The 72089-nt window shown below is 38.0% G+C and overlaps 2 protein-coding genes, 1 long non-coding RNA gene and 1 other non-coding gene across 12 annotated transcripts; 2 read left to right on the top strand and 2 right to left on the bottom strand.

Annotated features, from left to right (window-relative positions):
* Nucleotides 1-30995: 30995 nt before the first annotated feature.
* Nucleotides 30996-31343, top strand: LOC121051950. Its single transcript, XR_005807582.1, has 2 exons — nt 30996-31084; nt 31213-31343. It is a non-coding gene; the product is annotated as an uncharacterized LOC121051950 (long non-coding RNA).
* A 7010-nt stretch (nt 31344-38353) lies between these two features.
* Nucleotides 38354-38460, bottom strand: LOC112183169. Its single transcript, XR_002929760.1, has one exon. It is a non-coding gene; the product is annotated as a small nucleolar RNA R71 (small nucleolar RNA).
* A 10598-nt stretch (nt 38461-49058) lies between these two features.
* On the bottom strand, nt 49059-54299 carry LOC112186610. Of its 8 annotated transcripts, none has more exons than XM_040512976.1 (9): nt 53939-54299; nt 53640-53865; nt 51131-51219; nt 50938-51025; nt 50687-50808; nt 50540-50595; nt 49853-49992; nt 49619-49702; nt 49059-49429 (listed from the first exon to the last, which is right to left on the bottom strand). In XM_040512976.1, the coding sequence occupies exons 3-9, from the start codon at nt 51184-51186 to the stop codon at nt 49334-49336; spliced, it is 642 nt and encodes a 213-aa protein (XP_040368910.1). In that variant the 5' UTR covers nt 51187-51219; nt 53640-53865; nt 53939-54299; the 3' UTR covers nt 49059-49333. The 8 variants fall into 8 exon arrangements, with proteins under 8 accessions (XP_040368910.1, XP_040368911.1, XP_040368909.1 ...); XM_040512977.1 differs by having other exon boundaries at nt 53613-53865; nt 53953-54299; XM_040512975.1 differs by having other exon boundaries at nt 53953-54299.
* Nucleotides 54300-58240: 3941 nt separating this feature from the next.
* On the top strand, nt 58241-59735 carry LOC112180731. 2 transcript variants are annotated; one of them, XR_005810083.1, is made up of 3 exons: nt 58241-58282; nt 58579-58896; nt 59005-59735. XR_005810083.1 is itself a non-coding variant. In XM_040518459.1 (2 exons), coding segments are annotated over exons 1-2 (510 nt in total). In that variant the 5' UTR covers nt 58262-58894; the 3' UTR covers nt 59513-59735. The 2 variants fall into 2 exon arrangements, 1 of the variants encoding a protein (XP_040374393.1); XM_040518459.1 differs by having other exon boundaries at nt 58262-58896.
* The last annotated feature ends 12354 nt before the right edge of the window (nt 59736-72089 follow it).

The raw sequence follows: 72089 nt of genomic DNA, 5'->3' as shown, positions 1-72089 counted from the left end.
TGTACGTATGAACTATAGTTGGTATTAGTAGGAATCCCTGAGTGGATGACTATGTATATATATATATATCTAGCTGGTGTGGCATTGTGATATGTAGACTTGTGGTGATTTCATTCATGTTGTTGAATTGAACATTTACTTATGCTGGAGGTATATTGATGATTTATATTGTTGAAAGAGTGATTTGAAGTTATGGTATGACAATAGTGAGTTGTGAGGGGTTTCTTTAAATGTCTTGTTCTGAGGGTGGAAGGGTCTGAAGTCTGTAGGTTATAATGGTAACCTGGGTGCAAATATATCGTAAGGATGAACCTTGGTCGAGGTGACAGGTTACGATTCAGTAAAGCTCTTGTCTGTTTGCATGCGTGCGGTCATGGTGGTAACTGTGTTACTGCATCATGAGTACGTAGTCTGTTATATGCGTGCGGTCCTTGTGGTAAATGAGTGACTGCATCATGAGTACGTGGTCTATTGTATGCGTGTGGTCATGGTGGTAACTGAGTCACTGCATCAGGAGTACGTAGTCTGTTGTATGCGTGCGGTCATGGCGGTAACTGAGTCACTGCATCAGGAGTACGTAGTCTGTTGTATGTGTGCGGTCATGGTGGTAACTGTGTTACTGCATCATGAGTACGTAGTTTTCGAAGAATGTTTCTAGTGTTCTTTCCTTAATTTATTCGTGGGATTTGGATTACTATGAATTCTATTGTTTGTTTTAATGTAATCACCTGAACTAAATTATATGCAGGGATTACTATGAATTCTATTGTTTGTTTTAATGTGATCTCCGGAACTAAATTATATGTAGGGATTACCGCTTTTTGAATTGTTTGTTTTCATGTGATCTCTTGAACTAAGTTTCCATGCAGGGATTACTGATTTTGCTTAATTCTTATTGTGGGTACAGTTGTGGGTTGTGATATGTAGTGATTGGAAAATGAGTTTGGATGTCATGATTTTGGCAAATGCGTTATGTTGAGGGAAATGAATATGAATCTATGGTTGTGCCGTAGAGGCAAAGGAATGGTGATCTGATAGTTTGTGGGGATGAAAAATGTTAAAATATTGGGAGTTATTTGTATAGTTGGAGATTGTGGGAAGTGAGATCAAATGAATTGTGAGACAGAGCATGTGGGTTTTAGTTGGGTTGAAATTATTGAGCATGATATTGATTTATTTGAACTTGATGTTTTTGTTGTGATAATTGCATTTTGATTTTGTTAGACTAAGATGGTGAAAGTATGTATTTTGTGGAAGTAAATATTGTTGCTTTAATTCATCTCACGAGTTGAGAAATTATAAGAATGCGTAACGTGAGTCACTTTACTTGAGTTTACTCATACAGGCTTAAAAAGTTTACCGGGTTTGTTGTTTACATTCCCGGTGCACTATTCCATGGTGTAGGGATTATTGTGTAGATTAGAATATCGTTTAATCGTCATCAAAGCTGAGGTGTACGTTCGGTAGCGTGGACGTGGAAGGCTACTCATAGTTTTAAGTATTCCGCTGTGTAGTGAGTTGTCGTGGGTGTGTTTACTTATTGAATTGTCATTCAGTTTAATTTGTAAACTATCTGTAATGTAATATGTGACTCTAAAGAACGAGTCGGTATTGACATTGTGAGCTCAGTTTGTTTAGTTGCTTAGTTTATATGAAAAAATTTCTATGTGTTTTTCTTGTGCTTGTTAAGTTATCGCGTTTTGGATTTGAATTTATTTATTCAAAATTCGGGGCGTGACAGCACATGCATGGTGTCTGTGATGATCTATCTAGTTAAATAAAAAATTAGCAAATAATAGCATTAAGTAAACAAAAGTCAAGGAAAAAGGGAAAAAAAAGTTACATTCTGATAAAACAAAACAAATTAGTCAAATGCAAGCATTAGGGAAACCAAGCAAAAGGTAAAAGTAGTATGTTTAGTGTTATGTGTTGAAACATGTTTGTGGATAGCAAGCCTTTCTACGACATACCGTTTTGAACAAATTACAAACTAGGGAACTATGGGCTTTGGGCCATACATACAAATGCCCCCTGTACAAAACCAGACTTGCTTGCAGCGCCCTGCCCAGACAATTAGGCACAGCACTCGTTCGACTAAATGCCTCACTGAGAAAAGCGTCAACCCCAAAAAAAGCAAACACCAAAATCTGAGCTAGCTTTGCCGCGATGTGGAGGCGCGTGGCTTCACTCTCCTCTGATTTCCCACTCAAAACCCTTCATCATTGATAATTATAAGATGTACTTGCCATTAATTATCTCGTCAAGGAGACAATGTCATTCAAGCTTCACGACCTAGCGATTGAGGTCTGTTCAATTCTCAGTTATTAATGAAGCCAATGCAAGTGGCTTTAAGGCGACGTTATTACAAGAACGAATGCTGACTCAAGACCTCTTCAGTCAAGATGGGGACCTTTGTCTTCGAGGTCTGGGGGGTAATGTTTGAACCCAAAAAACATTTTTTCCCGATGAGGACGTCTTGAGAGAATCGGGGCCAATATCCGTGGCCCAAGCTATATATTTTTGATAAACTCGAAAACTATTATTTAGAGGCCTACTTGAAGACTAAGTAATCTTAAGGAAAATCGTGTTCTTATTGATTTACTAGTAATTATCAAGAGATTTGATAATTAATGATAGTTTACTTGGCTACGAAGATGGAGTATATTTAGCAAAAGATATTGCATTAGGATTGGAGTCATGGTTATGTGCATGCTTTTGGTTAGGATCTCACTTCCATTTTGATTATGTCCATCTCTCATATTATGTTCAGTTCCATTTTGAAACAACAATGGAACTTGTTGAAAATGAACTCCTGATTTGTTGTACTTGTACTGAACAAAAATTGTGCTCCAACAAATTTTCGAAAAGCCATTATGAATTGAATCCTACACTGAGTTCCCTGCCTTTCTTAAACAAATGGTTAATAGTTCAGATGTCAAATAACTGGAAGTGATTTTTGACATGAAAGGTTCAGTACAATGCCCTTTTCTTGGTCCGGCTATTGTATAGTAGGATTTGTTAAGGGACTCCTGCAAATGGGGTAGTTTACTTGTATAGCATAGATTATCATTAGTTGGAGTTGGAGAGGGTCGTTAACTATTGGAAAACCGCTATTACCAAGGTATTAATGAGAAATGGATGTAAGACTGCATTGGTTTTATCTTCTGGAAATTCAATGCCTCTCTGGTGAACAACAAAGCCTAAGAAGTCCCCCACTTGGACACCAAACACGCACTTGGGAAGGTTCACCTCCAGCTTGTGCAGGCGCATGCGCTCAAAGACCTTTTTTAGGTCTATGTTGTGGTATACCCGCTTCTTGGACTTAACCACCACATCATCAATATAAACCTCCAGAATCTTCCCCAAACTGTCGTGGAAGATCAGGTTCATCGCTCTCTGGTATGTGGCCCCCGCATTCTTTAGACCAAAGGGCATAACCACATACTCAAAAACTCCCGCGTAGCCAAGACATCGAAAAGCATTTTTATTCCTGTCCTCTTCTGCAACCGAGATATGGTGATAGCCTGCTGTCCCATCCATAAAGGATAAAAGTTCATGGACTGCTACCACATCTGCTAACCTATCCGCGATAGGTATGGGATAGGCGTCTTTAGGAGTGGCAGTATTGAGGTCTCTGTAGTCCACGCATGCCCTCATTTTGCCACTCTTTTTTCGAACAAGGACTATGTTGGATAGCCACTGGTTGTATTTGGCTACCCTGATAATTTCTGACTTGTGCATCTTCTCAACCTCCTCTTTGACTAGGACTTGGATCTCTAAATTCATTCGCCGAGGTTCCTGCTTTACAAGCCCCTTGTCAGGTAACATTGGTAGCTGATGGCAAACCAAGTCAGGTGACAGGCTTGGCATGTCTTCGTATTTCTCAGTAAAGTAGTCCTTATATCTATACAACAAGTCGATGAGCCTCCATTTCTCTCTAGGCTCCAAGTTGGCGCTGATAACCACTTCCATAGGTTCAGCTGTAGTTCCCAAAGTGACCTTCTTGATAGGGTCCCTGACCTTTGGAGGACTATCATCCAACGCGGCTAGAGCTAGTTGAATTATCTCCCCTTTCACCTCATGATCAGAGAATTCTTCATTTATGCATTCCAATGTGGCCACTCATGCATAGGCCTCTTTCTCTACCAAGTATGAAGACAATCTGTCATACAAGGAGTGAAAGGCCTCTACCCCGTCTTCTGGAAGGGAATAATGCATTAATTGGCCTGCAATTGGGGCACAACGTGGCCAGGCCTTTCTAGGTCCACTTTGGCAAGTGTAAGCCCCCACTGTGCCAGTTCAGAGGCCGTCACCCTTGTGGGGAGGCCTTTATTGTCGGTGCCACTAACTTGCAATGGAGTGACTGGCTCCAAGTAGTACCTGGCATCTACGTAATTTACAGATACAAGGAAAGGTCTAGGATCAGCCTTGATCACCTCTGCCTTGTTAATAACCCTGTTCCACATGATCAGTTCTTGGTGAAGAGTAGACAGAACACAATAGCTCCGATGAATCCAATCCCTGCCCAAAATGGCACTGTAAGCCGCGTAGCAGTTGATTACGAAGAAGGAGTAAACACCTGCCGATACGCCTACCTTGATTCACAGGAAAAGCAAACCAAAGGTTTTGGTTACTGTGCATGAGAATTTTTTTAGGGTAAGGGAGGTGGACTGGATCTTCTCCTTTTTAATTCCCAAGAGGTGCATGGTTCTTGTGGTAATGACATTTTCAATTGCACCGGTATCAACCATGATCTTGCTAACTTTGATGCCATTGACTTCGGCTGTGATATACAAAGGCCTCATGTGCTGCACCATGGCTGGTGTTGGCCTGGTGAAGCTCACAAAGAAGCCTCTATTGTTGGCGTCCTCAGTCTCTAGGAATACGGCTTCTTCTACTAGTGTCGTGGCTGCAGAAGTAACCTGAAGTGCTTGTTCGCTGGACTCTCCAGTTTCTACTGCCTTGCACTTCTCAGCCGTAACCGGCAAAGCGTACTTGTCTGGTAGTACATAGACCATGTTGCAAGTGGTGTCCACTACTTTCTCTTCCATGTAGTTGTCGAGGTCTAGCCTCAGCTCATTAGCTGGGATGGCCAGCTCAAGTTCTTCGCTAAACTTCTTGGCGACGTAAGCGACCAACAATTCCTCTACTGGGATTGTGGGTTGTACCTATTTCTACTAAAGAGTTTCCTGAGTGGGGGCAGTTCGCGATTGGTCCTTCTTCTACTCCGATGCCAGAGTGTCTTCTGAAGCAGCTACCACTATACTCTGAATCTTCTTGGGCCTCCACTGCAAGCTCTCAGCTTCACTTTCCTTGCCCCCCAGTCTCTTGAAAATTGAGGGCTTATTTTCCACTCATCTCAGAACAGATGCTGCTTGACACTAGGTTTCCTAGCTAGTGAGCTTTCTTTTTTCGCAGGTGGAGATGTCCTCTCTTTAGTGATCCTGCAAAAAACATTGGGCTTGGGTACTCCTGGTATCGAGCTCGGCTACTTTTGGAAACTACAAGGAGTCGCTAGAGGTTTGGCAGCTAGCACTTCCATCTGTTTCTGGTACTGTTCTGAAGACTTCACCAATTACGAATGTTTCTGGTGAAGAAACAGGATGATGGTGAGAGCTTCCATCTCTGGATTCCGTACCTGTCAACCATGAATAGAGGTCAGAAGGAAGACCGGGCTTGCCGGCTTTTGACCCTTTGATGCCTAAGTCAGTTACATGTAAGAATGTAAACTAGGTAGAAGTAAATGGAGAATGGTGACTTACCTTGAATGAGTGGAGAGACATGTAGTTATAGTGTGGGAATGAGCTTGTCACCCCTTTGTTTCCAATATGAGACTAGCTGTGGCCTACCCGATACCACATGTATATGGTATCGATATCATTTATGGGTATTTTTGGCGTTGTTTTATGTGGCTAGTGAGCCTTGTGCTTCTGATATTTGTACATAGGCAATATATATACCAACAAGTGCCCCAAGTCCCTAGTCAAGAGTTCTCTTGGGTGGGAAATTTGTCATGTTAGAAATATCGGAAGTTCAAGGCGAGCATTCTCGGCATGTGACTTCTGTACAACTACTACCCCTAATCCCCCAAGTCCCCAACTAAGAGGGGTCTTGACTGGGGTGATGATTTTATTTTTCAAGTAGGAATGGTGCAAGCATTCATTGAACATTTGGCGAGAGTTTTTCCTTAGGGTAACTAATCCCCTAGTCCCTCGAGACCTGGGTAGGAGGGTTATGACTAGGGTCTGCTAGAGTATGGCATCAGGTGTGCTCGATATAAGGTGTACTCGGTACACTCATTGTTTGCTGGGATAGCCTAGCCTTGGATATGTCAAGCCCCTTTTTGCATATGGCGATAGGACTAAGTTTAGCATGAAGCCGATAATGCCTGTAATGAATGCAACTAATAGTGGCTGGAATGTGCATGGCTATATCGCTATTGTTAGTCTTCGCACAACCTTTTGTTTTGCATGTAGTGGCATGCAATCATATAATGGAGAAAGATGAGACATGGTGATATTGTATAATGGAGAGAAGCCATGGCGATTTCGTATCATGTAATGGAAAAATAAAAAATGGTGATATCATGTAACGGATATAAAAAATGGCATTGTCATATAATAGAGAGAAAACATGGCGATACCTTGTGTTGGAGAAAGATAACTCATGCCGATATCATATAATAGAGAGATGACATATGGTGATATCGCGTGCTGGAGAAACAACTCATGGCCATATCGTGTAATGGAGAGGTGAAACATAGCGATATTATATAGTAGAGAAAAATCATGGCGATATCGTGTAATAGATAGATACAACATGGCGATACCTAGTGCTGGAGGAAGATAACTCATGCCGATATTAGATAATGGAGAGTGTGCTGTAATTATGCCTGTGGTGATAGTGGATGTTTTCTAGGATAGTGCTAGGCTATGTTACCACAACCATGCTTATAGTTATTTCATCTTGACCATGTGTTTAGCTTGATCGCATTTAAGCATTTCACATTGATCGCATTTAAGCCATTTCATTGTGATCGCATTTAAGCATTTCACATTGATCGTATTTAAGCCATTTCACATTGATCGCATTTAGGCCATTTCATTGTGATTGCATTTAAGCATTTCACATTGATCGCTTTTAAGCCATTTCATTGTGATCGCATTTAAGCATTTCCCAATGATCGCATTGAAGCCATTTCATTATGATTACATTTAAGCATTTCACATTGATCGCATTTAGCCATTTCATTGTGATCGCATTTAAGCATTTCACATTGATCGCATTTAGCCATTTCTCATTGATCGCATTTAGCCATTTCACATTGATCACATTGGCAATACAAGGGTTTGCGAGTGATAACACTTAAAGTGCTATATCAGCACAACCAGCTGTTAGCGATATTATTGATTTGAGTTAGTGCGGTTTGGTTATGCGTTAGGCAATAGTTTGGGATTGCTAAATAGCGTGCCTATGCCTTTAGCGATATTTTGGTAGAGAGAGATAATATGGCGATAACCAGACAATTTCATTAGAAGCAGCTAAAGCAGATGACAGAATACACAGCGATCGTGGGTGAATATATGGCAATCATTGGAGAATGCATGGCGATCATTCGAGAATACATTAGGGTTGTGTTTGTTACGTGGGACTATTATCCCCCACCTTATTTCCTATAACAGTCTAGGACTCTTCTAGCCTGAGATATGCTATGTTAATACCTGACCCATGTTTGGTACTACTTAGGACTAAAGAGCAGAATAGTCAAAATAGTCCTATCTCATGTTTGTTTGTGTATTGGACTAAAAGTTGGTAATTTGCAGAAACGTGAACGATTTTATGAGTTTGTGAGAAGAAAAGAAAATTGGAAGCTGAAAGCTGAAGACAATTCGTAGCAAGATGGCAATCAGAAAATGCTGTGAGAAACTGTTCTAGCTTGTTTTTTTTTGGCAAAGTTCACATACAGCAAGAAGAAATCTAATAAAGTTCTAGCTTGAGAAGAGCAACCACAATCTGCATACTTGTAGTTAGTTTTTACACATTCATAAGTCCCTAATATATACACTGATTTAACATTCCACATGCTAATAAAGTTCTATCTAGCAATTACAAAAATGAATGTTAATCTAGCAAAAGAAGGAGCTTGTCCAACATAAGCTAGTGCAGCAACTCTTGCTCTGTACTTTCGTCAAAGCTAGCAAAAGACACTTCTTCAAAGCTGGTCCATACACACCTTGACTTCCATTGCTCTGTATTTTCGTCACCACTTCCCATTTTCTAAAAAAATCAACATGACATGGTCAAGGAAACATAAACATGATAATCTAAAGAGCATAAGTGGCAAATGGCTGTGTCTAGGTTCAGTTCAGTTCAGTAAATGGCTGGTAACATACAATTTAAAGAAGTTGATGAGTGGAAACCCCACGTAAAATGCAGGTACAGATCCTACTTCTTTCAATGAAAGATATTCTTCGAGGCTAGATAAGAAAAAGGATTGTAACAAAAAGTTCGTCAAGAACTAATTGATTTGATTCTTACCACCAAAATCAAATCCTTCTGAATTTGGATTTTTAGTACAGTTACTAAAGAAGGATTTGTGCGTCAATTCAGAATGTGGAAATTAGAAGATCAATATTGAGATTTTTCTTGGACATCACATACCTACAGAAGAGCTATATTTCATACGCATATAGACTGAAATAATAGACTCATACCACTACTACAATAAGTTAATCAGACGACGGGTATTTGTAGTTGTGTGATGACCAGCCTCACTGTGGTCTAAACGAGTGTTGTGTGATTGAAAAATCAGACAACGGTGATTTTACCGTTGTGTGACAATACTTTGCTCAACAGAATATCTGTTTCCGTTGTGTGAATTCTGCACAGGCATGTGCCTAGCATGGCATGCACGGGGATGTGTCGGTACATTCAGACAACAGAAGAAGGAATTCACCGTTCTGTGAGATTCATAACACACAACAGATAGAACTCATTCTTTGTTGTCTAAGGTTCATAACACACAACAGATATTACTCATTCTTTGTTGTCTGAGATATGTAACACACAACAGATATTATTCATCCTTTGTTGTCTGAAATTAATAACACACAACTGAAGTGAAATTATCTCCCTTGTCTGTTGATTACTCAGACAACAGATATGATTTCATTTCTGTTGTGTGTTATGAATCTCACACAACAGAACTTCATTTTCTTTTGTTGTTGGTTGTTAGTTCACAGAACTACTCTATTTGGTTAGCTGTGGTGTGAATATTGTAATCAAATTAGGTAGTAATTACCACAAAAACAATACTCTAATTCATATCATTCCATTACCATTTTTCAAACATCCATACATTCTAGTAACTAGATAATGTACCAAACAAGAAATCATTGCTAGCTGCGTACACTTGAATCAAAAGCTGATATAAAATTATTCCTACATATCATTCCAACTGCTGTTCCACTGACAACTACTTGGCGACCTGATCTGCAACTGCTTTGACGAGCCCCTCAATATCAGCATCTTCATTTTTTGCATCATTTTTTGCTATAATATGCCAAAATGACATGGAATAAGCCATTTTGATACATCAAACAAACTTCAATTGATTCACCATATACAATTTTATAAGCAATGCAATAAATTTCAATTGATTCACTGTATTCTTGTTACAAAATTGAAATCACGAATCAAGACATGAACAAAAGTGAGGAAACTAGGAAGCAATTTTGGGTACCTTCCATCCATGCCAATTATCATGATGGTATTCTTTCGCTTGCCAAAGGCAACAATATGCTGCAAACCTTCCTGCAAGTGAAATTTGGCCACTGACCATTCTGAGCTGAAATACTTTGGCAGCACACTTGCAAAAGATGAAACCCAGAAAATGGCAGATCAATAAAACATGTAATGAGGTCTTGAGAGTTTGTAGAAGAGACAGACTAGATAACTATCAGATTAACCAAAAACTTAGAATTGCAATCAGTCAATTTGTCAACTATACCCTAACCAATCAGAAAAGTGGGAAATATTGACGTAAAGCAATGTAAAGGGAAAGTGCCATCATGAGATTGTTTATTGATATACAAGCACAATAAAGATTATGTAAATTTGGCAACATAATCTGCTGCTGAACATTTAAAGATTAATGACGCATGTAAAAACGTGACATTAACTGCAGCTTATTAACAAAAGGCCAAAAATCCACTAGCTATAAGCTCCAAGGAGTAATTTTACATAAGAGTATTTATAAGAGTTCCTATCACATACATAGGCCAATAGACTCCAATAAGTTTCATTCATTCTGTCACTAAGGAAATGACAATCATATGCATATACTAATGAGCCTTTAATATTTTAAACAGACCATTAGTGACTCCATCAACCATAAGCTAGCTGTAAAACTATAACACCTAGTGAGGGGAGATCAATAATAAATCTTTATCCAGAACTTAACATAGGTTATTTACCAAACATCAGTTTAATTTACATGTCGAAGACAACATCACTTGTAAATGTTGTCTAGTTTGATATCCCTGCAACAAGCCAAGATTCAAATAGTTATTTCAATAATTTGAGATTCAAACTCTAGAGTCCAAGGAATAAAAAAAAAAAAACAGGTGAAATACACTGATAAATAGAAATCAAATACAAAATTTTAAGGGCCACAAAGGAAAGGAGAAGAGGGGAGGGGGGGGGGGGGGGTGGTTAGTTCACAGCTTTATGAAAGGTTAAACTAACTCTCCTATAAGAGCTGTTGCTGCTCCTCAAAGTGAATGCATCACTATGTATCCAGTTGCTTAAAATTAAATATATTTGGCTAGTAAATATATTGCTTAACAGTAAAAACATGTGAGCATGGAGACTTTGGCTAGTAATCTTAGGTTTAACTACTCATACCAATCCAGTAGGACAACAACACAAGGGCATCAATTAAACTCATAGTTTTACCCAACATTAGCAACTAGAACAATTTCACTACCCAACTAATAGACTCAACTACTAAACTTCAATAGAATAAGAGCCTGATATTTAGCAGTCATTCATATATATCACACATCCAATACCAGAAGGGAAGGCACACAACAAAAAAAAAAAACAATCTATAACCCTATTTCAAAAGCATGTCTAGGTCCATGTTTCATGACAAAAGAAGCACAACAGAATCATATACACATGAAGAGACAAAAATACATACTGAAATAGATATTGTCTTGATCCCTTAAGTTGCATGGATAAGACATTTGTATATCACTATCTTGACCAGCAGTTTTCATTTTATTCCTCTGCACCTTGGACTTCAAGGATGTTGAAATAACAAGATTGAAAAGTAATTAGCCATTTGAAATAATACTACTAAGACAATTCCTGACAGCATTCTGAGGAGCTACTAAGACAAACAGGTCATTAGTCTCATCTACATATTTGGCACCTGCACTTGCAAAAAAAGAAGCTAAGGCCATGGCATACAATCATTTATTAGAGAGCTGAATGATGAACTCAACAGGAACACAAACACAAACACAACACTAAAAGAATGAAATCCTTGAAATCAAATAGGAACACAAAATGTCTATATACCACCTCACGAGATGCCACAATCCATTACCTAAAGAAATTTCTCTGAGTTGAAAAGGAACATCTCCAACAGAAAATTACCATTTGATATACCAGTTGCATAGCTTCTTGACCTAGGAGATATCTGCACATATAGCAACATGTCAGGAATTGACACAAGCTGGACATGCACTTCCAACAAAACAGAGGAAGGAAAACAAACGAGCTCACGCATTAAGATATTATCTTACGTGTAGTTTCTATGCATATATATTGTAATGGACGAAGAAGAAGCTTGATGTAAACCCAATAGAAAAAACATACCACTTTAATCCTTGAGCTACAGATTCAAACTTATTTAAGATCCAAATAAGCCTATAGAAGCCCATTTAAGTTTTAAATGGCAGCACAAGGCCTTAAGACTTATTTCAGATTCAAAGAAGCTCAGACCAAGTAAAAAAAGAAACTAAGGAGTTGCTTCTTCAGTCCAGACCATACTCGAGAGACAAGAACAACAAATAAAAGTACTTGAAATTTAAAAAGCATCTCAGAAGTTGATTACTAGGTTGTCCGGACTCACATTCTTTATCCCATATCTGCAAAGGTTTGCTCCTAATTATCCAGAAAAATGCACAGCTTAAGCATCAAAATTACAACAAGTATGATAAACGAAAACTAAAAACACAAGAGCGAAAGACGATGAGGCATACCCAAGGCTGCATAGAATAGAGAGAAACCCAGATTGGAATGTGTTCTTGAACATATTTAACTTGCTTCTAAGTCAAGCTGCAATCAAAGCCATTTACACAATGAGCCATTTGAATGATAGAAAAAGGGTAAATAAAACTACAGTAACAAGGTAATAGTTGGATCTAATATCCAGTCTATCTCATTAGAAACAAAAAAAGAAAAGAAAAAAAACAAACAAAGCCACAAAAGGTGTCAAGAAACTGCCTTTGGGGTAAATTTCTGCCAACCTAGTCAACTATGGACAACGAAAAGCACTAGACTCCTTTTGCTAGATAGCACATTCTATGTAAATTCATGTAAAACTATAATATAGTTTAAAGATAGAACTCTCACACAAATTTTAATGGCCCATATCATTAATACTCTTATATAGTTATGTGGCAAAATCATACAGCTTTCATTTGTGTTTTCTGCAATGTAAAGTATCAAATTATCACTGCAACCTAAGGGCCTGAATGGAAATGAGGTAATATAGTTTGAAACAAACCCTGAAAGCTTAACAACTAGATTGAATGCAATTCCTAAGTAAATCTCCAACAATTCAAATTTATGTAATTGATTAAACAATTCCAATCTACCTCTCCTACAATGGCAGAACGATCAAACACGAGTTATTTGACACAAAAAAACTACAATTGACCCTCATAAAAAGTAAAACAAAAAAGAAAAAGAGAGGTACCATCATCCGAAGAACCATTGCAAGGAGAAGAGCCCTGTGATTTCGTTGAGTTTTCAACATGTCCTTGACCAATAGAACAAAAGCTCATTAAGTATTTAGATACAATCTCAATTCAAGTAACTGCAATGAGTTCTGATAATGCATATATGATCAGCTTTTTGGTTAATGAAACTACGACTGCTCCAGATACTCATATATAAACTAAACAGAGGACAAAAATGAAGAGACAGCACCATCTATTGAATGCTTTCGAGGCATCAAGCTCTGCTTCTCTATAGCAACACTGAATTCAAATCAAAATTTTAAGTCTAGACTTTTTTCTTTTCCTGCAATTATTGGCAATTAAACACGACATTAAAGAAAAAGAGTGAGTGCCCAGAAGAGGAAGAGTGACGAAGCTTGATGAGGGAAGCGTAAGACTGAAGGTGAATTCTAGATTAACTAAAACACATCTTCAGTATCATTTCCTCTCAATTCCATTAATCACAACACAAAATCCAAAATGAAAACATCAATTAAAACTTGACCAAAAAAGCACCATACTTCGAAAAAGAAGGAAGAGATAAGCTAGTACATACCTTCTGGAGGTGGCCTTGCTGATCCAGATTCGGCATCAAAATGCTCTCGTAGGCCTCGTTCCCGCTGTCCTTCACCGACGACGCCTTGTCGTTCAGCCCAAACTGGTGGAGCCTGGACGACGACCGACACGGAATGAATCTGTTGCTGCACATCGAGGTCTTCGACGAAGAAGACCAGAGGCTCGAGATTCCCCAAACGAGTCGAGTCGCGGATGGCTAGACTCAACCAGTCTCAATGCCAGAAGAATCGAAAATTTAAACTCTCCGGGTTGTTGCTCATCTCACTGCTGCTCAATTACTTGAAACCCTAGAATGTTCAATTCGCAATCCGATTTTTTCAATTGAGGAAAAATTTGGTATGGATTTTGAAAAATTGAGAGGAAAATGGGGAAAATTGAGGGATTGAATTAGTGGTTTGGATTAGAAGTGAGGAGGGCACAGGAATTTCATTTTGTTTAAGAAGCGGAAGAGAAAGTGGTGAAGAAGATGACTGAGAGGGTTGAGAGCTGGTCGAGAGAGGTTTTGTTTTCTTTCTTTCTATAGAATCGGAGAAACTGAAGAGTCTTCTGCATCTCTTTGGATTTGGAGGCGAGGAGGAGAGAGAAAGTGGATCTAGGGCACTCTATCTCCTCCATCGCTAAAGAGGATTTGGATTTCAGGAGATAAAGAATAGAAGCAAGGAAGTTGGGGTAGGCGGACCTAGGAGTGGAGGAGGCGGTGAAAGAAGGCTTGGCTAGCGACGACATCTTCCTAGAGAGGAAGGTGGCGAAGGTGTGAGGGAAAGGATAGAGTGAGAGATAAGGGAGTATTGAGAGAGAGGGCAAGAGAGAGGGAGTCGGGGAAGACAGAGAAGTTTATTGAAATGTGGTCGTGAGTAAGCTAGTGAATTATTATTATTTTTTTTTTTAAGTCTGTCAAACAACGTATGGTTAAGAATCTGTTGTGTGAATGTATATAGGTAAAAATTTAGACAAACAAGGGGAGGGAAAATTGCCGCCTATACCTACATATGTTTGATTTGAGTGAAACTTTGCCGCGCTCTGCAACCAAGTTCCATGATCAGACAACAGATATTTAACAATCTGTTGTACAAATTTGTGCATCTTGCACAAGGTACACCTAGTAGGATTTTTCGAACTTCATACAACATTCAATCACACAACGAATAAGAAAAAACTGTTGTGTGTAGAGTTCAAATTCCATGTTGGTGAGCTTGTTCTAAAAGGGAATTATGAGCTCAGAATGGAGGGAAATCAGCTTCCCATTTACACAACAGAAACGTCTTAACTCAGTTGTGTGATATATGCCTAATTTTTTTTTTCAATTTGCTTACATTCACACAACAAAAACGGAATTGTACCGTTGTCTGACAGAGTTTGTGTTAACACACAACAGCGGATTTCTGTTCGGTTGTGTGATGAGTGTTGTGTGTTTCGATTTTTGTAGTAGTGTACGCATATAGACTCAAAGCTTATAGTAGCATCTGTTATTGTAAAGCAATTAATATGAGAGAAGTTTCATAGAAAAAAGGCACAGAAGGAAACAAGTACCTATTTACTTTTAGCTTAAACCAAGCTTTCAGCACAAGTAATAGTACTGCAAGAGTTCACTAAATTTTGTCTGATACTCTCTGAAAATGATTCTGAAAAGCTTAGAAACACAGACACCCAGGACAAACAATAGTTCATGTACTACACCCCAGGTAGTTGAATATTTGATCTCAAATCAAGCATTAACAGCAATAAAAGAAGAACTGCCTTATGACTCAATCCTAGCTCTATCTGACCATCACACAGTAAAGATAGATAGCAATTAACAGTGCATAAAAAAAATTATAAAAAAAAAAACTTCAAATAACACCAATTGATTGCGGCTAAGGGGCATTGTTTAGAAACTAATTCTTCTCATCAAATTCATATACTTTCGATCTTCAATTCTAAATCTTTAAACTAAACTGGGAAATCAAAGTCGAAACAAATAAGAACCAATAACTTAAACCATCCAAGCTAGGAAGTTAGCCCTACAAAATTTGACAACCAATTAAAACCCTTTAGTTTGGACTTCAGCTAACAACATTATGAAGAATATGTGACATGTAACAATAGATACTTCAAATACAGTACACAAAGCAAAGCTGCAAAAGCACTAACCTTAATTCTATAGTTTGCATATATATGTATTTCATGATCGAAATACACAATTAAAAGAACAGCAGCAAATTGAAAATCAACAGTTTCATTCAATTCAACTTCAACAAAGAACTTTTCCATACCTAAAAGCCTAATTCAATTGAAATTCAGATAGAATATCATTTTTTTTTAAGAAATAATAATGATGTCTTGCAAATTCAAATAACCAGTTCACAAACTTGATGTTGAAGCAATGATATTTTCAGAAGTTGACAGAATATCATTTTTTTTATTTTAACAAATAATAATGATGACATGCAAATTCAAATAACTAGTTCACAAACTTGATGTTGAAGCAATGATATTTTCAGAAGTTCACATTATTTAACACATCCCGTCTTCACAAGTCATCTCTCCATGAAAAGAACAAGTCTTCATAAGGTGTCTATCCAAGAAAAGAACGAGGTGGACTAATCATTGGAAACAGAGAATTATTGTCATTCAAAGGTTTGTCAAGATCAACTAGCTCCAGATATGGCTCATTCTCACCTGGGCAGAGGGACAATTCTTTTAAACCAAATTTCAATTCCTAAGGGCAGAGGGAAGAGAAAAACCTGCACGAAGAGCAGAACAAAGCAAGTTCAAAAGAAGAAGATAAAAACACAGACGTTGTTAAAAGAAAAAAAAACCCAGTCTTGAAATTGATCAATTCTTAGCAAATAAAGCTACCCAGATGTTGTGTTTTAAATGATTACTCGCAAGCGCACGAATCGATTGTAGTATAGTTAGTGCAAGCACGAGGTTGTTCCAACAAGGATTGAAACTCGAATTGATTCTAACTCAAATAAACAATTGAACACAAAAATAAACAAACATTTGGGAAGATTGTAATGATTGAAATTATAACTAAACAACTAAGAATAGAAACAAAAGAATTGAGAAATATGAGAGTTGAATGCTAAGACTTTGAATCCACCACCTAGTACGTTTACTCTATTGCTAGCTGACAACCATTAAATTCCCTAGATTTTATACTAATGATTCCTGTACATAAGCCTTATTGATCCCGGACATATGCCAAAGTTCTTCTAACTTATGAATTCTAACTTATTGATCCCGTATAGAACTCAAGCAAACATGTTCAACTCCATTAAGCACAAAAGAAGTAGAAAATCATGCAAACAAGAATATCGACTATGATCAAGCACTTGTATTCTCAATTCACAACTTTTTAATCACAAGATTGAATTATCTTTTGGCACCCTAGAAAACATCTACTCTTTGATCGAGCATCATGTTCTCCTACCAAATAACTCATAAACAAAACCTAGGTCTTATTGATCCAGAGCAAAGATTTTGAATAAAAGTTCTATTGAAACGGTGATTAAGAGTTTAACATAGAAATCCAGAAATTCAATAGCAACCAACTAAACAAGTAGAATAGTCATACTAGGGGCTTCATCTCAGCCCTAGCTTAGAAATTTAGCAAAAAGAAACGATAAAAATAACTAAGAAAAATATAGTGAAGGAGGAATAAAGATGGAGGTGACTCCTCTTGCTCTTGTTGTGTCTCAATCTGCTCTCTAGGCCGCCTCTTCTCTCTAGACGTCCTCCCTTTCTGCCTAATATGTCTCTCTTTAATTCCTACTTGACTTGGGCTTCTTAGGTCTTCTAGTCCAACTTGGAATTGATTTCTTCTCTCTAAAGAAAAACAAAGGTTATTATAGTCAACGCAAGAAATTACTCCAAATATATCAGATACATTCCGTCTTATTCCATTCGAGTGCTAAGAACAACGGACTTGGGCCTCACAAGTCAGATTCCGAAAATATATGCAAAATCCGTCAGAATCTGCCTTCCCAAACTAGGTTCACTTAAATCATCATAACTTTCTCCAGAAGAATGCGAATTCACTTCCGTAAAATTCCCAGAAAGCTAACATCCGTATATTTCCAATGGTATATGGCTTGCCTGCTAATTCCTTATGAGAAGGTACAGTTTAATCCTCAAAGTTGACGCACAGCAGAGACAATTCTGGGCACTCAGGATAGCAAGCACCCTTTCAATCTTGCATTTGACTTTAAGATCCAAATCATTCTTTTCTCCAATTTAACCTACAAAACACAAAGACAAAGTAAATGACTTAAAGATGACAAGTTCTAAGCCTAGAATCATACATTTAAGGGTATAAAAATGTATGAAATTATGAACCTATCACCAGACACCAATTGTTACAACCCATAAACAATTGTTAATAGAAAATGAATCCATAGTCTTTAATTTAACAAATTACAGTAGATACACGAGAAGCCCTAGACTGGGTCGAAGGGAAGAGGGAATCAGAATCAAAGCAAAAGGAGCATGAGAGAGAAAAGAAATTGAACCTGGACGAGTAGATCAAGGAGGATGAAGCACGATTGAGAGTGGAGAGAAGAGGCTGAAGAGCGAAAGAGATGGAGAGACGAGGCTGAAGCGCGAGAAAGGGATGGAGAGACTAATGAACGTTGTTGACGCCCATGCTTCCACAGTCTGGTGAGTTTTAGGCATTCTATGTAAGAAGGTCGGGAGCTGATGCAGGGACTCTCTTATCTCATTTAATTGAGTCCTCATGTGTGCCAAACGTGGGATAAGCCTAATATTATTACATAAGCTAGTCCAATCCCATCCAATCCCACAAAACAAACACAGCCTAGGATCATTGGATAATGCATTGAGATCATTGGAGAACACATAGCAATCATTGAAGAACACATTGCAATCATTGGAGAACACATAGCAATCATTGTAGAACACATTGCGATCATTAGAAAATTGGTAGAGTCTCGGAGAGATTATATAATAAGGCTATATGTATGCCAAGATAATACTGCCATGATCAGGTTTCAAAGAGTATAGTCCCAAGTGTAGCTAGGGCGCGAGCGGGGAGTTAAGAGAGTGCCTAGGCGGTATAAGCGTGAAGCTAAGGTATGGGCAAGTATATGCCGCTAAGGCATGAGTACTTTGAGTATGCAAGTGAGGCATGACTAGTGTGTCCTTCGAAATATGGCGAGTACGCTACATTGAGATATGGCTAATGTAGGTCACCTGAGACATGGGCGAGATGTTGCTAAAGCATGAGTAACATATCGCTGAGGCATGTTTGTGACGTTGTTGAAGTATGGATAGTATATCGCTGAAGCATAGATAATATACCACTGAAGTCTAGATAAGATACCATTAAAGCATGGAGAACATATCTGTGAAGGACGAAGGATATATCGTTGATGCATAGATGATTGCTGAAGCATAGATAATATACTGTTAATATATAGATAATATACAGCTGAAACATAGGGGAGTTACTACTAAAGCATAGGTGAGATATTGCTGAAGCATAGATGAGATGCTCCTGAAGCATAGTGAAGAGATTGCCAAGGCCTGGATAATATACTACTGAAGCATAGATAAGATATTGTTGAAGTGTGGCGAGTACGCCGTCGAAGAATATATAATATATCGCTGAAACATGGCGAGTAATTGTATCATTGAAACATGACGAATGCCTGCCATTGAGGTACAGCGAGTACTCCATTGAAGCATGGCAAGAGTATGTCGTTGAGGCATGACGAGTATGTGTCATTGGGCATGGCAATTACATCACTGAAACATGGTGACAAGAATTGCTGGGGCATAGCGAGTGTGTCACTAAAACATAGCGAGTACATTGCTGAATCTAGGAGAAATAATGTTGAGGCATAGATAAGATACCACTGAAGCATATGTGAGATACTACCAAAAGCATGGATAAGGTATCGTTGAGGCCTGAATAATATATTGCTGAAGCATGGATAAGATATCGCAGAAACACATATAATATATTGCTGAAGCATGGATAATATACTGCTGAAGAGTGGCGAGTATAGGTCGTTGAAGCATAGATAATAGACTACTCAGACATAGATACGATGTTACTGAAACATAAAGAGGATAACGTTGAGGTGTAGATGAGATACTGTTGAAACACAAGTGATATATCGCTGAAATATTGTGACTATAGCATGACGAGTATTCGTCAAAGTGTGGATAACATATCATTGACACATGGTGAGTAAGTATACCACTGAAGCAAATATGCCACTAAGGCATGGTGAGTGTGTCATTGGAGCAAGGCGAGTGTGCGCTATTGTAGCATGGTGAGAATGTGCCACAGTAGCATGAAGAGTATGTGCCATTAAGGCATGGAGGGTGGGACGTAAAAGTCCCCCCAGTATCAAAAACATTTACCATGGATAGTGTATGCTGTTCAGGCATGGCGAGTATTTGTTATTCAGGCATGGCGAGTATGGTGTACAAGTCCCCCAGTATCGAGAACATTTATCATGGTGAGTGTATGCCATTCAGGAATGGTAAGTATAGTGTACAAGTCCCCAGTATCGAGAACATTTATCATGGCGAATGTATGCCATTCAGGAATGGTGAGTATGGTATACAAGTCCCCTAGTATCGAGAACAGTTTTTATGGCAAGAGCGAGGACCGATCTTACTAGTGGGAGTTCATGTAGATATAAGCAATAGAGGCGCTAAGCATGTATAATATGCATATATAAGATCAAAATGTGTAAGTAAGAGTATTAAGTGTAGCTCATTGGGCAATTTTTGTGTGCACAACATTGTTTTGACCATTAGGTCCATTAGAACATGCAGTTAGACTGTGTTTGAGCAAATTGGGTATAAGTGAGCCAATGAACATTGAGCATGTGGGCATGGCCCAAGTAGGGAGTTACACCCGATACTTAAATGAGTCATAATTGAAGCAGGTTTAAGCTCCTAATAATGACAAATATCTATGCATGTCATAGTTTGTGGAGCGAGTATCGCGTGTATAAGTATAGCAATGTAATCAAGATAAAAGCATGATATGTGTTTAGCATATATTTATTATGGAGCTGCAGATAATACTTTGCATTTTTTAAGCAAGCTTAATAATCATGGAGACATTTAAAGCATATCATTAACATTTAGGCATAGTCAATATGCTATTAGTACTATCACATTTGGTAGGCATGCATAGATTGATTATCGATGAAGCATGTGAAGAATAACATTAGCTGAAATTAAAAAGGTGTAGACGAGAATTTATCTAGAGCCGTTCGAGAATGGTGAAAATATTGTAGAAAGATTGGAGTTGTCCATATATAAGACTCCGTGCCGGCTAGCGAGTACCGATAGTGCGCTTGCTTTTGCTCATATAAGAAAGGTGATAGTGCCACTTGCTCATAACACATTGAGTGAAGTCAAGGAGATTAAGTAATCACAATTGTTTAAGAAATTGATAATGAAAATGGTGTATCTTATTTGATTGAGTTAAATTTGGATATTGGATTAAAGTTCATGAAATAATTTACAAATTGAAGTACTCAAGTGATGCCATATCCCGGAACAAAACAAGATCATTTGGGAATGGTAATTGACATTCATTTATTTATGGTAGAAATGCCAAGTAATGGAGTCATCAGTCAATTAGATTGACCCAGACTGTAAGGAAGAAAGAGGTATGATCACCATATCCCAAATAACCTTACTACGTTAAGTGAATTATCCGGGAATGGATACCATTAACTATTGGCTTAAGAATAAATTGGTAACATATAAAGAATTGAACAATGTGAAATATGAATCGATTACTTATCGGATTTAGTTTTTGTTAAAGGGTACTCGAGCATGTGAACTTGGAATTGGATGAAGCATTGAAAATCGGGAACAAATCTATGTGTGGACAAGCACTCCATATCCAGGTAGGATGAGCCGCCCCTATCTTGCTAATGGTTTCTTGTATTATATTGCCTGTAAAAATGTTCATGGATGCCATAGTCAATGCCTCGATGACTTTTATTGCATTAATTGTTAATTGTCGAAAGTGAATGAAAACCGAGGAAAGACATTGCTTGTTATGATGAGATATGATATGATGTTGTGACCTGAGAGTGATAGGAGTAATGCTTCCTCCAGTATCGAAACTGCGAATCTTCGAAGAGGCGATATGACCATATGTTGTGTCGAGCCCGTGTCACCTTAGTAGTGTACATAGAAGTCGATAGTGACATCATATGATATTGGGCCAGTAAAAGGACACTCTCACTACCCATAGCCAATGAGGAAATTGAATGGAATATATTGATGGATTTGGCTATGATCAGCAGTTAGCCTGGTTTGCCTTGTATAGGAAACCAGGGTTTCGGTCACATATGAGTTGGAAATCTTGCAAGCGAGTATCTCTGAGCTCAGGTTGATTTATCATACTGCACATGCTTTATAAAAGAAAATAAATGTTTATGGCTGCTGCATTTTCATATGTTTTTGATAAACGTGCACAATACTATGTAATACATAATTTTCAAGTATATTATTTTCAAACCTAGTATGGTAGGATCGGCCCTTATTGGGCAAGCAAGGACGAAAGCTCACCCCTACAACAGTATCTTGGTTCCGAGCATGTGGTGGAGGATAGTGCAAAGGAGGCACATGGCCCGGCTTGGTGTATTTCTCTTCAGTTTTATCAAATGTAGGTTTTAGTCTTTTATTAGAGTTTAAAGCTGCTTATCTATTTACTCATCCCTTTATATCCTACTTGTTTATCTAAAAATTTGAGAGGGCTATAACCCTGGGGCGCGTCTATCATACTTGAAGTTACTTGGTGAGCCGTTTTCCAAATTTGGGCTCCGATTGTAAGCCCAAAGTTCATAGCCCATTTTAAATTGAAAATATGTTTTTGGGTCGCTATAATGATTTTCTCAAAGGGAAATGTTTTATAAACCAACAACCCAAACCCAAAAGGCCTTGCGGTTTTGGGTTAATGGGTTATCGGGATGTCATTCTTGACATGTCGGTATCTTATTGGCTCGAGATCGCAGTGTTGTGGGACTCCACCCACGGGATGCTGCACTTGTGTTTGTTTATTTGGTTTATTAATTGTGCTTGAAAATTGGGGCATGACATGAGTTTTATTGGCTTTTCTCATCAATTGTGGGACATGGGGCTTGGTTCTCAATGCTGTTCTCTGTCTAGGAATCCATTGTTGGCAGGTTTTGCGCATCTTGGTGACAGGTTTTGGTTCAAATATTCATAACATTTCAATTTTTGAATCAGTATATAATTTTTTTTTTTATCATATTGAGAAAAAAGAAACAATTATAAATCAGGTGGTAGTCGCTTTATGTTTCGGTCATCTAGTTTGTTTGCATGAGCCCCACTTTTTGGAGTGGTCTTTTGGGCCTGTATATTAGGGCCCACAACACTCCACAAAGAAGATTTGTGTCACGTCCCGAATTTGAATAAAGGAATTCAAATCCGAAACGCGAAACTTAACAAGCACAAAAAACACAGAGAGAAATTTTCATAAAAACTAAGCAACTAAACAAACTAAGCTCACAATGTCAATACCGACTCGCTCTTTAGAGTCACATATTACATTACAGAGAGTTTACAAATATAACTGAATGACAATTCAATAAGTAAACACACCCACCACAACTCACTACACAGCGGAAGACTTAAACTAAGAGTATCCTTCGACGTCCACGCTATCAAATGTACACCTCAGCTTTGATGACGATCACTCGATGTTCTAACCTGCACAATAAATCCTACACCATGGAATAGTGCACCGGGTTGAAACAACAAACCCTGTAAGCTTTTGCAAGCTCGTATGTGTAAACCCTAATAACACCAAAAACACTTTTCCGACTCAAGAACAATAAATCAACATAGTGATTAATTCCAACCACAAAATCCTTTTCTTTTTAAGGAACACACAGGTCTCAACCATGACAAATCGAATCATTCTAAATAAAAATCGGTAATCCCTGCATAGAGAATTAGTTCAGGAGATCACCGAAAAGCACACATACCAAAATATCAAGTAACCCCTGCATATAGTTTAGTTCAGGAGATTACTTAAAAATCGCTGATAAGTTCCAACTGAATCACAGCCTATCACTCACCTAAATTGTAGCCCTTCACCACCTAGGGTTATGGCATCTAATACACTCTCCTCGATTGTAGCCCGTCGCCACCTAGGGTTATGGTATCCGATACACTCTCCTCAACCGTAAATTGTAGCCCTTCACCGCCTAGGGTTATGGCATCCAATACACTCACCTCAATCATAGCCCGTCACCACCTAGGGTTATGGCATCTGATACACTCTACTCAATCATAAATTGTAGCCCATCACCGCCTAGGGTTATGGCATCCAATACACTCACCTCAATCGTAGCCAGTCACCACCTAGGGTTATGACATCTAATACCCTTATCTCGATCACTAATGTGATAACAGGTTCTTAGAACAAACATATGACAGTCCACTTGACTCAAATACTTTCCTCAAGCAAAACACACTTTTACACAATAATCAACACATCACGATAATTGTATGCTCGTAAGAGAAATGCTCGAAATAACAATCCAATTAACTCTCAATCATTACTTCAACAATGTCACACCATCCAATATATATTCCACGTAAATATATATACGTAGTCATTCATGCAGGAATGACCACTAATACCAACTATGTTCATACGTAATAAAACCAAGAAATTCATTTTTTTTCCCTGGGAGCCGTAGCCCTATGAACCGTAGTTGATCAAGTTCATATTATTTCAAACAAATCTTTTTTTTCGAAAACGATTTACAATTATCAATAAATTCTGACTATTAAATAACTCGGTTCGTAAATGAACCACGTGAGATTTACTCACCTCTAAATCCTGCTGCGTCTTCCCTTACTAGAGATACTATATCGAACACACTCCTTCAGTCACCTAAGTACAATACGATCTTAACTTAGTACTCGTATCGAAAACTATTATATTTCAAACACCCATTTGCCCTAAAATCTCAAAAGTAATGCCAATTGAGGTGAAACTTCATCCGATACCACCCAAGGTCTCCAAAATGCTTATACAATCAATCTATCAAAATTACAAGTCGATCGAATGGCCGAATCCTCATGGATCGAAAATTGATCGAACCGAAAATCCTAGAACTTTGAAAATTCATAACTTGCTCATTCAAATTCCAAAAATTACAAACTATATCAAAATGATCTTATCGATGTGTAGATTAAAAAGAGAAACAGAAACTGCTCCTGGGGTGGCCTGAAGTGGTCGGAAAACACCACCACAATGGCGGCACCACAGCCAAACCAAAGTCAGAATTTGGCAAAACTGCCAACACAAAAGATCTTCATCTCAACCTCAATCACAACTTTTCGAACTGCAAAAAAGTCAAATTATAAGCCGAAACATAGAATTTTACCTTAGAACACAAAGGGGCCGATTGAAGCCCTAGATCTTCAAAGCTTCAATTCGTTTTCCACATGTAAAATCGTTGCAAACCACCTTTGGTGAATCCTCCACCAGCCTTTGGGCAACAAAACCCCTCAAGAAATTCCACCTAAGGTGGTCGGAATCTTCAACTCTGACCAAGGTGATTTGCAGCTCGGTCGCGCAACTTCTTGGCCTTGCAGCGCCCTCCACAGCTCATTTCTTGCTCTAATTCTTCCACAGACCTCTAGAGGGGATTGAGGCGAGTAAAACCCACTTTGAATCGTGTCCTATGGTGGCTAGAGAAGGGAAAATGACGCCGGCGAAGGGAAGGAGGTGAAACTAGGGTCAGGACCGAAGAGAGAGAAAAGTTTCCCTTTTTGGAAACTTTCGATTTTTCTGATATTTTTTCAGATTTTTCCTCTTTAACCAAAATGGAAACTTTTTCCGATGGCCATAACTTCTTCATATGAACTCCGATCTTCGCGTTCCTCATGTCCACGAACTTGTATCACCGCGCACTACAATTTCATGAAGGAAGTTTCTGCAGAATCCTAACGTATAAAAAGTCAACCCTTAAATCAAAGCATTCCGAGCGAATATCTTTTCTGAGTCTGTTCTAGTGCTAGAATAATCAGCATCATAAAAAACTCCCACAGTAGTGTGAAGTGTTATATCAATATTTGCCACTTCTTTGGAACCTGACCATGCCTCAATGATCCAAATAAGAAAGAAAGCAATCTCATTATGTGGCATGTAATTCCAGGGGAACTCCATTCTTTGCTTCAAGAGGCATATATAATATTTGAAGACACAAACATGCATTTGTGCACAGAAATGAACACCCACATGAGAATTAGAAAAGATCTCAAAGCTTCTCTATTGCGACCCTGCAGTATATGGCTTGAATTCACAAATTCAATTGTCTGGGAGTGTACAATTCTAAACAACAATATAAGCGAGGGAGCCTCATTTGACCGCATAGGTACTGAAAAGTATTGTGGGCAAATTAATGCAAGATCTCCAAAGTCAATTGCCACATAAGTGAATTCAAAAAACCATGTAATCATGAAATCAGGCAAGTGAAGAGAACAACTCATAGAAGAACAATAATTTCTGTTATCAATATCACTATACCCAATTTCAAGGCCTTGTTTCTTAGACCTCAAAAACATAAGCTCTTTCATAGAGACAACCATCATAATTCTAAAGATAAACTGTGCATCATCTCTCAATATGTCAGCCAAAAGTGGTCGTAATGAATGCATAGCAGCCACAGGTGATAAAAGAAACAATTTCTTCACAAATGCATGCAATGGAGGATAAGAAGTGGAAGACCACGTTGCCATGAAAAGCTCATCCTTATGAACATGTCCCGCCATGTGTTGAGAAAACTTGTGCATATTAGTCAAAAAGCCTACACAATTATCTCTTAAAAGAAGTGCATCAAAAGTGTACCTCACACAAGATAACTTTGAATTGCTTTTCAGGAAGTCAATAACTTCATCAACAATAAACCTCCTTGGGTGGCAGCTAGCTTTAGTTTGGCAAAGGAAATGAAGTATAGCCAAGTAAAATAGATAAGGGTTACCTCTAGTAACATCTGTGATAAGTAATGTGGACTTGAAATAATCATTATCCAATAGAGATAGTGGTAGAGAAAAACACCTCATCCTCATCAAGGGTGGCCAAAGTTGATGAACTTGAAACCCCCAATCACGGCTAAAGGGTTGCACAATAGTCGCAATACCAACATTGAAAATTGTAGTAACTCGGTGAAACAATGCATTTTAGAAGAGAAGCTGAAAACCTCATTGAGAGTGACTGGAAGTATGCCAAAATAAGAAAACCACTGCTGAAAATTGGGTTTCTGGTCAAGGGAATAAGCTTGAGGCCTATACTTCTTCCCCCACGCTAGATCAATCTTAGAAAGCACTGAAATAGCATAAATAAAGTACCCTAAATGGTAATGGTGATCATTATAATCTGCCCCCAAATCTGCTAATCCTTTTTCAGTCACAATGCCACCCCATTTACTATCATGCAAGAAACCATTCCCACTAAAAGTCCCATCCAACCAAGGCTCAATTGTATCACTCAAAAACTTCTCAATTGCTGAAATTAGATCAAGATAACCCATACTCAAGCTGTGCATCTCACTATAACTCGTCAAAAATACAACTATGTCATAGCAATGCTTAATTTTCTTTAACTCCCAACAGGTTTCTTCCCTCAGCGTCAAAAGTTGCTTCATTATAAAGTGCCCAAACAAATACCTTCTATGGATAAATTAGATAATTCTCTCCTGCAGCTCTTTCACAATCCACCACATGAGAAATTATATAGAATAAATTAGTGGTTGGTCTGCTGAATAACTTTAGGCCTTCCACAAGGCACATGCAATCCCATGTTCTCCCAAGAAGCCACCCATTGATCCCCATTATTTTGAAGATCCAACCAACTAATTTCCACCTCAAAGGAACTAATTGAAACAACGTACTGCATCAACCAAACCATAATTTCTCAACCTTCCATCATCACCAGGCTTGCAAAAACTCTTAAATTTAGTCTTCATGGTAGGCAATCCACTGCTATCATCCTAAAGCCCATCCAAAGCCAAATCTCTACCCTTTGAACTCTCTGTCTCATAAGATGTGGGAGAGTGAAGTTGATAGCCTGAATCAGATTCATGATATGAACCATTACTGTTGGAATGCAGAATTGTAGCCAAGTCTAGAGCACCGGGCACAAGCAGTTTTGTTCTCTCAACAAGGATGGACTCATCCTTATAAAGCCTATGCCAATAAAGCCTTCAGACGACAAATGAGATTTGTCTTTTGATATGTAAATTATATGTTGTCTATCCAGCTGCCGTCTCTTACGGCATCAGACGACAGATATCCTATGTCATCTCTTCTCACTTAGACAACAGAAGTTTCACAAGGCTTTGTCGTCTGAACAACCTAACACTGAAGGATTTGGGACTTTCTGTAGTTAATAATCGCATACAATGACAGATTAATGTTGTTCAAATAAACTACAAACTACAGTTTTAATAAAAATGTTGTTGTTTGACATGTAATAAGAACACATTTATATGTTGTCTGAAGTTACCAAAATAAAGTCTTGTTTAACAATCTGTTGTCTAAATGCATTTTCAAAGACATTTGATTGTTGTTTGAAATTCACTTAAACTTGGGTAAATTATAACTCATCTGTCGTCTAAATAATTTTAAGAATTTATTTTTATGTCTTTTGTCTTGTATTCCAACCACAGTTTTAAGTATTTATGTTGTCTGATAGACAATATAACTATATGTAATTATGTAGTTGTGTAGTTTGACTGAGGTTAGAAACTCACTCTTCTGTTGTGTGATAATTAAATAAACTACGTGTTTCTGTTGTTTGGTAATGAATTGAACTTCAGTTTTATGTTGTATGTTAAAAGTATTTCTGTTGTTTGATAGTGAATTGAACTTCAATTTTCTATTGTCTAGTAAAAGTATTATGTTGTTTGATAATGAATTAAACTTCAGTTTTCTGTTGTTTGATAGTGAAATAAACTTCAGTTTTTTGTTGTTACAAGTATGAAGGAACAACAGAGAGATATTCTTTTATGTTGTTACTGTATTTGTGATACAATATATCATAAACCTGCATTTATTGGATTTGAACCATAGCAAACCTCATTCTGTACACTAGTCATCAAAAAGGCATATTATAAGATCTGAAATCAGCAAATTCCTCATTGCATCAATGAACCCACCAAAATACATTCCCATTAGTAGCATAATACTAATTAAACTAGCTAGCATGCTAGCCTTTACATTAACCAATTTTAATTACTGCCATTGTTGCATGGATGCTAATCTAACTAAGACACAAACCTAGTAGCATCCATATAGTAGTTACAGCAACTGCATGCATTATATTGTTCAACACTATCCATCAGTTTTGTCAAAATGCACAAAAGCAGTTCCTAGACACTACTACTGCTCATAACCTAGCTACCAGAAACCAAAGCAGATATATAGGGTGATACTTAATTTTCTGGGAACTTCAAAACATGCTTAGCCCATTCCACTCGGAGCTCATCAATATCCTTGTCTGTGTAAACCAAATTTGACCTCGTTCCCCACTGCAATAAGGAAATGCAGCAAATTAAATATGAAAGTTATATGCACAGAGCATGCACTATATCATTAAACAATAAAGTCCATAGGTAAGCAGTTGATCAATTTTACCTTAATACTAAAATCGAAGTTCTTGTCCTCCACAATTTCTTTCATGTAATACATAATGAAATATCACTACTACACAAAAGGCTTCACACGACACCTCTCAGACGACGTAACACTGTTTTCCGTGGTGTGAATAATTTCTCATTATTGAGACGACGGTTGTAAAATTTCCGTCTTCTAATATGAATTCAACCAACGGGTGTTTTTCATGTTGGAATTATGTATTGCTTCAGAAGACGTTTACAAATGGAAGCGTGGTGTGAGGTTAAATTATTATAGAGGCGGCAAGTTTCTCACAATTTGGTATTCCTCAGCATGTAGTGGTGATACGACGGTTTGTTTAAAACCGTGGTATGAATTCATAGATTTGCAAGTGCAAAATATGTCCACCAACATTCCCTTCAACATTTCCCTCCATTCACCCCTCCAAATCCATTTCCCTCTTACCGGACAACAAGAGGCGCCAAAACTGAAAATTTTAAAGTGGCATTCAGACAACATATATGTGGAAAAACATGATCTGCTGCCTTGTACATATATGTGAATCAACATTAATGGCCGTGTCCTAGCTAGCTAGACAACTACACTAGCATATATCCATTCAGACCAAATTATTAGAACACTAGAGAAAAAGTCTCACCAAAACTAATGCCTTAGCTTAGACCAGCCCACGCCTATACCCTGACATAGCATTCACTCCACAAAACCCCACAAATCGACTCACCCCGACTCTCTCTCCAACTCACTCCGACTCTCTCGCTGTCTGACTCACTCCACAGCCACCCCGACTCTCTAGTACCCAACTCTCGTGGTAGCATTCACTCTCTTTCCAAAACTCCATTGCTACTCTGACAATCTCTTTCCCAATCCCCGACTCTAAAGCCCTTGACCACGAATCCACCGCCTCCGAGATCTCTCTGGTACCCCTCCGATTCTCCCCTAGTCGAGCGAGCTGGGCGCTGGGAATAAAGTCGGCCGCCTAGGCGGCTTAGGCGGGCCTGGGCGGCTCTGGACGGTCGGAGCCTAGGCGCTTTCTCCCTTTCTGGGTTCGAAATCAAGAAGGAACGCCGCTCCTCGATCAGTCGATTCTCAGACTCTCAGTCTCTCACCGAGTCTCCGGCCAGCTCTCTAGCTCTCTAGCTCGCCGGTAAATCGAATTTCTCTGGGTTTTTGTCTTTCAATAGAATTTCTGGGTTTCAATCTCACAATTTTTTATTTTCTGGGTTCGATTTTCAGGGCTTTCTGGGTTCGATTTTAGGTTCGATTTCTGGGTTCAAGGCTTAAAGGTCGGTGATTCTTCAACCACGAAGCTTGGTGATTCACTAATTCTTCAAGCTCGATTTCTGGGAATTCTGGGTTCGATTTCTGGGTTCAAGGCTTGAAGCTCGGTTCAACCTCGAAACTTGGTGATTCTTCATGCTTGATTTCTGGGTTCAAAATTCAAACTCGGTGATTGACTGATTGTTGAAGCTCGATTTCTGGGTTTTGGATTCTGCAAGCTCGGTGATTTCTGGGTTTTGTGGTGAGTCATTGTCTCAACTCTCAAAGTATCAAACTGTGATTCTGTGAATGTTATCAAACTGTGAGTCTGTGAATGTTTAGTTGCTGGGTATTGTATTGAACTGTGATGAACTGATGACCGTGTTGTTGATGAGTAGTTAGAGCAGATGACTCATGGTTTCTTTTTCTTTTTTAACTTTACCTTTTACTATTACACGAATGTATGATTTCCACTCAAAGGAAAATGGGGCTGAAGGTGTTGATTTCATTGCTGTATCTTTTGTCAAGTCTGCTGAAGTGATCAATCACCTTAAAAGCTATATTGCAGCACGGTCTCGGTAAAGAGTTAACTCTTAAATTCCACACTGGCACACAGCATCACTGTTCCTTTTATTTTGGCAGTTTTCATTATGTCCAAGATGGTAAATTTGTATCTCATGAGATTTCTTTCATCATGTTGGTGCAGCGATATTTCTGTTGTGGCAAAGATAGAGAGTATTGACTCTCTAAAGAACTTGGAAGAGATCATCCTTGCATCAGATGGAGCAATGGTAGCAAGAGGTGACCTAGGTGCTCAGATACCATTGGAACAGGTCCCATCAGCCCAGTAAAAGATTGTTCAAGTATGTCGGCAGCTAAATAAGCCAGTCATTGTTGCTTCTCAACTACTCGAATCTATGATCGAGTATCCTACACCCACTAGAGCTGAAGTGGCTGATGTTTCTGAAGCCGTGAGGCAGCGAGCTGATGCTCTGATGCTTTCTAGTGAGTCAGCTATGGGCCAGTTCCCAGATAAGTCATTAGCTGTTCTCAGAAGTGTCAGTTTGAGGATCGAGAGGTGGTGGAGGGAAGAGAAACGTCATGAACCTATGTTACTCCCAGCTATTGGATCATCATTTTTAGACAGTATATCGGAGGAGCTTTGTATTTCTGCTGCCAAGATGGGTAAGCATTCTTTGATTGATATCTGTTATTAGCTTTGGTAAATATGTTTGTGATTCAGCTGAAGGACTTGTCCAGTTGGTTGGTACTCTTTGTTCTGTGGTATGAAGCTCGCTAAGTTGGTTGCATATATCACATAACATACATGCAGTAGATGTGCATTGAATGTCTCGATAAGAAGTCTTGTTTTCTGCTAGAATGAATTTTGCACCAGATTTTCTAATGAATTGATTTTACAACAACCTTTGTGTAGAAAGATTATGCAACAAATTCAACAAACTAACAAAACCCACACACACATGAAATAAACGTCCAACGCTCGTTTGATTATTCAGAATCATTCATATTTAGTTTGTCCATTTGGTAGCCCTGGTTTATTCCTAAAAATTTTCGTTTTATATAGAGGACGATGCACCAAGCCTGGTTGTCTAGAAGCCGGACTAACATTTACAAATGACATAAAGTTGGACTTTTTCCTCTTTATACATTGTGGCTCCATCTATATTGTACATTTCATTCTTGCATGTCCTCCTTTCCTCCTCTTTTAGTAATTTTATTTTGTTGTATATATTTGTTCTCTTGATGAGATTATGAGTCCACTACTGCATGTATTCACGAATTGTTGTTACTTGTGTAATTTTATAATGTATATACACTGATGTTCTCCTTTCAATCTTAGTATTACTAATCATGATATTGCATAAAGAAAATTAGTTTACTGTTATGAATAAATTCCTGTGCAATGTTGATTTGTGCCCTTCTTTTGTTTTGTTATTTTGGCTGGTATGAAGTCTTTTTGTGAAGAACACTACAAGTATGTCAATGAATACTCCAATTGGAACACTGCCAATTGTAACCTGATATGTGAAAGAGGTGCACTTTTCTTTCAGGTATCTCATCCCTAAATTTTGGTAGAGCTTTTACAGATTTGCTCTCTTAAATTATTTTAGTTTCAGCTATTTACGTTATTCCGTAGCATCCCTTGACATGTTCTAATTTGACCATTCTTATGAAACCAACCATTTGTCTAATAAACACTGTTTTTCTTCTTACTCATCAGGAAGAGCTATAATTCACACCTTGTGTACAATGGTGAAATCTTGTTTAGAGGTAAACAAAACTCGAATTTCTTCTCATGCAAGTAATATGTGGTCTTAAAAATCTAGTTTAGACTTAGTTGGATGAGGACTACTTAGCAATACCATATATGTCCAGGATTTTTTTATCTATTTCATCTTGTTAAGTTTATTTAATTTAACTTTATTTCTACTTGAATATTGTCCAGGTTTACTTTCCTTCTCTTTTGATCTATGTTTGGTATAAATTGTACTTTGTTATTTGACAAACTATTTTCTCTCATTTGGTATAAATTGTACTTTGTTCTGCAGGGAGAAGTGGAAACCTATCTTTAAAAAGCACATTTCTAGCCAAGTTTGTCGTGGTGGTTTTGTTCTAAAAACACTGATCCAGGTTTGAAGGCTGCTTATAAACTGGACAATCATGTGGAAGATGGAGCAGTGACGAAAGCTTTTGAAGTGATAGAGAGAAATTTGTTTAGGTAGAAGTTGTACTGAGGCTAGAAGTTGGTCTTTTTTGGGTTGGCCTTAATTGCAGTTCGCCTTATTTTGTGATCCCTTATTTTGTGGATACATCGGATCCATTTAGAATGCTATGGGATTATAACAGCTTTCTATTATGATTAAATTACCATTCTTTTGGTCATTTTTGCTTCCAGAATCTGAATTTTGCCATTACAACAATAGTAGGAAAATATGTCATCTGATGACCTTTTTAGGGTACAATCAAACAAAATTTCTACAATTCAGACGACGGTTTGTATTGATATCATGGTCTCAAATGTCATGGTACAACAGTTTGAGTTATATGTGTCGTGTGAAAGCACACATGCACTGAATTTTTAAGTCATCACACCACATTTTCCTAAAAAGCGTGGTCTGAGTAGAAGTCACACCACGCTGGAATCCTAAAACCGTGGTATGAGTGGAAGTCACACCACACTGGAATCCTAAAACAGTGGTATGAGTAGAAGTCACACCACCGCATATTTCTGTCGACAGCATGTCGGCAGATCTACCGGTCCATTACACGACGAAGTCAGCTGCAAACCGTCGACCCAATGATCGGTATACGACGGTTGAAAACCGTCGTCTGACAGCGTTTCATCAGACGACGCCTCGATAAACCACGGAAATGCAAAACGTGAGACGACAGTTTTAAACCGTCGTGTGAAGCCTTTTGTGTAGTAGTGTATCCACAAGACTTGTCAATTTTTTGTTGTAGAATACCCTGAAAATAAAGAATATAGATAATCGAAGGTGAAATATACAATGAAGTACATAAAAATAACCACTACAAAAAGTTCAACCGACTCACACCAAGATTCTTCCATTGAATTACTTTCCTTCCTTTCCGATTCTTGTGAGCATTACAGATTTTAATGGAGTTTCAAATTGAAAATGATAATTAGTAAACAAGTCCAGTACATGAACAAGTAACACCAACTGATCAATCACTATAGTACAATATCAGACACTTACATGTTGACAATAGATTTCCATTCCCCAGTATCGAGTCGCCTTTTAAGTGAATCCATGAAGTGAACGACCTCTTCATTTGGGTTCACAACCGTCAACATCCAATGAGCACTATGGGATAACATAAAAAAAAAATGCTATATTACCATTAACAATATAACTTGGCAGACCAGATGCTTTAATTTTTACGTACCTTGAGTTATATGGAACCACAAAGATTTGCCCTAACCTCCCTTGCCGATAGCGATCTGACAAATATCAAGCCCTTTCAGTGGGATTTCCACACCCAAGTGTTCCAGTCTGATCAGGATCGACAAAGGCAACCATATCCACCATCTTACACTTCTTCAAGACTTCATGAAGGTGGCTACAAATTATTTTGGAATATAAAACTGTTAAAAGTACTTCAAAAGAAACAGTGATACATGCCAATCAAAATTCAATCGTATAATGAATTATTGACTATATCTACTGTTTCATATTCACCTACTCTATCAGTATTCTTGACAGAAGGTTCTCCATGCCATTTCCAATTCTTATAACTAGTCACAATGCCATTAAAAAATACATAGTCCTTAATAACTCCAATGGAAAATCCATTAGTGTTACAACACTTTAAACAAGGACAGCAAATATTTGATTTGTCAGCAGCATTCGCTGAAGCAAACTTAAGAAAATCCTCAAACCCTATTTGAAACCTCAACGATCTCCTATCAGCATGTATCCATCCTTTTTCCATCTTATACATACACAAAAACAACAATTCGGAACTAAACTACGACCTAGGATCGTAGAGCACTGAACTCATACATCTATATATAATGTCTATGTATATAGGTACGTAGAACTAACTTCATTCATAAACATACCAATTGGTTAAACTATCACCTAGGATCAGCATAATTCAATTCTATACCATCCACTACTAGAATTTTGTTCATAGACATCGGTTCTGGACCGATGTTAAACTAATTTTCGACCGATGTTGATAGGAGCATAAATGCGACGAATATAGTGTGAAATCCCTTACACTTTTCTTAGCTATTTCCTTTAAAAAGTCAGTTTTAACTTTGTTTTCTTTTTAGGTAGTTCGTGGAGTGATTCAAGAGAAATAAGAGCTGAAAGGGAGCAACGAAGCCATGGATCATAAATTACTGATTCAGAGGACCAAGTTTAATTAACCATTTGGCCAGAAATCACAAGGGAAGTCCACGGAAATCGTTGTGCAAAACAGTTGCTGCAAAGCAGAAAACTGCAGTTTCAGAATCAGCTTTCTGGGAACGGTTTTGAGAAGCAATTCTTGCACCCTTCCAGATGCACCTTTGAAGAAAGGGCCAGCGATCCTTGAATAAATGATGTTATAATTCAACTAAAGCCAAAGAACTGGTCATAAGTGTCAACGAGGCAGTAGGAAATCAAAGTCGAAGTATGCTTCCCGATAAGGCAGAAACTGTCAGCTTTTCACGAAGCTTTTTGGGAGATCTTTTCCGGCTATTTTCTTGGAGTTTTTCCAGAAGGTTATTGATCATTCTAGATGATATGATGTCATAGAACACGTGGGAGTCAAGAACCATCCAGAAACTTGTCAAGACGAAGTCGTTCCTTGTCAAGACGAGTCAGAAATCGAATCCTAGTCAAAACAGGGCATTTTGGCCGAGATTCTTCTTTGGACGGATTTCCAGGGCATTTTTGGAAGGTTATTGCTGCTGCAAATATGAAGGAGAGTCCTAGAATGATTCCTCAAGATTTTGGGAAGATTATTAAGGCTTGAAAATCATTTAATTATGCACCAAGTAGAGTAATCCTCAAGCAACTAGGAGAGGCTTTCAAAGCTGAATTGGAAAAGGAAACTTGGGCTGTGTATTCTATATATATAGAGGCTCTGAACACGTTGGAGAACACCACCCTACCCACCATCTTCTGCCATAAAACCTAGCACACAAAGTCTTGAAATTCCCAAGTCATTCAAGAGCAAAAACCGTGCACACCATCATCCATCTTCATCAAGCCTTGCCGTGTACCATCTTGAGGGGGGTTCCTGCGTTCAAGGCTGCCTAAAAGTGAATTCGTGGCTCTCATCTTCTGCCCTTTACGGTTTTTATTTTCTTGTAATTCAAACTTATATTTTTCTAGTTGTGAATTTTGAGACAATGTGTAACTAACTATCTTTTTGTTAAGGGGCAAGGTTTGAAGCCCCAATTATGTAGAACATATGTTTGTTTAAATCTAGTTTCTTGATCTTTGGTGTGAATTGGTTGTTTATTTCTGCTTGATTGAAAACTTTTATGTGTTTATGTTCTTTGGGTCGACACTTAGGATATATGCATGTAATTGGAGCTAGGTTTAGAAAATAATTCACCTAATCGTCTTGTTTTCTAATCCACAAGTATGCAAGGCTTTGGACAAAAGCTGATGTTTAAACAACTAGAAGAGCATGCTAGGTAGGCGTTCCACACTAGACTGCAACTCTATAATCAATCGTTTCCATGAGATCTTAATGCTTCAAATGTGTTGACACTATATGTGTTGTTGATAGGATAGCGTTCTATACCTTGATTGCATGTTTGATAGGCTTAGCTATCGTGCGTTCACATAGACCAAGTAATTAGGGAAACATTAATAAGGGACATGATCTGTTCCGACTTGTTTCTTGGTTGATTTCTGTTCACACCTTAGTAATTGAAAGTAGGTTAACTTAACATTGTTCAAAAGTAATTGGTGGTGGATTTCTGAGTCTCTAACGTCTTCCCCATATTGTTTTTCAAACTCTAAAATCATTTTTTCTTTCTTATTTTCCTTTTATTTTCGTAGGAACATAAAAACCCCAAATCTGTTTCAACTTAGGATTGCAACGCACCCTTCTATCCCCATCTTGTCCAGCCATCTTTTTCCCTCTTTGACGTTTTTTTCTTTTTCTTAGTTTTGTTATTTGTTTTGTGCTTTAGTTAGTTTAGTGTTGTTTTATTTTGTGTGAATTATAAAGTTACCCTCAATCCCCGGCTTGAATGATCCCTGCTTACTCTATATTGCCAACGACTACATCTTGCAGGGTTAAGTTGAGCGTCTATTTTGGGCGTATCAATTTTTGGCGCCGCGTCGCCGGGGATTGAAAAATACCTATTTTTCACAATTTTAATTCAAGTTTCGGTTAGAGGTTGTAAATCATACTTGAATAGTTTTGGAATTCTGGTTTTTAACATTGTCTCTATCTCTACTTCCTCTAGGCGCATCTTATTACCACACGATGTCTAGGATTGGTCTGGATACGAGAAGTGTTCTCAAGTGTGCTTTGTCTCCACCAAAATCGTTCCTTACCTACCTGGTCGTGTTGGAAAGGAGTTACCGAACGACTTAGAGAGAAAGTTTTTGTTAACGATTAGAATTCTATTTCTTTTCTAACTTGATTTACGATTTCTAGTTGAAATAAAATTTGTTTTGTGTTAGCTAGTCTTTCATAATTTCGTCCCTTCTAATTATTTCCCTTTGTTTTTTGTTTTCTTCCTAGGTTTCTAACGCCATTCTTGTTTGCTCCTCAGGTACTTCAACTCGTTTATGCATACAAGGAAAAATCCAAAAGGCGAGCTTGTTCCTTTTGATCCTGAACTTCTGAAAACAATTAGAATCAATAAAAAGCTTAAGGAAGCAAGCTCGTCTTCACCAAAGGAAGAAGAAGAGGTGTACGACATCTCATCACTTTTCCAAGAGCAAGCTTCAACGCCTACACCTCAACCAATGGCTCTCACCATTAGGCAACTTTCAACCTCTGTGATTCCACCAGGTGGCGTCCCCACTTGTATAACCTACCCTGATGCAGTTGAGGGAGCAACAGCTGACTTTGAGTTGAAATCTGGGCTACTTCATCGTCTTCCTACATTCCATGGTCTCTCTATGGAAGATCCCAATCAACACTTAATGGAGTTTCAGTTCATTTGCACAAGCATGAAGCCACAAGGTGCTGATGAGCAAATCTTGAAGTTGAAAGCCTTCCCATTTTCGTTGGCTGACAAGGCAAAGCAATGGCTTTATGAGTTGCCAAGTGGACGCATCACATCTTGGGCAGACATGATGAAGGCATTTTTGGAAAAATACTTCCCTACATCTCGTATCATCATGCTTAGGAAGAAGATAAGTGGCATTCAACAAGGGCAAGATGAGTCCTATGCAGAATACTATGAAAGGTTCAAGACCCTTATCACTCAATGCCCTCAACATGGCATGAAGAATGAGACCTTGCTCACTTGCTTCTATGATGGTCTCACCAACTTGGAAAGAGATATGCTCGATGCAGCTTCTGGAGGATCGTTTGTTGACAAGGAACCTGCAGCTGGAATGATCTTAATTGAATATAGGGCCTTGAATCAACAACAATATGGCAGTTCCAAGTCCACCCATACACGTGAAAAAGTTAATGAGGTAAGTACTTTGGTTCAATTGGAAGATAAAATTAACAGACTTACTTCTATTGTTTCTCAGGGAATGAAGGGACAAGTTATGGCATGTGGAGTGTGCTCAATGCAAGGACATATGTCTGACCAATGCCCTCAACTCATGGAAGGAGGAAACTTTGAAGGTGTCAACGCCCTAGGGTTCCAACAAGGGTACCAACGTCCAAGGAATGACCCATATTCTAACACCTACAACCCTGGATGGAGGGATCACCCCAATTTTCGTTGGAAGGACAATGAAAACGCCCAACCATCTTCTCAAGCCTTCAATCAACGTCCTCCAAGCTTCTTCCCAAAGCCTCAAGCTCCTCTAAACCCTACTTCTTTCAATACTTCAAATTCTAATTCAAATGTTTCTTCTTCTAATGATGAATTGATTAAAGCATTAGCAAAGTCTACTCAAGCTTTACTTGCAGGTCAAAATAATCATGAGAGACAGATCAACACCATTGGTACTGACATGGCAGAGATGAAGGAGCAAATGAGCCAAGTAGTGGAGTTCATGGGAAAATTTCATGAGCAAGGTAAGCTCCCAAGTGGCACCATTCCTAATCCTCACTTTGAGCAAGCACAAGCCATAACAACAAGGAGTGGAAGGACCACCATAGACCCCCCTATGGCGTCAAAGAAGAACCAGGTTGTCCAAGAGGATGAGGAGGACGTCATTGTCCAGAAGAATGACAAGGAAGAAGATCCTGCAACGCAGAAAAAGGAAAGCATGACGCCAAAAGAAAAGGATAAAAGTGGATCTGCTACGTCCAGGATTGAAACTGACCTTGCAATCCCAGAATTTGCTACACCCAGGATTGAAAGCTCATTGCAATCCCCCACGAAACCAGAAACCAAAGGTAAATTGTCTAACTCTTCAGTCCCAGTTATTACTAATGCTTTCTTTTCTCCTATGCCTTTTCCTCGCAGATTTGCTAAATCCAAACAAGAAGAAAGCGACATGGCTGTTTTGGATACCTTTAAAAAAGTACAGGTCAACATTCCCCTTCTTGAAGCTATAAAGCAAGTGCCCAAATATGCAAAATTTTTGAAGGAACTTTGTACAACAAGAAGGAGAATTTGAGAAAAGGAGGTTGTGAAGGTGAATGAGAATGTCTCAGATGTTATTCAAAGGAAACTTCCCCCAAAATGCAAAGATCCTGGAAGCTTCACCATTCCTTGCGTTATTGGTAACACTAGATTTGAGAATGCCATGTTAGATCTAGGTGCATCTATAAATGTTATGCCTTATTCTGTTTATGCATCTTTAGGTCTAGGTAAACTTAAAACTGATAACGTAATTATTCAATTGGCGGATAGATCTAAGGCCTTTCCGAAAGGATTGTTGGAAGATGTGCTTGTGCAGGTTAATCACTTAATCTTTCCCGCGGATTTTTATGTTTTGGACATGGAGGAATCCACCATAAACCCAACGCCACTTTTGTTGGGTAGACCTTTCATGCGGACTGCTAGGACAAAAATTGACGTTTATGCTGGCTCTCTAACCATGGAATTTGATGGAGATGTGATAGGCTTCAACATCTTTGAGGCTATAAGGTATCCGATTGAATTTGATTCATGTTTTTCTATTGACATACTTGATACTCTTGCACAGAAAGTTTTGGAAGCAATAAGAGAGGATACGTTGGTCACAACCATTGAGCAAGGCGTTGGTTACACCCATGATGGCGTCATAATCCCCATGAAGAAACTTCAGGAAACGTTGGACCCTCAAATATTGGAGGACGTTTCTTCCATTGAAACTCATCTGCATTATGAAGGTAAAAATCCTCCCTCTTTGTCAATTCAGTTATCTACTAATAAACCTCTTCCTTCAGTGATTCAGGCTCCTACACTTGAGCTCAAACCATTACCGGATCATTTGAAGTATGTTTATTTGGGAGATGACAAAACATTGCCTGTCATAGTATCATCCAAGTTGACGCCATCTCAAGAAGAAGAACTTGTTAAAGTGCTAAAGAAACACAAGACTGCAATTGGATGGACACTAGCTGACATCAAGGGAATAAGCCCCACCACTTGTGTGCATCGAATTCTTCTTGAGGAGGGTGCCACACCAACTAGAGAGGCTCAACGTCGTCTTAACCCTCCAATGATGGAAGTTGTGAAAAAGGAAGTCATCAAATTGCTAGATTGTGGCGTCATATACCCTATTTCAGACAGTAAATGGGTCTCACCAGTCCAAGTTGTGCCAAAGAAGTCCGGAATAACGGTTGTGAAGAATGAAGAGAATGAACTTGTGCCCCAAAGAACCGTGACTGGCCATAGAGTCTGCATCGATTATAGGAAGCTTAACGCCACCACCAGGAAAGACCACTTCCCTTTACCCTTCATCGATCAAATGCTTGAGAGGTTAGCTGGTCATTCTTTCTATTGTTTCCTTGATGGTTATTCTGGGTATAATCAAATATGCATAGCTCAAGAGGATCAAGAGAAAACAACTTTCACTTGTCCTTTTGGCACTTTTGCTTACCGTCGAATCCCATTTGGACTTTGCAATGCCCCAGGTACGTTTCAAAGATGCATGCTCAGTATTTTTTCTGATTATATTGAGAAAATAATTGAAGTTTTCATGGATGATTTTAGTGTTTTTGGGGATAGCTTCGAAAATTGCTTAGGGAACCTAGAATTAATCTTGAAACGTTGCATTGAAACTAACCTTGTTTTAAATTGGGAAAAATGTCACTTCATGGTTACTCAAGGTATTGTTCTAGGGCATATTGTTTCTTCTAGGGGAATAGAAGTAGATAAAGCTAAAGTTGATCTTGTTCGCTACTTACCCTCTCCCACTTCTGTGAGAGAGGTTCGTTCTTTTCTTGGACATGCAGGATTTTACAGACGCTTTATCAAGGACTTCTCCAAAATTGCAAGACCCCTATGTCGACTTTTGCAAAAGGAGGTGACGTTTGAATGGAATGAGGATTGCCAAAGTGCGTTTGAAAAATTAAAGGAGCTCTTGACCTCTGCTCCTATCATGCTTCCTCCGGATTGATCCTTACCATTTGAGCTCATGTGTGATGCCTCTGATTATGCAGTAGGCGCAGTGCTTGGCCAAAGAAAAGAGAAAAAGCCTTATGCCATCTACTACGCCTCTCGAACTTTGAATGATGCTCAATTGAATATTCGACTACAGAAAAAGAATTATTAGCTGTTGTTTTTGCTTTGGATAAATTTAGATCTTATTTACTTCAAACTAAAGTTGTTATTTATACTGATCATGCAGCTTTGAAGTATTTACTCTCAAAGAAGGAAGCAAAACCGAGGCTAATACGATGGATTCTTCTTCTACAAGAATTTGATGTCGAAATCAAGGACAAAAAGGGGAGTGAAAATGTTGTTGCAGACCATTTGAGCCGCCTTGTACATGGTGAGGACGCCATACCTCTTGTGGAAACTTTTCCGGATGAACAAATCTTCGGAATTAAGGTAAGTGAACCTTGGTATGCAGACATAGTAAATTTCTTAGTCACTAAAAAAATACCAAACACGTTGTCAAGTTCTATGCATGCTAAACTTAAAAAGAATGCTAGGCAATATGTTTGGGATGATCCTTATCTTTGGAAATTTTGTGCGGATGGTATAATTCGACGTTGTGTGCCTGAAAGTGAGTTTACTCATATCTTGACATTTTGCCATTCTGAAAATTGTGGGGGTCATTTTGGTTCTAAGAAAACTGCTCTTAAGGTGTTGGAATCGGGTTTTTATTGGCCTAGTTTATTTAAGGATGCTTATGCTTTTTGTATGACATGTGATAGATGCCAAAGAACCGGAAACATAGGACCTAAAAATCAAATGCCTTTAACTAATGTTTTGGTTGTTGAAATCTTTGATGTTTGGGGCATCGATTTTATGAGACCTTTTCCTTCATCTCAAGGTTTTCTTTATATTCTTCTCGCTGTGGATTATGTCTCAAAATGGGTGGAAGCAAAAGCCACCCGGACTAATGATTCCAAAGTTGTTGCAGATTTTCTTCGATCTAATATTTTCTCTAGATTTGGAATGCCTCGAGCAATCATAAGTGATGGAGGATCGCACTTCTGCAATAGATCAATTGAAGCCTTGCTTAGAAAGTATAATGTGACACACAAGGTGTCAACGCCATATCATCCACAAACTAGTGGACAAGCAGAAGTGTCAAATCGTGAAATCAAGAAGATTTTGGAGAAAACAGTTAGCCCAAGTCGCAAGGATTGGAGTAAAAGGCTAGATGATGCCTTGTGGGCGTACCGGACAGCATATAAGACACCAATAGGGATGAGTCCCTTTAGGTTGGTGTATGGAAAAGCTTGCCATCTACCTGTGGAATTGGAACATCGAGCTTGGTGGGCTGTGAAGAGCTTTAATATGGACTTAGATGAAGCTGGGATTCATAGAAAGCTTCAAGTGCATGAGTTGGAAGAACTACGTAATGATGCGTACGAGAGCTCCAGGATTTATAAAGAGAAAACTAAAGCCTTTCATGACAAGATGATTCGTGGGAAAACATTCATAGCAGGCCAAAAAGTTTTATTATTTCACTCTCGTCTCAAACTCTTTCCAGGTAAGCTTCGCTCACGTTGGGTTGGTCCTTTTGTTGTCACTTACGTTTTTCCCCACGGAGCTGTGCAAATTCGAAGCGAGCAAACCGGCAATGAGTTCAAGGTGAATGGCCATCGCTTGAAGCCATATTACGCAGCCTTTCAGGAGAGCAACGTGGAGGAAGAGGACCTTCATGACACACCACCTCCCATGGATTAAAAGCATTCACTACGTCTGGCTGATGGACGTTAAACCAAGCGCTTCTTGGGAGGCAACCCAAAGGATGTTTTCTTTCTTTCTTCATTTTCTATTTAGTTTCTTTTTATGTTTTTAGTTTGTGTGCAGGTCATAAGGTTGTAGAGAAGTGTGAAAAGTGTCCCTTCTGTAAAAACAGAGTGCTGACCATACAGTCAGTCTACTTTAGACGGCTGCCGTTTTTCGTTCAGATGGAACCAGAAGATATACCATGCATGAATGGAAAGATCTTTGAGTCTAGTTTCTGTAAGTTTTTACAGAACTGGATTCGGAGTTTATATGTGTTCCCAGTTCCAGTTTGCATGCAGCAAGGTCAGCTCAGGAAAACAGAAAACTGTGCAGTTGTGTCACAGAAAAAGAGAAACTGGGCATATTTCCGTGGATGAAATGAGGAGTTCTTTACATGGACTCAAAGCTCTATATGTACACTACCTTCAGGCCAAAAATCTCGTCCATTGGACCAGTGATGCTCTCGGAATAAAGGTTTGAGTGGGTAAAGGTCACTTTGCCCGGTTTTCTGTTCAAATTTCTTTTTTTTTCTCTAATTTTATAGGACTATAACTTTCAAACCGCTTGGAGTTAGAAGGTGTTCCACATATGCACAGAGAGCTCGCAATGTCCACTTTCACCTCCAAGTGGTATAATCGTCATCTGAAGCTGCATAGAAAAATTACGGGACCTGGAACATGGGCTGCCGACACAAACTTATGGTTTCAAAAGATGCAACAAGACTTCGCATGGAGCTTATGTTAGGAAGTCAAGACCTTATGGTCTTGAGGTTGGGGTCTTTTGTTGTCATCTCCAAAGGTCGTGAGCATTGGGAAGTCTACAAGGGGGAGCTTTTCTATCAACCTTCTCACCTTTCTTCTTTTAAATTTTTTGATTTCCTCTCTTTATGCTTCTATTATGCATTGTTTGATTAAATTTTCCATACATTGAGGGCAATGTATGATTCAAGTGTGGGGGAAGGGAATCCAATTTGAGTCTTATTAAAAAAAACTAAAAAAATTGAAAAATTTCAAAAATCCAAAAAAATAAATTTCGTTAGTTATTTTTCTTTCTTTTGGAGTCTTTAGTTCTTGTTTTCAGTTTTTGTTTGTTGTTCGAGTCTTAGGTTGCTTTCAACTGTCTGGGATGAACTTAATCTCTAAAATTATGGATAAAAGAGGATCACAATATTGAGATGATGTTAAAATAATTCTTTGGTTAATTATGATATATATAAAGCATATGATTGTGTAGTAGATGTGGTTTTTGATGACCTTGGTACAGAATTATGAGCATGTTGATGATGAGTTTTGATTCATAATAATCCCTTGTGAGAATTTGAGCTTATTTGCTATTCTTTGTGAGTGTTCACTGAAAAATATATTCTTATTTTCTTGGCGATGCTTAGTGATCTCATTATCTTTCTCTTTGATTGACTGCTTGCCACATATTAAGTTTGACGGACGCTAGAGATTACTAGAACTTGCTCTTGTACTGGTCGAAACTTTTATCAATACATGTCCCTGATTCTGGAAAGGATAAAGGCACCTACGAAATTCCACCATAGCCAAAAATAGCCTGTGTCCATATTTGTGCCCGTCGTGGGACTCCTCTAGTTAACCCCTTTGAGCCTACATTTAAACCTTTTTCTTTCATCATCCTCAAAATCCTAACCTTTAAACCTTAGTATAGTTATATCCCTACCCTTGTTCTAAGGATTTAGTGGAGCTAATTCATGAGACAAACAAGATTTTGAAGGCACTACAAAAGAGATGATGAGGAAGAATAAGTGTGGGGGAAAGACTTGTCCATGAGAAAGAAGAAAAATATGTATGCCGAAGAAAAAGAAAAAGAAAAAAAAATGTATACTGAAATGAAAAAAAAAAAAAAAAGTGCAAGTATTTATGGATTTTAGTCCCCCCATTGTGGATAAGGAGTTTGTTTTGAAGTGAAGGCCTAAGTACGACGAATTTGGTCTTTGTCCTATTTCACAAGTGTTCAAAGGAATGTTAGAATGAAGCAAGAGTCCAACACAATGACATTCGGCCCTCAATAAATACACACAAGAAGCTTCAACGTTGCAAGATGCCTTGGTGACTAGAAGCAGATGTCTCAATGCTTCAATGAAGGCTCCGCTAGGTTTTTACAACACTTTATGTTTTTCCTTACCTTTCGTTTCTTTAAACCCCTAAACCTTGGCCCTATTACTTCCTTGAAGTAAGACCTCTTTGATCCTTAAGATGGGCAGCCTTTGATCTGTGGAGATTGGTTATAAGAGTTGAGCATATGGTTCGGTCCGTCCGACAAGTAGTTGGTATCCTTCATGACATCGTAAAAGAAAAAATATATATAAATTTCGACATAGCCTTTCTTTCTTTATATATGTGAGCTTTTTGTTTGTCGAAAATATTATCATCTCTCACATATATTTGAGTGAAAAAGCTTTTAAGCATTAGCCATGATCTGAGAGAAGAAAGAGTGGTGAATCCTGTGAGGTTTGAATCATACTTGTTGGATACATGCTAAGCTCCACCCATCTCCATTGTCACACCCGTGTCTTACATGCTTATATGTGGAATATATGTTTTAATTAACTCTCGAATTCTCATGATTGATTCTTGGTTGCGTGCTAATCTCGATGCTATGAAAGTAAGAGATTTCTGAGACAACAATGTTGAAGGCATAGTTTGTTTTGAGTTTTTTGAGTCTTTGTTTTATTTTCTTTGTTTTGATTTTGCTAAGGGACTAGCAAAAGCTAAGTGTGGGGGAATTTGATAGGAGCATAAATGCGACGAATATAGTGTGAAATCCCTTACACTTTTCTTAGCTATTTCCTTTAAAAAGTCAGTTTTAACTTTGTTTTCTTTTTAGGTAGTTCGTGGAGTGATTCAAGAGAAATAAGAGCTGAAAGGGAGCAACGAAGCCATGGATCATAAATTACTGATGCAGAGGACCAAGTTTAATCAATCATTTGGCCAGAAATCACAAGGGAAGTCCACGGAAATCGTTGTGCAAAACAGTTGCTGCAAAGCAGAAAACTGCAGTTTCAGAATCAGCTTTCTGGGAACGGTTTTGAGAAGCAATTCTTGCACCCTTCCAGATGCACCTTTGAAGAAAGGGCCAGCGATACTTGAATAAATGATGTTATACTTCAACTACAGCCAAAGAACTGGTCATAAGTATCAACGAGGCAGTAGGAAATCAAAGTCGAAGTATGCTTCCCGATAAGGCAGAAACTGTCAGCTTTTCACGAAGCTTTTTGGGAGATCTTTTCCGGCGATTTTCTTGGAGTTTTTCCAGAAGTTTATTGATCATTCTAGATGATATGATGTCATAGAACACGTGGGAGTCAAGAACCATCCAGAAACTTGTCAAGACGAAGTCGTTCCTTGTCCAAGAAGGAAGCTTCAGAGTCAGAAATCGAATCCTAGTCAAAACAGGGCATTTTGGCCGAGATTCTTCTTTGGACGGATTTCCAGGGAATTTTTGGAAGGTTATTGCTGCTGCAAATATGAAGGAGAGTCCTAGGATGATTCCTCAAGATTTTGGGAAGATTATTAAGGCTTGAAAATCATTTAATTATGCACCAAGTAGAGTAATCCTCAAGCAACTAGGAGAGGCTTTCAAAGCTTAATTGGAAAAGGAAACTTGGGCTGTGTATTCTATATATATAGAGGCTCTGAACACGTTGGAGAACACCACCCTACAGCACCATCTTCTGCCATAAAACCTAGCACACAAAGTCTTGAAATTCCCAAGTCATTCAAGAGCAAAAACCGTGCACACCATCATCCATCTTCATCAAGCCTTGCCGTGTACCATCTTGAGGGGGGTTCCTGTGTTCAAGGCTGCCTAAAAGTGAATTCGTGGCTCTCATCTTCTGCCCTTTACGGTTTTTATTTTCTTGTAATTCAAACTTATATTTTTCTAGTTGTGAATTTTGAGACAATGTGTAACTAACTATCTTTTTGTTAGGGGCAAGGTTTGAAGCCCCAATTATGTAGAACATATGTTTGTTTAAATCTAGTTTCTTGATCTTTGGTGTGAATTGGTTGTTTATTTCTGCTTGATTGAAAACTTTTATGTGTTTATGTTCTTTGGGTCGACACTTAGGATATATGCATGTAATTGGAGCTAGGTTTAGAAAATAATTCACCTAATCGTCTTGTTTTCTAATCCACAAGTATGCAAGGCTTTGGACAAAAGCTGATGTTTAAACAACTAGAAGAGCATGCTAGGTAGGCGTTCCACACTAGACTGCAACTCTATAATCAATCGTTTCCATGAGATCTTAATGCTTCAAATGTGTTGACACTATATGTGTTGTTGATAGGATAGCGTTCTATACCTTGATTGCATGTTTGATAGGCTTAGCTATTGTGCGTTCACGTAGACTAAGTAATTAGGGAAACATTAATAAGGGACATGATCTGCTCCGACTTGTTTCTTGGTTGATTTATGTTTACACCTTAGTAATTGAAACTAGGTTAACTTAACATTGTTCGAAAGTAATTGGTGGTGGATTTCTGAGTCTCTAACGTCTTCCCCATATTATTTTTCAAACTCTAAAATCATTTTTTCTTTCTTATTTTCCTTTTATTTTCGTAGGAACATAAAAACCCCAAATCTGTTTCAACTTAGGATTGCAACGCACCCTTCTATCCCCATCTTGTCCTGCCATCTTTTTCCCTCTTTGACGTTTTTTTCTTTTTCTTAGTTTTGTTATTTGTTTTGTGCTTTAGTTAGTTTAGTGTTGTTTTATTTTGTGTGAATTATAAAGTTACCCTCAATCCCCGGCTTGAATGATCCCTGCTTACTCTATATTGCTAACGACTACATCTTGCCGGGTTAAGTTGAGCGTCTATTTTGGGCGTATCAGATGTCTTAGTGGGTGTAGAGAAAAGTATAGACATCAGTATAAGCGCGTTTTCAACCGATGTCCCAGACAACAACCAACATCGATTCTAAAAAACAAATCGATGTATAATTGTTATAATCATCATATTTTTGTATGTTAGGTATGTCTAATTCTTCATATTTTCACATTTTATGCTTAATAAAGTATATGTCGAACAATACCTACGTGAACATTTGCATCGATTTCTATTCCAGAAGCGATGTCTAGTACACTTGTAGACATCAGTTGCCATGAGTGTTGTTTGTTCGTCGCCATTTTTACATGTAGCTTGGCACATTATTTTGTTAGGAACGATGTCTGTATCTTTAGGCATCATCGGTTTTTTTTTAAGGACTGATGTTTCATTTAACACAGCACATCGTTTTCATTTAAGCAAAACGATGTTCAATGGTTTTATGTACATCGCTTGCTTTTTCTAGAACCGATGTGTTGTTTCATTGTAGACATCGCTTTTGTTTTGTAAAATCAATGTGCACTGGTTTTGAGTACATCAGTTCTATGGACACAACTCGATACATTAATAATCATAAGACATCGATTTTCATTTTGATACTGATTTCTAATCTCTCAAGTGACTTCGTTTTCCTTGGCATTACTGTTCTGTTATGCTTTTACAGACTTCACTTCATTTTGACAAACGTGATGAGCTAAGTTTGCATCTATCTGCTGCTAGGAAAAGAAATGCATTTCATAATCATCCAAAAATTGGGGCTTTCCATTAATTTTCTTTCCAAATTCATGATTGAACATATGTCACAAAAGAAAACCCCAAAACCTACAAAGGCTAGCCTAGAAACATATGAGCAACAATCTACAAAATTTCAACACCAAACTTTACTTCAAAGCAAAAACTAGCCTTGCTCAAAATTCATCTTGGTAGTCAAGTGCAAGAGAAATATGTATTAAGCTAAAAGTTCACATGAAGTCAAGTTAACAGCGGTAACCAGACCAATGTGACTAGATCACCTTATCAGGCTTGCCCATCCATTTCACTTCACACCCTAGCTCTTCATATTTGGCAGCCAAATATTTCACAACTTGTAATCCAAGGCCCTGCAAGAGAATGACAAAGTCAATTTCACAGTGCAACATAAACCTAATGACAGTGATTTTTGGTATTACTAAACTAAACAAAAAGAACTACCGACATGACTGAGCTTAAAAGGTACTAAAAAGGCAGTGAATCTCAATACACATAATTCACATCGGAATACCAAGTGAGAAAAAGCATGACCACTTTACCTTATCACTATCATCTCTCATCACATTAGTGGTCAAAGCCATCAACTTTTTCTTGCTACGCTCTGTCATTTTTACCAAGCTAATCTGCACAAAACCCAAGAGAACCAAATGCAAATGAACATCAACATTCAAATCAGTATTATGCAAAGATAGTCTCGATAATACTCAAACATTCTAAATCTGCACAGAAAATACTGAAAATTTCCACTCCAATTAAGATGCATGATGCCTCACCCCTCCAATTAAGGTAGTAAGGATACTGAAGAGGAAGGGTGAGATATAGAATCTAACTGAGAGTAGGATGACCTCAATCTGATATCCATCCTGCCATAGCTGCTTGGAATTTGATCCTTGTTGCTGGTTGCTATAACTTCCTGAAAATATAGAAGAAAAGAATAGTGTGTTTAAACTCGAATCTTTTCTTACTAAAGATATTACTCAAAAAATTTGTTGTTTCAAACTTGTCAAAGACTTAACTCAAATACTGATATTTGATAGAAAAATATAAACCCAACTAATAGTAGTGATATAAGTGCGAAAACAAGCAATTATATGAAATTAATAATATTTCATCCAAAAAAAAAAGGAACAACAAATGAAACCTCCTTTTCCTTTATTTATCTTTTATTTATTCAGTATAGATGGGCTTTTTCTGTTCCATTGGCAAGCATAACTGAATCAGTTGTTGAGCCGCCTGAACCTGTGATGAGGTGCCTTTTATTTCCACTGTAATTTCATCAGGTAGTCCCCTGCTCTCTTGTACAGTTAACAAGGCTCCACTACTACAACGAATAAATTCAATACTCCTTCCTTCAACCCTAATAATGTCCTCAGCATAAGATAGAGGAATTTGCATTGTTTGCGTAATCTGATTATAGAATGCAGCAGAGAAAATACTGTTAACATAGAACAGAAAAATACCCCAATGATGTCCTCGGCATAAGACGGAGAGGATTTGCATTGTTTGGGTAATATCCCTATAGAATGCAGCAGAGAATATATTGTTATCAAGATTTCATACATAGAACAACAAAATACATAGTGAATCTCAGCCTCATTCTACTGTACCTGTCTTTACAATACCCTTTGAGATCAGATACAGCTTTTGTGTCACACGGATTTCTCACCAGAATCAATAACTTCAAATGAAACTGAATGAGGTAAAATTGATCCAGATTATGGTTCAGGCCCTGCAAGGTAAAATAGTTGATCATCAAATTGGAGAATTTATAGTTGACAAATTTTCTTGAATGTAGTATGATAACTAAATTCAAATCTACTTATAAGATCATTATATATGTATGAACCTGTATTCCTACCTTAACAATGTATATATTCACCTTATCAATTATGGTCCTATAATTGTTGTCATGGCATCTCCTTCTTCTGTTTTTGCTGATTCCCTTCCTGGAAATAAAACAGCATATAAAAATTGAGTCATGAAACAATGAACATAACAGTGTAAAAAAAATTGGAAAATGAAAAATCGGGTCATTAGACAATGTCATGTACCTCATGTTTATTACATGAAGCTTATGAATTTTGTGCAGCTGTGGCCTCCACCACATAGCGTGATAAATCCAATTCTAACACATGAGTCGCTGAATATAAATACGATATAGAGTAAGTTTTTTAGTTTGCTGTAATAACTGAATAGGCTACAGACAAAGTGAGTTGTGGTCTATTTAGCATGAAGTAAGTTAACAGTTAGATTGAATTAACAATTGAGTTTTCTATTACATATTTTATTCAGACATATAATTGTTAAAGCCAAACAATGTTCATCTCTTCATAAAAAGATTAACAATGTCAGAACTCGATAAGACTGAAACGAATGATAAGATGACATTGAGTAATAATGCGATATCACTGTATACAATTTAATTTGTAAGTATTGGGCATTTAACAATGCATATCATTGCTACTGTTACATGTATATACCAAAAAGAATAAAAAATCCAAATGCAAACATTGATTAATTGAAAACCATTCCATCAAATCAAATCAGAGAAAGATAATGTTTTGATTATGCTTCTGATATTCTACATCTCTTTTAGCATGTACAGGTAATTTAGCAAAGTCAGTAAGGAATGCTAAAAGGTAAAAATGAACATTGTTTTGATTATATACGTCTAGATTTAAATTGAAAGTGAATCGACGTTGCCGCAATCAAGGACATGCAGAAAAACAGAAAAAAAAAAAAAAAAAAAAAAAAACAAAGTTTATTTGTTAGATAATAAATCAACTGAATTGGGATAGTTGATTTTCTGCAAAATTGGAGATATGAGATAAAAGCTTCCAGGGTAGATAAATCAAGGAAGTGATGCAAGAAGAATTTTAATGCTGAAAGGTAAATGGGAGAGTAATCTTTTTGAATTTTCAGTTGGTATTGGTTGAAAAACTGCTTACTCACTGAGCAAATGTTTGTTTATTTGAAAATCTTCAGATTAAAACTAAATTGAATACAAAAACCACTAGACATGAAATTGAAGCACAGAAGAAGATAAAATCCTCAACAAATCAAAGCAATTGCAACATTCTATCATTGATCCCATGATTAGATTCATATATAAATTAATGAAAGATTTGAAATTATCAAAGATAAAAACTATACATTGAAGTAATAAGTACACCAAAAACAGCAAATGGAAATCAAATGTGCAAGAACTAAAAAACGCAGAGAGAAATTGACCCTTGCTATCTTTGAATTTATCGTAATGCAATCATCTCAAATAACAGTTTCTTTTCTAGTAGATATAGTTACATGGTATATCTTCTTGTTTTAAGACTTATAGGAGAATTACAATAATTGTTGCAGAGCTTAATACACTTTAACTCACCAAGCAATTCAGAGTATTTAACTAAGATTGACAATGCAGTTAGTTGCAGTCATAACTAATAAATGACAAAACACAGCAAGTAAAATAATCAGTATGAAAAAAAGCAGCTTTCTATCAAGCAAAACTGGTGGTGCTACTCATGTGCCTATGTTGCCATCAAACAGTCACCATCCTCTATCTGATCCTTCTACTAACATAATATGCAATATACAGTATGCGTACAATTCATTATTCAAAAAGTGTCAAAAGACTTGGGAATCCATAACAAAGAATGGCCAAAATGGAACAGTCCATGAGAAAGAAAAGTAACTCTATGCAAGAAGACAGATACTCCATAACGAAGACCGACTCTCTTATTATTTGGTCATGCACCTTTGCTTATGTGTTTTAGCAAATTCATCTGTCTCATTACTAAAATCATTGGTATTTGTTCGATATGATTTAAATATTGGATCAACTGATTCAGGAGGAGGAGGAGATGTAGCGGTGGTCGGTAAAAGAGTACTTTTCTGGTAGTAGTATAGAGTCAGTGTCCGTGTGTGGAAGAGTGAGATGCAAAAGAACGCAACTAAATACTGAGATTTCCAAAACTAACGCAAATAAAACACCCAGTAAAAACCAAAGCACACAAAAACCAAACCCTTCTTCTCATTTTCCACAATCGAGGATCAAACAGACCAAACCCAAAACCCAATTTCATGAAAAAACAAAACAATTGAAAACCCAGAAATCTGAAACCCTCAATTTCCATCCAAATACCATAACTTTAAACAAAACCCAAAATAAACACAGAGAGGCCCAAATGGCAATTCTAAGGCTACTTAGTTGCACATCTGTTTGGTTGCAGAGAAAACCAAGAAAGAAAAATAAACAAAAGACCAGGATAATCAATTTAACACCATATACCAAACCTTCTATTTGGTTCCTCAGAAAATGAAAGAACCCACAGAAACCCACAAAACAATCACACAAATGCAACAATACACAAACAGAGTTTTAAGTCCCAAAAGATTTGACCCTTGAATCTCCAATACCTTGTGTATATCAATACAGGGTTGGAAACAAACATCACAGCTTATGGGTACTTGCCTTAACCCGATAACTAAACAACAACAAAAATAGGTTCTATGTTATTATTGCATACAAACACTTACAGACCAAAAACGGAAGCAGAAACTTACTGAACGTTGCAGATGGCCTAGACCCATCAAACTTCTTTTTATCGAGACCGTCCAACCTCAAAAGCATAACAAAATCAATAGTTCAAACTCAAGGTGACCATACAATTTCATATATCACAATTTCAATTGGAACAAAGATTGGAAGGAAGCAAGAGAGAACATACCCAACTGGACTTGACAAATTAGTTAATATTGAAGACACCCACAAACTCGCGCTTCTTAAACTCTAAAGAAAAACAGTCATACTTCAACAATAGCCCACAAATGAAACAATAGCCCACAAAAACAATCATACGTACAGAGAACGGCGTACCCAAGCTGGACTTCATCTCCAACCGGCGTCGTAATTGAATCCTTCCTCCCAAACTCCAAGCTTCGATTCGAGAGAGTAAGAAGGAACGGTGCCGTTTAGAACTGCCTGGATGATGTCCTCGTCCTCCTCGGAGCAAAATGCGGGATCGTAGTCGACAAATTTGGTGAGGCGAGTGAGATGAAGGACTGGACGAAGTCGATGCCGAAGAAGCCAAGGAGGCGATGAGTTCGAGTGAGGAAGAGGAGGAGGAGGAGCTCGGGTCTGGGTTCAGAATGGAGGTCGAGAGTGGAGACTGAGGTTAGGGTTTCTAGTTTAATTTTGGTCGAGAGCCGAGGGCGCTCTTTTTCTCTAAGTGTGAAAGTTTTAAGTTTTAGTACCCGCTTTCTATAATTCACTTAAACACTTCGAAAATGTTCACCTAGTCAGTTATTGACCAAGAAAATAATGCTCAACCACCCTTGGATGTAAATCCAATAGCAGAGATAATTATTATTAAGTTGAGGTGTTTTGTTTTCCACCTTTGGATGTAAATCTAAGAGTTATTGAGCATAAATTCTTTGGTCAGTAACTGACCAGGTGAACACCACTGTAAACACTTAGCGCTTTCAGGAAAATGAGGTTCCCGCAAATTTTCAAACGAAACTTTTAACACCGGTCATTTTAAGAACCGATGTTAATGATACACATTTAAATCGGTTTCTTTCGAAAACGATGTTAGCTTGATTTTTTACATCGTGTGCAAGTCTGACCGATTTAAATGATGTGATGTAAATGAACAGATTTCTAGTAGTGATCCATCATTTTTCCACATATATACACATATACAACAACTAGGAGCTAAATTTAGCATCATCATAGCACCATCAAACTAGGTCACCGCATGCATATAAACAGATACAAACAACAATCTAAATTCATCAACATACCAATTACCTAATTTAACAAACCAACTATGCTATTCACATAAAACATACCAGAAGATTACTGCTTACCTTAATTTGCTTAAGTCACAGCCTAGCTAATCACCACTCCTAGTACTCTAACCTTTCACTACAGCAACAACAATAGCAATGCAATATCGAAAGAAGAGAGCTGTGCTGCAAGGCAGTTTCTGCAGAATTCCAAAAGAAGTTAACACCTATCCATGGATCAGCAATTTATGGACTACAAGTGATTAGAATACACATACCTTTTGTCTACCCTATCACTTGTGGAACTGTGTCTTCTGTTAGAGATGGGTTCTTGTTTATTAGGTCTCTGCACATGATAAGAAGAAACAATTTAAAAGAAAAAAAAAAAAAGAGCAATGAGTGAATGTAAAAGATGCGAAATAAAGTTGCATCAGCACTAACTTAATAGTAAGAAGGATGCAGTTTAGAAATCTTAGAATGCATTGACATATATTCAAACATACATTAGCAAATAAACTGTACCTAAATATTATAATCTATCACTTATAAATGGACTGTAGAAGCTTCTTGTTCTCAAAGACAAATTATGCATAAATTATCATAATCAATAAATTCGTATTGGTATTCACTACAAGAATTCCAGGCATTTACCGCGCAAAATTTACGGCGTGCATTTTTACGCGCCGTAATTGGTACTCTTTTACGGCGTGCATATTTTGCGTGCCGTAAATAACATTTCTCATTTAGTCTTTTACGGCGTGCTTTATAGGTGCGTCGTTAAAGTATTTATCAATTAGTCTTTTACGGCCCGCGGAAGATGCACGCCATAATTGTATTATGCTTTTACGGCACACATATTGAGCATGCCGTAAAAATAGCTATCAAAAAAGTTATTTACGGCTCGCACAAGAAGCATGCCGTAAAAAAGGATTTGTAAGGCGCGAAATTTTCCCTAAAAATTCAGACTTCCCTCTCAATTTTCTCTTTCCTCATTTCTCGACTTTCCCGAATTTTTCTTAGTTTTCTCAGTTTTCTCTTCTAAGAAAGTCTTACCCAGTTCGCACAGCCTCAAACCTCTTCTAATCACTTACCTAATGGCAAAAATCTCAAACATCATCTAATCACCCAGTTCTCAAGCTGCTGCAAAAATATGAACTCTTCCCCGAGTTCTTCTCTTGGGCAACCGGTTAGATTTCGCGACCTGGCGTTGTGTGTTTGGTCGAGGACAAAGATGGGTGTCTTAGATTGTGATTTCTAATCATATATTCAGGTATGGCCATGTGATATTGTGGATTCATATAGATTTTGGTATATTTTCTTGGGTTTTTATATCAAAATTGAACCAGGTGTGTCTAAAGTGTTGGATTTATAGCTGGGTATTTGGTAATCTAAGATAGGTGTTTGATTGATTTATAAAATCTGAAACTTTTGGTTTGATTGATCAGTGTATTGAATTAGTTTCTGAGTTCATTTGGTTGTTGGAATTGGATTTGCTTTGAAAAATTATGGGGAGGGAGGGAGGGAGAGAGAGAGAGAGAGAGAGGCAGATGGATTTTGAAAATGGGGGAAGACCCATTTGTGAAAAAGTGCTTTCTCACTGGTCGAAGTTAGGCAACGTATAAAGGGACTTTGCTTTATCTGCTAAGTGATGGCAATGCTTGTGAAACCTTGAACCTTTTTCAAATTTACTCTGGGGCCCTTTCTTCTTTCTTATGATGTGTGTTGATGGTTGGTGTTCTGTGATGTTTTTGAGTTGTGGGTATGAAGGACTATGGTTGTTGAGCAACTTAGGGGTTTTGGTCAAGGACTTTTGAGTTGAGGTAGAGACTGGTGTTGATTACTGCTCCACTTTTTAAAGAGGTCAGCGCTAATTGCTTCACTTGCAGGTTGTTGCTAGTTAGTTAGCTCTTTCTGAAGTCTTTGAGGTGCTTTGGGATGTGGCCTCTGCACATTTAAATTTAAATTTATGCTTTTGGGTAACAATTTGAGATTGAATTGAGTTTCTTTGCTTCCATATATGTGGTCTTGGGATATGATTCCAACTGGGTTTCAAATTTCAATATTTGTTTGATTTCAAGCAGCAAGTTGCTGGTTTTAAATTGAAACTCTTCTGGGATTTTAGTGTACAAGTTTCTTCATTTGGATTTTTCTCACTGAAAAGCAGTGCCTAATTGTATCTAATTCAGCTGAGTGTTATAGGAATGTGGGTGTTAGCTCGAGTTGGATATTTCTCCCTAAAAATTTGTTATATGTTTGTCCTCTAGACGTCTATGCAGTATTACTTCTCTCTAGCCACTTTTTTTTTTTTTTTTCTAATTGCTACATTGTTAAACATTTAGCAAAATAATGATTTGGTCAAGGTTGTTACGTTTAATCTAATATTGTCATCATGGATGTATATGGATGGTTCAAACTGGAAACGAGTACATCATATATATATATATATATATGGTTCAATTATGATAACTAATCATTAGTACGTGGTCAACATCTGTTGCTTGGTCCCAATTTGGCATATTCATAGTCATTCAACAATACTTCTCATGATTAGCATAGTGATCATTCCTATTCACTTGGTAATTTTTGGCAGGTCAGACTCTAAGCAAGAACTCCATGATTGTAGGTTTCTTTTCATTGTGTATAATAAATTAAATTGATAGTCTAATGATGCGCTATATCTGGAATCTCAATCAGCTATGTGTTATGTTCAGTTTCTACTTCTTACACTCTGTGTCTTTTTTATTTCTATCTTTTTTAACTATAATGGGATTAGGTGAAAAAGTAATTGAATCTTGATACCTAGCTATTAGTATACTTTTACAATTGAAAGATTGCAAATTTGATCCCACGAGTTATAATTTTTCTGAAAATTTGTTATATGTTGCCTTCTGGACGTCTATGTCGTATTACTTCTATCTAGCCTTTTTTTTTTCTTTTTTAATAATTGCTACATTGTTATATGATTTCTGATATAGTTATTATATTATCCAGCTACACTTTTTCAACCCTTGGAGATATCGACATTGACAGTTCAGTACTAGAGTTGGTAGTAGAGCAGCTTTGTATGCAATGAAGTATTAAATGATATGCTTTTTGTGAAATGCATTAAGCAGTAAGATCTCTCTCTCTCTCTCTCTCTCTCTCTCTCTCTCTCTCTCTCTCTCTCTCCCCCTCCTTGTCATTTGATTTCAAAGTTCCTTTAACTAAGGCAAGCACATGATTGAAACAATGAAATATAAAGAATTGCATATGTGAAGCTCTGTGTTTAGTTGGTTAATTTGTTTTTATTTCTATTTTTTATTACTTCTAATGGTTACTAGTATCTGGATAAGTACAGTTATAGGTCTGATATATGGATACATGCTTATGAAGCAAAGAAGAAGAAGGGTTCAGATGTAGTTGAGGATCCAGAAATTGTGGTTAGTGCACTCTTCTTTATGGCTCCGCTTTTGGTAATTTTTTTTTTCCCTAATGAGTTATCGATTTGGTTTTAAATCTATCAAACTTGCAAGAGATTGACAGAAGATGGTAGCTGGTCCATTTCTCTTAGGATCTCAATTATATAATTCTTCTTGTTGAAATTTTCTCATCAATAAGTGTTTACTGAATGGCATAGATATTTTTATTTCTTTAACCAAATACTTCAACTATAAATCTATATCTATACCACAAAACTAGCTAATTGACAATCATACTGACACATAGTATTTTACAGAAACAAGTGAAACTTTACAAGGCAGAACAAGAACCTTCACAAACACTTTCTTTGAAAGATGATGCTGTAGCAAAAAGTTCTAGGTCCTGATCCATGAGGACGGGTAAGAGGATTAGGGTTTGGAGCAGTCCCTTCAAAGTTGGAATATCAAACCAAAGTTGGAAACAAAGTTGCTAACTTAGAGAAACAATTGTCCACTCAAGCAAATGCTTTTCCCCTCAAGCACAGAATAAGTTTTCTCAATCACAAGAGATTGAACGATTGAAAGAAGTGGATGCGACTCTTTTAGCAAGATCAGAGAAAGAAGGGAATAACCATGTAATTCTTTAAAATACATATATTAACTTTTTTTTTTCTGGTTTGTTCTATTAACTTTGGGTCAATACCTTAACTAGGTTACTGATTTCCTTAATGTTATAATGACAGGCTAGTAACAGTGTTCAGCAGTCTGCTAATGAGTTTGCACAATAAAAGGAGAATGAAAATCCAAGTGTTCGACATCATAAGAGTGATGGAATACAAAGCAGATCGACAAAATATTACTAGTGTTCGAGATACTGAAAATGGGAGGCCACAAAGCAAGCAAAGCAACCACAAGAAAGCTTCAAGTCTTCAACATTCTGCTAATCATGGGTTGCAAAGCAAAAACAACGAAGGTACAACGGCCAAATGTACAAAGGATGATCAGAATAGAATCGAATTGTTAAGTTGGTTTGAGATGGGTGAAGAGCTTGTTGCAATTGCAAAACTTGAATCAAAGGATCCAAATGTAAAGGTCCATCATGTGCCCCTTGGTCATGAATGCTGGAAAGTTTGGGTGCTGGATGTTTTTGAGGATATAGCTTTATATCGACCAACTAGGGAATTTGGAACACTGAGTATGGCTCAAGGAAGGACAATTGCATGGCCTATCAAGTACAACAGACAGGTGTAGTTTATGAACTTTTAGGTACGTAACATATTCTAACACTAATCAACTCTTCATTTTTGTTTTGAGTATTGTAATTTGTTTTCGGTGGTTAAATAACATCCATCTACATTCTTTGTTCTGGTTTGTTCTTATATTGCAACCCTGTGGATTTGCTTATAATTTAGTTATAGTTGTAGAATTAAGGTTGTTATACGAGGACTATCCCATTATAGTTAGGTGAATACTAGTGAGCACTTCCATCAGTTCTAAGTTCAAACTATAAATATTTTCTTGAACTTTAGTTTAGGTAGTGTGTGAAGGTAAAGGAGTTATTCTGAAAACCAATTGGACGGAAATATATTTCCAAGAGGGAGGATAGATTACAGATCTGAACTCAACTTACTTCTTATTTTCAGAATTGTACCATGCTTTCAGTGATTTAGATTCTTTTTGATCTTTTGGTAGTATCTTATTTAATTCTAGTTTAAAAAAGGAGAAAACAGTGCAACAAATGTATAAACTATATTCTCAAACTTGTTTCTAGCAGGTACCATGGAATTTTGAGGTGTCTGACTCTGAATGCCTTATGTTGCTACTGCTGGTAAATTGCTCGAACTGATTGGGACATTTTTGCAGTTGGCTAATGGTGCTTGAAAGCTTGCAATTACCTTGGAATATATTTTTGTACTGTAATATGTTACTTTTAAACTCAAGTTTGCAGGGACGTCATGCAAATGCAATTTTTTTTTTGTAGTTTAGTTGCATATAGCATGGAGCCAAGTTTGTACAGACACCCTATTTCAATTAATGGAATATATATTTCTGATATATCATATATGTTAATTCATCTTTGCTCGATCTTTGACAATCTATATCTTTCATATGGTTTTGAAATGAATTATTGTTAGTTGAGCAGCTACATTGAATATACTGCCATATGTGGCAAATGAGTAGCAATATAAAATTTCCTGCAAACAAGAAATGTCAATAATGGGGTGCAGAGTCTTTCACGGCGTGCCATACGCATCGTAAATAACTATATGGGCATTCTTTTATGGCATGCCATGTGTGCCGTAAATGAGTTCTACATAAAGTCTTTTACGGCGCGCTTTGTTGAGCATTTACGGCGCACCTATATGTCAGATTTGAGATCAAAGAATCGCTTGGAACACTTTTACGGCGTGCTTCGATGAACATATATGGCGCACAAATGCGTGCCGTGAATGTGATATGTCTTTTACGGCGCGAGCTTTTACAGCGTGCTTTTGTGCACCGTAAATAGGCTTTTACGGCGCACATGGTGGGCCGTAAAAGACCAGTTTTGGTGTAGTGATTGCATTTGTTTCACAACTGCAAGAAACTTGAGTGTATGTTATTGATCTTAGGACCAAAATCAGTAACGATAAAAAGAAATTTGTAGTAGGTTTCCAAAAGTCAAATGTATAAGGGTACCAATACTCAAAACTCCAAAACTCCTAACTCTTCGTAGCTGTAATATCTCAATCCAATGCCTGTTGCCATATTCCAAAGACTCAATAATGGATTAATTAAGATAAATTAATTAATTAAAAATCAAAACAGAAAGAACCCTGGACACAATGTTTCAAAACAGGATAATACTTTTGAAAAGTAGATGAATATCTATATTATACATAAAATTATCAAACAAAAGAATTTTATCAAGAATATTAGCTAAGTTTACAGACATAGTTATATTCAATAGTTTTAAGTTTTAACTGATTAATTTTGTTCCATCCACTACATATGGATTGTACCTTGAAGAAGGAATACTACTAATGTTGTAAATCAAATCAATTCCATTCAATAATGCAAGAAACTAGATGAGCCTGAAACTGTAACATTTTCACACAAATGTTACATTAAAATATTATGTGTAATTGAATAGTTTATATTCCTAAGGCATTACTTTGTAGTCTTGTGGATTTAGATACCACCAAAAGAATTTTCCTATAGGGATCACTCCAGAGCTTCAAGCTGCTCCAAAAACCTTTTCGCAACCTAAAATCACCAACAAACAGCAAACCAAAAGCAAGTGGAATTAAAGGTTTGAAGGGAAAAAAAAAGGCTAAAAGAGAACAAGTACCGTAAAAGGAGGCATTTTTGATATTAATGTCTTTTGTAGATTTCTCATTGAACACAATCCATTAACAGAGATTAATGGACATAATAACTCAAAAGCAAAACCAATGCAGTAATAACTCTTCCTCAGACCTTCAAAATCAAGAGTCTATTTTAGAAAAAAGAAATTGATATTTCTAGAAATGAAGTCTGAGACCTTGATACCATATTTGACACTCCATGAAATAGTCCAAATCACTCATTAATATATGTTGAACAAACAACTCAGGTGAAGAAGTCTATATATATTTTGATACCTTCAAAATTTGCCACCACCAATTGCATATCAAACAAACAAACAATAATACACAAATTAACACCCGTATCACTGAAAGCATCAACAATGAAGTAAAAAAGCAAACCCATATTCTCAATATCCACAACGGAAGATCAAACAAACCAAATCCAAAAACTCAATGTCACCAAAAAGCAAAACAACTAAAAACCCCCAATTTCCATCCAAAGACTGCAACTTCAAACAAAATCCACAATAATCGAACCCATAAGAACTCAAATGGAGACAATACTCAAATCCAGATGCAATTAAAAACAAAGAACCCATCATATCAGAGAACCCATCAAGACTTGATGAAATTAAAATCAAAGAAGAACTTACAAGGCAAGAGAGAGAAAAAGATAAGCTGAAAATTGCAGAGTGCGACCGACCGAGCAATAACCCAAACTTGTATACTCAACAGGTACTTGGAGATGGTTCCTGTGTTACATGAAAGCTCTGTCAGTCATGCATTTGTCAAAAAACATAAAGAATCAAAGTGTTGGTAGAAGCCAACAGAACAAGTTGAAAGGCTTGGAAGATTAAAGAAATAAATTTGGCGGTGGCTTTCTAGTCTTAATCAAACCTAATCAAGGTGAACAAGACAAAAGGTTCAACCTTGTGGTCTAGAGTGTTCAAACAAAAGAAAAGAAATAAAATTAATGAAAGCAAGTTTTGTTTCTTTGTAAATGAAAAGAAGAAGCTTTTGCGTGCCTTCAGTCCAAAAGTATTAAATTGAAAACAACATCGGAGTTCAGAGGCAATAATTATCATGCCACAATGAAAGGCTAGGTGTTTTGTGTCTCCAAAGCATCAACAATCAAAAGAGTGAACTGACAATAAGAGTTCATATGATTCAAACCTCAAAATTGGGCAAGTAAAGCAAATTTGGTCACACTGTGTTCTTGTTGAGAGACGGGTTTCAAAAAACTTGCTGAAATCGCTTACCCAAACTTACTTTACCCAAACTTCTATACCCAAAACTTCCATACCCAAACTTGCTTTGCCGGAATCGCAGGAGGATGAGAGTGTGTGTGAGCTTGAGAGGGTGAAAGGGATTGAGGTTCATGAGAGTGAGAGCGTGTGAGGGAGAGATTGACTGAGAGTGAGAGGCGGCAATTGTGATTTTAGATCTAGGGTTTTTTTTTTTTTTTTTTTTTCAGCTAAGGGAAAGGTCCTAGCAAAACGATTGGGAAAGCCCGGGTTTTTCTTTTTTAGCCAAGGGAGGGAATACTTTAGATTAATTAGGGTTTGTTTCCCGTTTACTCAAACAACATATGAATGTTGTCCTAATTTTCTACTTGTTTCCCGTTTACTCAGACAACATATGAATGTTATCCTAATTTTCCACTTTTTCATGCGAATTTATCAGTTCTTTCAGACGACAAATATCTATCGTCTTAATTTTCTAACTTACTAAAAAGATGAAAAAACTGAAATAGTATGGATTCTCATGCTATTAAGCAACAGAATTAATTTATATGTCGTCTAAAGAAGTTTAAAAGATTCAGACAACAGAAAACAAAAATTCTGTCGTCTGAAATGTGTCATCTGAAGGCGTTATTGGCATACTAAAATGTAGCTTCTCCTTAGGTTTTTGTTCAGCCTTGTTGATAGCAGCAAGAATCATTGTTCTAAGTTGCTTATAATTCCCAGCAGACAAAGATGTAACAGCTTTAAGATCATTACAACCCTTAACAAGCCTAGCCTTGTTTTCTAGTTCGTTTATCACTGCTTGTACGGTTTTACCAATCCCCTTCTTTATTGAGTAAGGATTTGTGCCAGGGGTCACACCCTCAAGCTCATTGAACTCTCTACCATCCCCACTATTCACCTTAACCATCTCATCAGAATTCTCTCCGTCCCCAGTAGCTAACTTCTCATCAATACCATTTAATTTAGTACCACACACAAAACCCACAACATTATCCATACTAATATTATCATTAAATCCCGATATCACATCAGTGTGAGACAAATTCAAGTAACTATCCACAGGGGTTTTACGAATAATACCATTATCAATAGGAATAAGTGATGATGAAGCCTCAGTTGAAGCTCGAATCAATTGGGGTGTTGACAAGGGCGGCGGAGAGCCAAACTTTAGTGGGTTATTAACTTTGCTTGTCAAAGATCATAATGAACCCCTTAATAGCCGCAGCTCCTCCTTGAATTCAGAGATGAAGGTATCCATCGAACACTTCAGTGATTCACGCATCTCACACAACTTAGCTTCTCTGTGCTGTTTGTGAACTTACAATTTGCCAGAACCTTGTGGTGGTGAATATGGTTTCTCACAAACAAGGGTTGAAGGAGCAGAATGTTAAATAAGTGTTGTAGTCATGGGTTTGATAGAGACGAACTAAGAATGAGGGTCACAGGAATGGCTTTGTGAAATCGGGGGATATATCCATGGATTTGGGTTAGAATGAGGGATTGATGGACTTTGAGGAGTGGTGGTGAGCGGCTGTTGAGCAGTAGGATAAATGGGTTGCAATTGAGGAGGAGGACTGAACTGTGCGTGAGTCTGAGAAACACAGGGAAATTGATGAGGGAAAACATACCAATTAATGATTGTTTGGGAAGGTGGTGGTGGTGGTGAGTAACTCGGTTGGAATGGAAAGGGAGGAGGAGGTGGGTAGCTTGGTTGCAATGGAAATTGGGAAGGACGTGGTGGTTAGCTAGGGCTACCATGAGGGTGAGACAAATGTGTGAGGTAACAAGCACTGGAGATCCCATCGCCGTACCCTGCCAGACTCACCAGAAATAGGCCCAATTGCGGGCTCTGATACCAGCTATTGGGATCGTAACCATAGAACAACATCGCAAATGAAAGGAATTAAGGGAACGCTAAACAAAATAAGAAGATAAAATCTGATTTTTCATTGATAGATCTGTTCTACAGAAAAGCTAATAGATCTATAGAACTGTCTAGAGCATGTGTCGATCAACCAGCGATGACCCCTACCAAATATACTCCCAGCACAAGGACCAAACGGTGCACACCAACTAAACATAACGCTGCGTTCAAATTGTAAATAAAATGACTCATAACAATTTGTCTGCCAAGAACCATCTTCTCCGCCAAGAACTATCTTCTCCGCAAAGAACCATCTTCTCCGCCAAGCGCCAAGCGCTACCGCTGGCCAAGCTCTGCTAGCTGCCAACCGCTAGCGATTCTCCGCTAGCCGTTGACATAAAAAAGCCCCGCTACCACTGGCCAAAACTCCGCTGGCCAAAGCTCCACCGCTGGCTAAAGCTAGCGCTAGCTAAAGCTTCCTCTACTGGCCACCACAGCTGGCCAAAGCTCTACCGCTGGCTAAAGCTACCGTTAGCCAAAGCTTCACCACCGCCGACTAAAGATACCGCTGGTCAAAGTGTCAAGCATCTTCGATCAGCTCCCTCTCTCATTTTATCTGGACACCCATGGAGTTGATCTGGCCACTGGACGATCTCTCATCTCCAACTTTCACCAGCTAAAACTCATCTACTCCCTCATTAGCTTGCTGAGTTCGAGAAGCCCAAACGATACCCACCAATCTCAAAATCCAGATAAGTTCTACCTTTGACATCTAGCTCCGGTTAATAAAAGCTCAGTGCTTTGCATATCCCCAGTTATTGTTCTTCGAATATATCTGCAAGTTTATGAGCTTAAAATAACCACACACATACTCTGTCTTACTCGAAGCTTTGAAGCACAGGCATGTGTTGTTATCATAAGCTGAATTTTCTGTATGCCAAATACTAGCTCATGTGTACATTATATGATATTGCAAGCATATGATACGTGTTATCTAGATATGCACACACAACCTGTTGGCATCCCATTATTTCAAATGGTTTAAACCACTGTTTCAATCAATATCTAATCACTACCAAACTCTACATGTCATCTGTTGAGTTCATTGTCATCAATGATAACTGATAAGAATCTGACATTTGCATTTTTACATGTTCAAGACCAGCATGATTAGTGTGATTCATGTGCTAGCAATAAACAATCACCCATTACAAACAGACGATGTTTATATGTTTGTTTAAACTTGAAATATCTCATGGTCACAGTAAATCACATTCAAATTTTGGGCTTCACCCAATGGAAATGGAGTTCAAGCTTGTCTATATCTTTTTCTCACAAGCACTAAAGCATACATGCAAATGGCACAGTTGCTAAACATACTTGTCATATTTTCATTCAATACGTGATCTGCTATGCCTTAATTCAATGCCACATGATATATACACCTGTCTGCTAAGCTCTTCTTACCTCTTAGTCTATCTGCTTATTGACATGTATATGATGAGGCTATGGCCACCATGTGCCCAGAACCTCTTAGATGACCTGCTCAACATACCTTTTCTATCTATCCTCATAACACACACACACACATGTTTTGCTTTATCAAATAAGTTGTATTCAACACCAAGTACTAATCGATCACTTATATCAAAGAAAGTGATATATTCAGTTAGTGTCCTCTAATTGTACACGGGTTGTGTATGCCATTCTTACTAATCCATGAACGTATACACATGTTTATATAGAAATAAACAAATTGCATCTCTTGAAGCATGCCCATATGTCAAGCTTTTTGATATTCTTAGCATGTCTTTGTGATGCAGAACGGATGGCAACTAAATTTTAAGAACAATTAGATCATGCTAAAAGAGGAAAACAAAAAGTGACTAGTAGACAGGAAATAGCTCGGAGTCCGATTGGGACGTACCTTACCTTTCCGGAATGGGAATCGCGCCAGAAACAAGACTCATTGCTTGGCTATGAGCTGTAGCATTTTTCTGGCTTTCGAGGTCGTTTAGGGCCTCAAAACTGCATTTTTCTATTTTACCCGTTTTTGGTTTTCCAAGTTATTTTTGGGTTGTTTTCGTTTTTATCCATGGGCTTTAGGGTTTCGATGTTAGTCACCCTAGGGTATTTTTCTCTTATTTATGCATCCGCAAGCGGCTGCAGTACGCATCTTTCATCTTTTAATCAATAAAATAGAGATTTTCTCTTTTATCTCTGGTGGACTCCAGAATCCTTTTGTTAGGTTTATTGCTGGTAAACCTAGGTTACTATTCCGACTGCGTCAGATGGTATCAGAGCAGGTCTTCCCTGTCTCTTTTATTTGCCCTAATAGCAATGGGTGAGGTTCCGAAATCAGATATTGAAGCTCTTACGGCAGCGTTTACCGCTGCCATCAATTCCATGAACAATCAGATTGGAGAAATTCGTGGAATGTTGGGTGAGAGGAACAACAACAACAATAATCGGCATAGAGGTGGGGAAGGAGGCCAGCGAGTTAGGGCTTCACGTGGTGAAGTTGTTGATAATACATCAGGATCTGAGCCTGAAGAAGAAATTTTACAACATGAACAACAGGGACAAGCTGACCAGGATTATAAAGTCAAGGCCGAAATTCCTTTCTTTTCGAGAAATTTAGGTGTAGAAGATTATTTGGATTGGCAGCTTCAAGTGGACAGATTCTTTGAGATTATGGAAGTACCTGAACACAAGCAAGTTAAGCATGTTGCCTGGAGATTGAAGAGTACTACTGCAGTATGGTGGGATAAGTTGCAGAGCACTCGAAAGAAGCAGAGGAAGCAGGGTGTTAGAACATGGCGAAGAATGAAGCAGTTGATGATGGAGAGGTTCTTGCCAGATGATTATGATCAGATTCTATATAGGCTGTATATTGAATGTGTCCAGGGAACTAGGACGGTGGCTGATTATATAGCTGAGTTCTTACGCTACTCGGAGCGTAATGAATTAGGAGAAACTGAAGGCCAGAAGGTGGCTCGCTATATCAGTGGGCTGAAGCCTTCCATTCAGGAGAGAATTGGGTTACAAACTGTTCATACTATGGCCGAAGTTACAAACCTAGCATTAAAGGCAGAGTTGTTGGAGAAGCCTTCACGAGCTTCTTCTTTCCAGAGGTATAACTACCAAAGGAGTACAGATTTGGTTAACACCTCAACTGCCAAGGGTACAACCACGCTGCAGAGAGCAGAAAACGCTTTTAAAGCTTATAATCCTCCTTTTAAAGGCGCGGGCAGTTCTAACAGTTCTAGTGGTGCTCAAAATAGGGCCCCGAATCAGAGGTTTAATAATCCTTATGCTAAACCTACAACAGATATCTGTTATCGATGCAACAAGCCTGGGCATAGGTCTAATGTGTGTCCTGAGAGGAGACAAAATGCTCTTATAGGTGAATATGATGAAGATGAAGAAGACGGAAGAGGTGACGACTATGATGGGGTTGAGTTCGCGGAGGAGGAGTCTCCTGAAAAGGTTAATATTGTGTTGCAGCGGGTCTTATTATGTCCTAAAGAAGATGGCAGCGACGCAATATTTTCAGGTCATTTTGTTCCATCAATAACAAAGTGTGTAATTTGATTGTGGATAATGGGAGTTGCGAAAACTTTGTAGCCAAGAAACTGGTGGAATACTTGCAGTTACCTACGCAGCCTCATGAAGCACCTTATTCCCTTGGTTGGGTCAAGAAAGGTCCACAAGTTCGAGTTACTGATTCCTGCAAAGTACCGGTATCCATTGGTAAGCATTATAAAGACGAAGTTCTGTGTGATATTATTGATATGGATGCTTGTCATATTTTATTTGGACGACCTTGGCAATATGATGTGGATGTGATTTATAAAGGCAGAGATAATGTGATGATGTTTATGTGGAATAGTCATAAAATTGCTATGGCTCCTGTGTGTCAATTTGAGACATCTTCTGGAAAGAAAGGGGAGACTTTTCTGACCTTGTGTAGTAGTGAATTTGAGATGGAGGAGTCCTTTAAAGAGTCTGAAGTTTTCTGCCCAGTGGTGATAAAGGGGTTGTTGGCTGCAGAAAAGGAGGATGTGGTGATCCCTAGGGAAGTGCAGGATATGTTGTGAGAGTTTGAGGAGTTGATTTTAGATGAGTTGCCCAACTACCTACCACCTATGAGGGACATTCAACATCAGATTGATTTGGTTCCTGGAGCTAGTTTGCAAAATCTACCACATTACCGACTGAGTCCCAAGGAGAATGAGATTTTGAGGAAGCAGATTGAAGATTTGTTAAAAAAAGGGTTCATTCGTGAAAGCATGAGTCCTTGTGCAGTTCCAGTCCTCCTTGTGCCTAAGAAGGGCAATCAATGGCGAATGTGTGTTGATAGCAGGGCCATAAATAAAATAACTGTGAAGTACAGGTTTCCCATACCTCGTTTGGAGGACATGCTTGATGAACTGGAGGGTTCCAAAGTATTTACCAAGATAGACCTTCGAAGTGGTTACCACCAGATTCGAATCAAACCAGGAGATGAGTGGAAGACAGCTTTTAAGAGCAAGGATGGCTTATTCGAGTGGATGGTTATGCCATTCGGATTGTCTAATGCACCCAACACTTTTATGAGGCTTATGAACCAGGTTCTTCGTCCTTTTATTGGTTCCTTTGTCGTGGTGTATTTTGATGATACATTGATCTATAGCAGGACCAAAGAAGAACATCTGGTACATTTGAGACAGGTTCTGGGGGCTTTACAGGAAAATAAACTGTACATTAACCTAAAAAAGTGTACTTTCTGTACCAACAAACTGTTATTTTTAGGATTTGTGGTTGGAGAAGAAGGCATTCAGGTTGATGAAGAGAAGGTGAGAGCAATAAGAGAATGGCCAGCTCCAAATACAATTTCTGAGGTGTGGAGCTTTCATGGTTTAGCTACTTTCTACAGGAGGTTTGTGAAGAATTTTAGTACCCTTACTACCCCTATTACTGAATGTTTGAAGAAGGGCAAATTCCAATGGGGAGAGGAACAAGAGAAGAGTTTTACCTTAATCAAGGAGAAACTTTGTACTGCACCAGTTCTTGCTCTTCCTAATTTTGACAAGGTATTTGAGGTTGAATGTGATGCTAGTGGCATGGGAGTAGGTGCTGTGTTGTCACAAGAAAAGAAACCAGTAGCATTCTTTAGTGAAAAGCTTAGTGAAGCTCGTCAGAAGTGGAGCACTTATGACCAAGAATTTTATGCAGTGTTCCGGGCATTGAGGCAATGGGAACACTACCTGATTCAGAGGGAGTTTGTACTGTTCACTGATCATCAGGCCTTGAAGTACCTTAATAGCCAGAAGACTGTGAATAAGTTGCATGCAAGGCGGGTGAGTTTTCTGTAGAAATTCCCTTTTGTGATTCAGCATAAATCTGGCACTCTTAACCGGGTTGCAGATGCTTTGAGTAGGAGGGCTTCCTTGCTGGTCACTTTAGCTCAGGAGATTGTGGGGTTTGATCTCTTGAAGGAGTTGTATGAGGAAGATGTTGATTTCAAGGAGATTTGGGCCAAGTGCAGCAATAATAATGCAGTTGCAGATTTTTATGAGAATGAAGGATATTTATTCAAGGGCAACCGGCTTTGTATCCCTAGTTCTTCATTGAGGGAGAAACTGATCAGAGATCTGCATGGAGGGGGATTGAGTGGGCACTTGGGCCGAGACAAAACTATTGCTAGTCTTGAGGAGAGGTATTTCTGGCCATAGTTGAAGAAGGATGCAGGAACTATCGTGAGAAAGTGCTACACCTGCCAGGTTTCTAAGGGTCAGTCCCAAAACACAGGTCTTTATCTACCTTTACCTATTCCTGAAGATATTTGGCAGGATCTTGCTATGGATTTTGTATTGGGATTACCCCATACCCAAAGGGGTGTGGATTCCGTGTTTGTGGTAGTTGACAGGTTCTCCAAGATGGTGCATTTCATTGCATGTAAGAAGACTGCTGATGCTTCTAATATAGCCAAACTGTTCTTCAGGGAGGTGGTTCGTTTGCATGGAGTACCCAAGTCCATTACTTCTGATAGAGACACAAAGTTCCTTAGCCATTTCTGGATTACCTTGTGGAGGATGTTTGGAACCGCTTTGAACCGTAGCAGCACAGCTCATCCTCAAACTGATGGACAGACAGAGGTTACTAACAGAACTTTGGGTAACATGGTCCGAAGTGTTTGTGGAGATCGACCCAAACAGTGGGATTATGCCTTGCCACAGGTGGAGTTTGCTTATAACAGTGCTGTGCATAGTGCAACAAGAAAGTCACCATTCTCCTTAGTTTATACTGTTGTTCTTCGACATGTGGTTGATCTAGTGAAGCTTCCTAAGGTTCTTGGTGCTAGTGTTGCTGCTGAAGGTATGGCTAAAGATGTGCAGGCTATTCGAGACGAAGTTAAGAACAAACTGGAAACAACTAATGCTAAGTATAAAGCTGCAGCTGATAAGCATCGCAGAGTAAAAGTGTTCCAAGAGGGTGATGACGTGATGGTGTTTCTGCGGAAAGAGAGATTTCCTATTGGTACCTATAACAAGCTAAAGCCCAGAAAATATGGTCCTTTTAAGGTGTTGCGAAAGATCAACGACAATGCTTATGTTGTTGCCCTTCCTGACTCCATGGGTATCTCTAACACCTTTAATGTGGCTGACCTGCATGAGTTTCGTGAAGATGAGATTCTTTATCCAGATTAGAACTCGGGGTCGAGTTCTTTAAAGGTGGAGGAGACTGATGCAGAACGGATGGCAACTAAATTTGAAGAACAATTAGATCGTGTTAAAGAAGGAAAACGAAAAGTGACTAGTAGACAGGAAACAGCTCGGAGTCCGATTGGGACGTACCTTACCTTTCCGGAATGGGAATCGCGCCAGAAACAAGACTCATTGCTTAGTTATGAGCTGTAGCATTTTTTGGGCTTTCGAGGTCGTTTAGGGCCTTAAAACTGCATTTTTCTATTTTACCCGTTTTTGGTTTTCCTAGTTATTTTTGGGTTGTTTTCGTTTTTATCCATGGGCTTTAGGGTTTCGATGTTAGTGTCCCTAGGGTATTTTTCTCTTATTTATGCAGCCACAAGCGGCTGCAGAACGCATCTTTCATCTTTTAATCAATAAAATAGAGATTTTCTCTTTTATCTCTGGTGGACTCCAGAATCCTTTTGTTAGGTTTATTGCTGGTAAGCCTAGGTTACTATTCTGACTGCGTCACTTTGTATTACCTTAGCTAAATCCTATTTGAGCTATTACATCACAAACAACACATGGTGCCTGCTGAATACACCTTGTTGGATTATATATAACATGCTCATTCTTGACTTTGTCTCAAAGCCCACACATGTATACTATGCCTAGATTACCTCAGTTTGCATATCCTCCTATGGCTGTACATCCCAC

This window comes from Rosa chinensis, chromosome 1 (assembly GCF_002994745.2).
Source record: "Rosa chinensis cultivar Old Blush chromosome 1, RchiOBHm-V2, whole genome shotgun sequence".
Taxonomy (NCBI): domain Eukaryota; kingdom Viridiplantae; phylum Streptophyta; class Magnoliopsida; order Rosales; family Rosaceae; genus Rosa; species Rosa chinensis.
This window is presented reverse-complemented; position numbering and strand designations above follow the sequence as displayed.

What these genes read in the sequence shown, in the direction of transcription:
- LOC112186610 (XM_040512976.1), bottom strand. Translation starts at nt 51,186, where the DNA reads ATGTGGTGGAGGCCACAGCTGCACAAAATTCATAAGCTTCATGTAATA. An exon ending in AAAGGGTATTGTAAAGACAG is followed by an intron (nt 50,596 to 50,686) that starts GTACAGTAGAAT and finishes TGCATTCTATAG; the next exon opens with GGATATTACCCAAACAATGC. An exon ending in TTACTACCTTAATTGGAGGG is followed by an intron (nt 49,703 to 49,852) that starts GTGAGGCATCAT and finishes GGTTTTGTGCAG; the next exon opens with ATTAGCTTGGTAAAAATGAC.